We start from the raw sequence: 72,089 nt of genomic DNA on the forward strand, positions 1-72,089 counted from the left end.
AGAAGTGCAGTGCAACCCACAAAACCGATGACAACTATAAAATCAAAAGGTTTTTTTCATTGTGGGATATGCTTGGGGTGCAGTTCTGTACAAGGGCCTCCCTCTAAAATCACAGAAGTCTCCATTAATCAAAAAGATTTTAAGATTAGGGATTTTGTAACGTGCAATAGTAGCAGTGTAGTTTATGCCATCAATTGCAAATGTGGTTTATGGTACATTGGACGCACCTCCAGGCCACTTAAAGTGCGCCTGGGTGAACACCTTAGAAATATTAGAAAAGGTGTTACAACTCATGCACTGTCCGAGCAACGGTATAGCCAATTTCTGTGGTCTAAGACAGATCAAAGAAAATTGGAGACAAAAAGGGTTAGCCAAACCACTTGCTAAAGCAGAAATGCAAATGATCTATGACTTAGGCACTTTAATTCCCCATGGGCTGAATTCGGACTTTGAAATAAAATGTTTTTTTTTTTATAGTTTTTATAGTTTTACTGATATATCTATTTTTTATGTGGTTTTATATTTATATATTGCTATTCTCAAATATATTTATATGTATATCATTTTTAGAAGGAACCCATGGTTGTACTACAGTACGAGTCTGCAAAATTAAGGAACGTCCACGTAAAGAACATCACCATAGCAACCCAGAAAGCGTGATGAACCTAGTGGATGAAAGCCGGAAGTGACGTATCGGCTCCCGAACATACACCTGAAAGGGAGCACGATCGCGGTTACACCCGGAAGGACTACAATGGCAGCCGGACGTCCTGCTGCGTCAGGACACGGCGATTGCCATAGTAACCCTGTCAGCCAATGGCGGCTAACAGGAAGCCTGTATGCAGGCAATGGATTATGGGACTTGTAGGAATTCACTAATTAGAATCCAGCCTGGCATACGGGACAGGGTATATAAGGAGTTCACATGCCGTGGACTGGTACACCTTGAAAAAGTCCTTATGAAAAGGAAGAAACGCGTTGGTGAACTGGGCAATTGAATTCCTCACTGGTTGGCGGACGGAGAAAGCCGGGAGACGCTGTGGTAGAACTTGGACATTGTCACATGCGCATTTGGGACTGTGCAATAGTCAGTTCCCACGACAGCTGGTAATTCTTCATCTATACCTACATTGAGGATTGTTTATGCACTAAGAGCACTTTCAATAGTGCTGCATAAGAAGCATACATTTTTATTAATTGTTTTTATTGTATATGAATTTTATATGTGCATTAAAATAGAAGTGTGGATTTGAACGTACTTCACTATTGCACATTTTGTTTTCTTGCATGAATTCTATTCATTCGGAGGACTCTCTGCAAAAGGAAGAAGTGGAGCGCCTGATAATTGTGGTTTCTATTTTTTGTTGGTGTTGGTGAAGGGTTTGAGGGACCTATTAAAACTACGGGTACTCTTTACCTAGAACGGCGCCCATCGCGGGCATCGCATGTACATCACATGCCATTATAATGGCATGCGATGCGACCGATGCGATGCCCGCGATTTCACATAAAAATGCATGTTAAAATGTAAATCGCGTCGGTCACATCGTATGCGACCAAAAATCGCATGCGATGTGACCGACGCGATTACCGCGATTTGACATAGGGAACAATGTTAAATGGCCCAATTGACCCGATTTTACATAGGGAACAATGTTAAATGGCCCACAGAGCCCAAATAGCCACCCTCAAGTGTGAAATGGCCCCCCCAATTGTTAACGCCACCCCACGATCAACCCGAAGCGTGGGGAGCGGTACGCGTCCTCCGACCTTTTCATACCCACACTATCCACGTCGGCGTGGAGTTGAGAATATAAAGTTTGGCGAGCGGACGCGGATACCTGTGGCGCCTGCGAGGGGATGCGGACACCTGTGGAGCCCGTGAGGGGACGCAGATACCTCGCGGGGCTCGCCGCGCTTCGGGCTCGGTGGCTCGCTGCGCTCGCCACACTTTCTATTCTCAACTCCACGCCGAAGTGGATAGTGGGGGTATGAAAAAGGTGGGAGGACGCGTACCGCCGCCCCTCGCGGGCTCGCTGCGCTCGCCACGATTCGGGTTGACGTTGATCATGGGGTGGCGTTAACAATTGGGGGGGCCATTTCACACTTGAGGGTGGCTATTTGGGCCCTGTGGGCCATTTAACATTGACCCTATGTATAATCGGGTCAATTGGGCCATTTAACATTGTTCCCTATGTAAAATCGCATGCGATTTTTTGGTCGCTTGCGATGCGACCGACGCGATTTTTTACCTTGCGATGCCCAAGATCCAAATCTTGGGCGCCGTTCTAGGTAAAGAGTACCAAACTACGTGTATTGGCAGCTCCAATTGGGCCGCTTGGTCTTTCTATCTAGTCTTGTTGTATATTGCACCCTACACCACTGCTAGGTCAACACAGGAAATAGGTCAACATGGTCATTAGGTCAACACACGCATTGTGTTGACATGGAAAAGGTCGACATGAGTTCTTCATGTTTGTTTGTTTTTCTTAAAAAAAAAATGTTTTGTTTTTTTTAGTTTTTTTTGAGGATCCTGGCCATGTCCTGTATAGTGTGGCAACCAATGTGACATAAGCCTACTGCAATATCTACAAGACTTATACTTCATCAGTCACAGGGCCAGATGCACCAAGCTTCAAAAGTGATAAAATAGAGAGTGATAAACAACCAACCAATCAGCTCCTGCCTGACATGTTTCAAACACAGTCTGTGACATGGCAGGTAAGAGCTGATTGGCTGGTGGTTTATCACTCTCCATTGTATCACATTTGAAGCTTAGTGCATCTGGCACACACACATCTATTTTCCAAATTATGGAAAAAGCAAAGTCAGAATTCGGTAATAATGGGGAACAATGACTGTGCCTCTTCTCCTCAGATAACTTCATACACCCACAGGCATTTTTATTAAGGCAAAAACTTGGTCACCTCATAGGCTTTTTTTTTTTACTAACATTTATAAACTGAGGGAACAGTAGAACAAATACCGAACAAGAAGTCTACAGGAGCTGTGGAGGGACAAAATTAGCAACAAAGCATAACAATAGTAAGGGGCATGCAAATATACTGTCCTGTTGTACTGTTGTAAAGAATGACACTCATCTTGATTATTGCTATGTTATCTAGATATTTGTGACCTGTACTCTGTCCTTATTGTCTTATCTGTGTTCAAAGGCTGACAGATTGTGGTAGTAAGAAAAGGGGAGTTGTACGGAAGGTGATATAACATTTATTTATTTACAGTTTCTTATTTATTTACAACATTAAAATAATTAGCATATGGCTAGGAAAAAGTGCAATGAAGTATCTCTGATTTTATATGGAAATAGCAATAATAAATTATAAATATAATAAATACGCTTGGCTTCTGGAGTTTGGCCCCCTCCTTTGTACAGCTGCTATATATAGCGCCTATCAGTTCAAATCTTTACTAATCCTCCAGATTGTGGTATTGAGCCTCAAAAAGATCAGCACAGTATATCTCATGTAATCCAAACCTTTCTCACATTTTGTATATCAGAAGCCTGTAATGGGGCCTACACAGGGGGAAGATGTGAGGATGAGCATTCTGAGCAGTGCTAGATTGCTTAAGGTGCCCACACACTAGAAAGATCTGCGATCGTAAGATGTGCGCATAAATTAGCCTTGAAATCTTTTTTCTGTCCTAATCAAAAGATTTCAGGCAAGCGCACATCTTTACCAAAGATTTTTCTTAAGATCCCCTGTGCGTTCCTATGGATCTTTTGTTAAATCTTCTGATCTTTTGTGCAGCACGTAAGATCAGAAGATTCAGATAAAGATCCACGGGAGCGCGCATAGGACAAAAATCGGCCGATTTTCGACCGATTATCGGTAAACATCGGACGATATATCGGACGATTTATCGGAAATCGGCCAATCGGCCCAGAAATCGTTCTAGTGTGTAGGCACCTTTAGAACGCTCAGCATCGCTCAGCACAGGCATAGGCAAATGCTAAAGGTGCCCACACACTAGAACGATTTTTGGGCCGATTGGCCGATTTGCTCGCTCCCGTGGATCTTTTGCTAAATCTTCTGATCTTACGTGCTGCACAAAAGATCAGAAGATTTAACAAAAGATCCATAGGAACGCACACGGGATCTTAAGAAAAATCTTGTGTGGGCACCTTAATAGTAGTACTCAGATCTTCAAACACATAGAAGGTTATTCTGGTTGACTCGCAAGGCTGCAAATTTCGCAGCCTTGCTAGTCCACCAAACGCCGCCTGCACGACCACCCGCCCTCCAAAATGATTTCTACAGTGCTCGCAGACATAAGACACCTCTGTTGGTGTCTTAGGTCTGCGGACTCCCTGTGTGGAAAGTGGGTGGGCAGCTGACATCCGTTGACGTCAGCTGCCGCCCGCCCCACCAACCGTGTCATTGCCAACTTTCCATGGGAACGCCCAGTGTTTTAATGGGAATGCCCATGAAACGCTGGTGTTCCTATGGCAGTGACCTCTCACTGCCACTCCGCCCCCTGGCCAGCGAATAATAATTTTGCCGTGGTCGCTCGTACAATGCGGCTGCACATGCACATAACGGTGTAGTCGCACAATATTGCTTGCCTGCATGCAGGGGAGCGAATGGACCAGAACAGGATCCTAACACATTCTATACATCTACAGGTAGTCTGGAAAACATGAACCTTTGGGTTATAGTCTAAATGGCAGTCAGTGTTTCTGTAGGCAGTCAATAGGTCCACAACAAATGGTTGACAACAAATGGTTGACATTGGCAAAATGTCACCCGAAGCAAAAGTTTGACATAGAAATTGTCGACGCACGATAAAGTTTTTCTGTACAATTCGTCATGTGAACCAAGAATGAGTGTACCTCGCTTGGGGACAGTTGCAGTCAGCACTCTTTACCAGAGCCCACGTTTATTGTAAAGTATGAAAAATTCACCACCAAGAAAAATATAAAAAATTTCAAAATAACCTAATGTTGACCTTTTTTGTGTCGTCCATTTTATTGTCGAATGTTGGCTGGTGTTGTCCTTGTGCATGCCGACCATTTGGTGTCAACCTATTGACACCAAATTTGTTTATCTGGACACACTGTCGACCTGTCGGTCGCACACCAAACTGTTGGTAGCTCTCGAGGACCAGTTTGTCCCCCTCTGATATACAGCATCGTCACCATAATCTCCTTCTTGATGTCCTTATCCCACCAGCCCTAATACATAATTACTAAAGATTAATTCATTCAGTTTAAGACCTGTAAGAACCTGTCTCATGAATGAAACAGCAGCGTGAGCTGAGAACTCTTCCTGGGAGCCGCCGACACACACACTGCGAACATGGGCTGCGGAACATCTGCTGACATAGGTAAAATAATAGACAGTTACACATTTGCATGAACAAATATATTTTACTGACATGATGACTCTTGAGGCTCCCAATTACTCTTATCTACTGTGTACTTACATTTGCTACAAGAGCACTTGATATTTGGTTTAACCCTTTGAGTGCCAAGTGAATTTGTCAAAATAGGTGTAAAAATTGACAAGCATCGTAAATTCATCATATTGACCTGTATTGCTTACCATAGATTTTTTTATTTGAATTTATATAATGAAATGTGAGCGACGCTGGTATGTTTAGTGTATATTATGCACATCTCTCCCAGAGATGTTAGTACTTAAATGGTTAAAAGGTTTCCACAGACAAGCAATACTAGCCATATTGAATTAGTAAATATAGTATTGATCCTGAGAAATGATTGTGATAATTCCAATTGTTTGTTTATTTTAGTCATCATTTTGTTGTTTCATTATATATGGATAAAAGTAATGGAAACTACATTTTGTATTATTTTCTCCTTTAGCGCCACGAGAATGCAGAGACTGGTAAGAAGGTTACACACTACATTACATTTCCAGCATACCAATATTAGTAAAAGAGAAGTTAGAGATTACGTTAATTTACAGAAGTAGTATTTGACCATAAACATTAATATTCCAAAACAAGATGCACATTGTGTTATATACTAGGGGCGATATTTACTAATAGTCAAATTACTATTATTATTATTATTATTATTTTTATATTTTTTGTCATTATTATTTTATCCATTTACTTGTTTTTTTATTATTTTTTTTAATAATTTATTTTAATTGTATTTTATTTATTTTGGTGGATGTTGATAGATTTAAAAACTGACCTTAATTGATGCTGGACTTCCGGGGCTAAAATACACATTTACCAACATTTATAAAATAATTTAAAAATTAATCTGTCGGTAAATCTGTGTTTTACCCCTTGAACAGTGGTTCCCAAACTGTGTGCCCTGGCTCCCTGGGATGCCTGGGATGCCCCGGAGTACTTGCATAGGTGCCCTGGGTGGGTGGTCCAGAACAAATGGGATGCGGTTAATTTCCCGGCGGTCGGGATCCCGGCGGTCGGAATCCCGACACTGGAATCCCGACCGCCGAAATCCCGAAACTTTCTCCCTCCGTGGGTGTCCACGACACCCATAGAGGGAGAATAAAATAGCGTGCCGAGCGTAGCGAGGCACCGGGCCCGCTGCGTGGCGAGCGCAGCGAGCCCGCAAGGGGGGGCGATCCATGTCCCCCCCTTGTCGGGATTTCGGCGGTCGGGATTCCAGTGTCGGGATTCCGACCGCCGGGATCCCGACCGCCGGGAAATCATATCGGATCCGAACAAATATTTATGGTCAATGTAGAAGACAAAATCAGTGCTGGTGGCTGCCAATCATAAAATATTTGGACAAACAGAAGCAAATCTTGTCCCTCATCACATAATTAAATCTGGGGATGACACATAAACACAATTTATGTGATTGAATTTATTTATTTATTTATTTTTTTTAATTTCTCAATAGGAAGCTTTTGGCCTAGGGGTGCCATGGAAAAAAATCTGATAGTCTAGGGCGCAGTGATTCAAAATAATTTGGGAACCATTTACCTAGAAGCCTAATGGGGACTACACACATGGCTTGTGTGTAGGGGCCATAGCAATAGCGATGTTCGGGCCACGTGCGTTGCTATCGCCTCGGCGATTAATATCCAGCATGCTGGATAAATCTAGTGAGATCACCGGTCAGGGCCATTGTTCTCAGTGGAGAACACTGACCCTGACAGATCGCTCAGCACACATTGCTGTGTGCTGAGTGATCTTGCTGAGCATTCTGAGCGATCTAGCATCACTCAGAACGCTCAGCACACTCAGCAAATCTCCCCATGTGTAGGCCCTTTACAGTAAGAGGCTTTGGATGTACAAAATATGTGGAAGGTTTGCATTACATGAGAAACACTGTGCTGATCTTTGTGAGGCTCAATACGACAATCTGGAGGAAGCCGAGCATATGTACAGGTTGATTATCCCTTATCTGAAATGCTCAGGACCAAATGGGATTATTCCGGATTTTGCAATATTATATATATATATATATATATATATACTCACCAGGTCCCTTGGCGGTCCCTGACGTCCACGGTATCCCCTGGCGTCCACGGCAACCATCAGATTTGTCTTCAGTGGCATCCCTGGTCCCAAAAATGCATGGCACCAGCGATGCCGCGGCAATGCATCCTTGCGACCGGGGATGCCGCTGAAGATGAATCCCATGGCCGCCGTGGACACCATTGGATGAAGTGAGTATAAAAAAAGGTGCAGATTGGGGGTACAATAAATAAACGGTTTTCGGAATATTTCGTTTTTGAGATATCCGGATACGGGATACCCAACCGGTATAATATTTGTAATGTCATTATCCCAAAGATGAGTCACATAATAATGTTTTTATTTTCTAGTTCCCATCATCCATCAATCCTCTCCAAATCACTGTGTGACATTTTATTATGTTTTATGTTATTAGACACGTTATTTTATATTACTGACTATTTTCTTTCATTGACAGTAATGACAGCGAAGGCAGGTAAGATCATTATTGTGTGTCATTAACTGTGAAATTCTCTGCCACACAAGCTGTAACCCTTTAATTGATGTGATATAATTTAAAGTGGATCTCCCAAAAAGTAACCCCTTTGGAAGATGACGTATTTACGATATGAGAAATTCATACACATGATGACAGTATATATTTGCACCAAGCTGTAGGGTTTCCTCTGAAAACCTCTCAATACTTATGGAAAAGGTAAATTCAATCTATCACTTATTGCTACTTATACCCTTGGCTCCCAAAACTACCAGGGGTATAAATACCAATAAGTGATAGCATTCATGGTTTCTCAAACAGGGGCAGATATATTAAGCCTGGGGAAGTGATGTGTTATCACTCTCACTTTATCACTTCTCCAGGCTTAATAAATCTGCCCCTCAGACCGTAAGCACCCTAACAGCAGTGCTGGATTCCCCATTAGGCATGTGTGGTATGGCCTATGGGCGGCACCTGCTGGGGGAAGTAGTTTGTTTGCCCAGGGACATCCACAACATCTTTGTCTGGTGGCCAGCGGCCTTTAAGCTCTTTTACATTGGCTCCACCCATCCAGAGCTCCCACGGCATCTTCTCTTCATCTGGTTGGTGGCAGCCTTTTAGCTTTTTTAGGAGGTTGCTGCCCATCCAGGGCTTCTATGGCATATTCTATCTTCAGGAGCTCCTCGGTATTCCTCCTCCCCCATCAAATTGCCTCACCGGCTCTTTTATAGGCTAATATTAGGCGATGCAAGGGGCAGGGCGATGACGCGGTGAGCCATAATTGGCTCTCCTGGCCATCTTGGATTTTAAAAAATGGTGCAGCAGAGCTATTTTTTTAAAATCCAAGATGGCCATGGTGAGCCAAGCACAGCGAGCCTTGTCATTGCCGGCCCTTTGTACCAGCTAATATGAGCCTGTGCGTGGGAGTCCAACAGTAGAGGAGGAGCATTGAAGAACTCCTGAAGATAGAATATGCCGTGGAAGTCTTGGCTGGATGGCGACCATACAAAATAGCTTAAAGACTGCTGGCCACCAGTTCAAGGGGTGCCGGACAGGGTCCCGACAGTCGGGATCCCGACAGTCATTTACCCGACGTCGGGATCCCGACTGTTAAAACACCAACAGATGGGTTCCAGACGGCCACCGGCTATTCTCCCTCGTGGGGGTCCACGACCCCCATAGAGGGAGAATAGAATAGGTGGCGAGTGTAGCGAGCTACCGTGCCCGCAAGGAGGTTTGTTGCACTTACCATGCTGTCTGGGTCCGGCCAATCGGGATCCCGACGTCGGGCTAATGACTGTCGGGATCCCAACTGTTGGAACCCTATACCACACCCCAGTTGATGATGTCGTGGAAGTCCCTTGGGAGGCAGTAGCCATGCAAAATATTTTAAATTCTGCCACCCACCGGGCAAAGAGCAAGAAGATGCTTCACTCTCTTTCTCTCTTCCTCTCTCGCTCTCTCTCTCTTGTCTGGGGGGGACCTTACCCTTAAATCTGCCCCTGCCTAACAGTTCAGTTTTTAAGGCTATCCTTGCTTTTGCACATATAGTATATTCAAAATGAATGAGATGCTAATTAAGTCACATGTGCTTAAGAATGGATATATTGAAAAAATGGACTGGGTGTTTAAATACTGAGTTTAGGAGCCGCTATTCTAAACTGGTAACACTGAAATAAACATACTGCAAATGTCCAAACATTGCCTACGTAAAGGTAGTAATTTAGTTTGATTCAATATTTATGATAACTCGGCAGTTCTCTATGAACTAGTACTGTCCAGTTTTCTAAGAACTTGTACCATCTCCAAGGAATAAAGTCCTTTGAGGCTTAAGAAAAAAACACAATGAAAAATGCAATAATGTGCTATTACTCACATGAAATAATAAATTTTTTTCCCAGTTTAGTGTAATCCATGTTTTTTTATGCGCCACACCAACAGTTCATGTTTTTATGATTTCTGTGCAAACAGGTGGGATATTTTCAGACTGGTGCTGCTCCGTGCCTATGATTATTACTGATGAAATTGTCCATTTAGAGCAGAGGGTGACAGTGCCAATAGTTATTATGGTGGCCAGGCTATTTAGCATACTTTCCTTCTGGACTCTTGGGAGAATGGTCCTCGATCCCATTTATCTTTCTTTCGACGTAGGGTTGGCCATCAACCATCAATGGATAGTAAAACATCATGGTTTTGCCATCAATGTAGAGGTTCAATGTCGATTGGGTGGGATTGTATACTACGAGTCTAACATGGCTTATCCTCACTACCACATCACGTGTTTCAATGCCACACCTTACTCCTCTGACTGGGTCCTTGTCACGTGAACCAACTAGCAGCGCTCAGCAATAGTTTCTCATTAACAGATTCCTACCAATGACAGAGATCTTCCGATGGACAAAAGTAATTTAAAGTAACTACTGTGATTGCGGTGTGGTAGATGGAGGCTGATTTAGGGATGACCATCAAAGGGTCAACCAACGATGTTACCATAGCTGTGTTCCCTCAATGGTATGAATGCAATTTAATTTCCCCCATAAGATGAAGTCCAAATCATTCAACTATGAATTATTGCAGAAATACAACACATACTTTTTTATACATAGTACTAATTAATAAAGAATATGTCTACATTTTTTAAATTTTTTTTATAATTATATGCAAATATAGAAATACATTTGTGGTTGAAGCACCCTGTTAGCAGAGATCATCTCAAGCAGAGGCAGAACTCTGGGAGGCAATGGAGTCATCTGCTGCCGGGCTCCTGCTCCCAAGGGGGCACGTCTCCTCCCCCTGGAAGTTTAAATTAGTCATTGAAAAGCCAACGATATTGCTTCTGTGGCTGAGTTCTGAAATATTTGTTATTATGTTATCCCTATCTATCTATATATTGCCTCCAGGCAACTGGAATGAACTTACGCCACTGATCTCAAGGTCCACCTTCCCACCTGCAACAGGATCCTCATTTTGCTTTGCCATTTCCAGTGCCTATAGGGGAATCACTGGCTAATTTGAACCCCCTTCTGTCATCACAGAATTTACGCATGCACTGCTGGGGATGCTGGGAAGGATCTGGTTGGATCCCTCGCAGCAGGGGCAGAGCAATAGAACCGATAGAAGCAGCACCAATCTAAAAAGAGCATTGCCTGCCACATCCAAGCCCTTTAATGTATCACATTCCGTATTAGGTGCCAGCCCACAGAAAACTGAATTTTTGGAGGTTTGGCCACTTACTGCAGCTTGGCCTAAATGTTGGAGCATACAACAGGTCACATATATATCACAAAATAGACATTACGCATGGGCAGACTAGGACCTAGTGTATACTTCCACAGAGCTGGACACTCTTCACCGCAGGACTGGAAACATATCATCCCAAACCTGGACATTGTTTACTTTAGCAGGCCTTACATAAAGACTTGAAGACCGTATTTCTATATATTACTAATACACATTTCAGACAAAGAAATGAGACAGTAATTTGTCGGGGGAAGCTCGGATAACCCATGTCCTTTCTCTTTGTGAAATGGTGCACCTGGCTAAACTGCCAGGGCTTGGGCCCTGAATACCTGCTAGCTAGGACAGTTACACAGAACACAGACTGATTAGCATCCTTATTAATAGGTAAGTCATTGTCACTACCCATTAGTTAATAAAGTTATAGAGGCGTGAGGGACATTTGTTGCCATAGTATGCAGGTTTGTCTATAGCTGTTAGGAAAGCAAATGTGTCATTTTCCTTTATAATTATTGGTACTTGTTTCCTAGAACGGCCACAATCGTGAGTGATCGTGGCTCTTAATTAAGGGACACGATCCTCACGATGTGGCCGATTTTTAACAATTTTTTCCCTTTGATTGACAGAAATCGAGTCAATCGGTCGGTCGCGACCAATTAAAATCGGCCGCGATGCGACCGACCGATTGACCCGATTTTTCCATAGACTTCAATGTTAAAAAATCTTTTAACATTGAAATCGGGAGGATCTTGTCGGTCTTGTGCCATTATAATGGCACAAGATGAGATGGACTTGATTAAGTCCATCTCACATATGGAAAAATGATAAAAAAGGTGAAATGGGCCAATATGACCCATTTCACATTTTTTATGTGCCCGCCATGACCCCACGATAGACGTCAACCCGAAGCGTGGCGAGCGCAGCGAGCCCGCGAGGGGCGGCGGTGCGCGTCCTCCGACCTTTTCATTCCCCTACTATCCACTAGGGCGTGGAGTGAGAATAGAATAGTGTGGCGAGCGCAGCGAGCCACCGAGCCCGAAGCGTGGCGAGCGCAGCGAGCCCCGCGAGGGGACGCGTATACCTGTGAAGTTATACGCGTCCCCTCGCGGGGCTCGCTGCGCTCGCCACGCTTCGGGCTCGGTGGCTCGCTGCGCTCGCCACACTATTCTATTCTCACTCCACGCCCTAGTGGATAGTAGGGGAATGAAAAGGTCGGAGGACGCGCACCGCCGCCCCTCGCGGGCTCGCTGCGCTCGCCACGCTTCGGGTTGACGTCTATCGTGGGGTCTAGCCCACTTAGTAACATTTGGGGGGGCAATTGAAAATAATCAGGTGAAAAAAAAAAAAAATCGGGTGAAAAATCGGTCGGTCGGATCGGTCGCATCGCATGCGACCAAATCGCATGCGATGCGATCGATCCGATTTTTTATCTTACGACCACAACGATCTAAATCGTTGTGGCCGTGCTAGGAAACAAGTACCTAATTATTTTTTAATTCCTTTGCAAAGTTGGAATGATTAATTGAACAAACACCAGGACAAATGCATACTTTACAGGGGTTAACAGGCAATGACAAAGCAGAATGACATTGAAATGCTCATAGTACCACCTTGTGGCCATTACACTGAAGAGTCATGCTAATGTCCTAATTATTGTTACTTTTCCCATGTGGCACAGACCCCCAACCCAGATCACTCATGTAGCCCATGAGCCGGCAACTGATGATATGCAGGATGGAGTAAAAAGGTGGGTTCTATGCAAATAATTTTTCCCTACCTACAGTCAAACCTCCCAACTTCAATTGGTGGTCCGTGCAGCCCCAAATGTTGGGTCTGCGGCCTTCAAAATGTGTCACTCATGTGAGGCCACGCCCCATTTTGCCGCCGCTGCGTACGCACAGCATCTATTCCCTGACAAGCGGGTGGAAGAGAGGACCCCATGCACCTATAGTAGTTACGCCCTTGCTCCTTGGGATTCATCAGTTGACCTAAACTTCCAGAATCTACTACTGTAGTTGCTCTATAATCGCCATAGTGTAGCAGGTTATTTGCCTGTTGTAGATACATAGGGGTAAATTTACTAAGATGGGAGTTCTATTTCACATGGGATGTTGCTATGGGCAACCAATCAGAATACACTTATTTATTTAGCACCTTCTAGAAGATAATAGATAGTATCTTATTAGTTGCCCATAGCAACATCTCATCTGACATAGAAATCCAATCTTTTCCCCATGTTTATTTATTCAGAATAGTAACACTTGGATTTATCCAGGAGAGGAGGGAGCCCGGACAGAGGAGGCTGCACATGTTCCTATTTCCTCTCTGAAAATGCCCCCACATAGCTGGGAAGTATTCACCTACATCACCCTGCATGGGGCAATAAAATGTTGGGTTTTATCACACCTCCCAACTGCACCGCTTTCCGCAGGAACGTACCATTATTTTGAGGAATGTTCCGACCTCCCCCTGGGGCCAGCAGTGTCCCGTGGTGTGGGTGTGTGTGTGTGTGTGTGTGTGTGTGTGTGGGGGGGGGGGGGACAGTTTGGAGTCCCTGCTGCCACCCACTGGGCAGAAGCGCCAAAACGGGGGCATGGCCTAGCGTGAGTGATGCAATTTGAAGGCCACACCCACTTGTCATGAGGTCACGCCCTCAAATTGTGTCCGCGTGCCTGAGGTGCGCATGAAGGTCCCACCAGCGCTGCTTTGAAAATTGGGAGGTACGGTTTTATCCCCTATGAACATTGTTGACCTAATAAAACCGTGCCTAAAAATTACAGTTCTGAACATACTGTATTTACTGTTTGTATATTGTGGGGTTATTTAGACCTGATCGATGGGCTGCAAACTGCGCATGTGTATAGTTCGTAGCGAGCATACGTGAGGCCATCCTACAATTCAAAAATAAAACCCAGTGTCTTTTTTTGAGCGCTGGCCGTACGCAAGTTGATTGACAGTAATCCAGACTGCCAGGGAAAACGCAGGAGCTACTTGCAGGGCTGTGATATGTTTGCAAGCTCTTTGCAGCCTGCATGGGGCTGGATTTCACTTTGACAGGGTGGCAGCTATCTGATTGCAGGGCTCTGCAAATTTGCAGAGAATTGATCAGACCTGAATAACCCCAATTTTTGGATATTACTGTTTAGCCAGTATGTTACTGTGGGACACTGCACCCCTATGAATGTATGTACACACACTGCACACCCTGAAATACAGTATGACTCAGGATTAGTCAGGTAAATGACGTTGCTTACAGTATGTATTCATTAACGACTTCTCTGATCTTTATTGCACATGCTAACCGAAGGACAAGTGGTAAGAACTGGTACAATCTATTATGTTTGTGATCGCACATTTAATTATATATGAGTTATTAAATGCAAGTTTATGACTGTTTTTTTTTATATCACCCGGCATTATGAACCGGTAAAAAAGCTGGGTTTTTACCGTTTCTTTGCCGGGTTGCTGTGCAGTGTGAACAGGTTAATCAGGTCCAGTGACACGGTTCCCGTTCACACTGATGGAGGAGGCAGTGCTTGGAGCACTGCCGGTCCGCCCTGCTCCCGCATGACATCAGTGAACCAGCAAGAGAGAGCAAATTGCAGGGTTGCTTCAGGACTGAACCATTTTAAAGTCCTGTTGTGACCCTGCATTTTGTGTTCGGAAAGCGATGTTAAAGAATGTAAACTGTATGGGCCTGATTCAGAGTGAGCACTGCACCAGTTGCTGCAGTGTATCTTGTGGTTGATGGTTCCGCACAGGTCCAAATACTGCCTTGTGAACTTATTCAAACTTGCGTGATTCTGTTCCATTCATCAGCTTGGGAAAACACATACATGCACTGTAAACTAGACGTATATACATACTGTAATCACCTACTCTCCTGGAATGGCTATTGAATCTTGGGTGTTGCTGGAGGGAGGAGCGGCGCAGCAGGATGACATCACATGCTAGACGGGCAGACGCCGACATCGTGCCGGCCCCGGGTGGGAGCCACACAGACAAGTGAATACAAACAGTGCTTGCTAGCGATGTCCTCTGTCATACTGCATTTACAGATGATGAAGAATGTTGCAGACCATAGGCGTTAACAGGCATCGTCAGCGACATAGAGCGCACACATACACACACACACACACACTAGACAATGTGAATATTTTGGGAAGGGGGGCAAGTCTTCCGCATTTTCCCCACAGCCCCTGCTCCCCCCTTCCCCACGGTCGAAAACGACAAATTTTACCGGTCCGCGGGGAGGGAGTGGGGCTAAAATGACGCGATTTGCGTCATTTCACGTCATTTTAGCCCATCCCCCCACCCAAGGACACGAAAATTGATGCGGCTGTCTGTCATTCTGACGTCAGCCTCGCCCCGCCCCCAAAACGAAGCCTCTTCCCGCCCCCCTTTCACTCCTCTTCGTGCTTTTCCCGGAGAGGAGTTTGCAAAAGTCGGCAGGTATGGCTCAGACCCCAAATAATTGTTCAGCTGTTACCTGTGCATGTTACCAAAAACAAAAGTGTTCCTCAGTGGATTTTGTTTGTTATATCTTGCAGATAAAAGCAACGCTTAGAAGATTTGCAAATGGACAAAACCAATGTTTCAAAGTCGCAAACAATATGAGAACTCTAACATATATGCCCCCCAACTTCTGAGTATTTATTTTGCTAAAGTCACATACAGTATGCATGTATCAAATATATCACCATTAATAAACTATCATTTTTCTTAAATGCATTGCTGTATTAATTTGAGCTATCATCAGTAGGTGGCAGTCTCCTGCTAGTTATCACATACACTGTAGTTATTGTACGTGTATTTTACTGTAGATGCCATAAATGATGTTTGCCACAATTTTCCTGATTTTTGGCCTGAAAATTGAAAAATAATGATAATAACAATAAATAATAATAATAAAAATAAATAATAATAACAAAAAATCACCCAGCATTTTCCATTATAAGAGAGTGATGAGTATAATGGACTATTCCTAAGGATATACCGTCAACATGGTAAAGGTCGACATGCATTGGGTTGACCACTGAAGGTTGACACCTGAAACAGGTTGACATGCTTAAGGTCGACATGGATGGAAGGATGAGACACACGCCTTAGGTCGAGAATGGCTAGATCGACAGTCAAAAGGTCAACATGGATGTTTCACTTTCTTTTAGAGCTGACATTTGTCGACAGGCGGTATTTCATGCCCTACCATCCATTAGGGCGTGGAGAGAGAATAAAATAGTCTGCTGAGCATAGAGAGTGGCGGGGAGGCGCTGAGAAAGTGTGGGCGCCAGGGGTCTGTGGGGCTATGGTTACGCTGCTGCAGCGTCTGTGGCCGGGACTCACTGTTACTGGTCTGTGCCAGCTATGTGGTCCCGGCTCTCCTCGTTGCTTCTGCTGCAATGAAAATTGAACCTCCCAAAATGGCTGCCCCCTTACATAAAACAGTTTTTCAGGATGCTAGAGGAGGCGGCAGCCTCCTCTAGCATCCTTAACAACGGTCTGCTATAAGGGGCAGCCATTTTGGGAGGGTCAGTTTTCATTAGGAGAAGAGGAGCGCCAGACCGCGGTACAGATCCAGACCAAGAATGCGGCAGCGGTGGGGGCGGCAAGCGGCATGCGGAGGGGTAAGGGGGGGGGAGGGCGCCACTGTCGAAATCAGGGGGGGAGCATTTTTATTAGTTACGCCACTGGCCCTAAGCCATGTCGACCTTCAGGGGTCGACCCAATGCATGTCAACATTAAGTTGATTAACCCAATGACCCATACCTATTCCTAAGCCCCTGCGTAATATTGCACCAAACCAGTAATAATATTACATTACATTCCCACAGCATGTAGTGTTACATATTTGGAATGGGTGTGGTATAGGGGTCCGACAGTCGGGATCCCGACAGTCATTAGCCCAACGTCGGGATCCCGACTGGCTGGACTCAGACAGCATGGTGAGTGAAACAAAGCCTCTTGTAGGCTCGCCACTCTGCGCTCGCCACGCTGCGGGCACGGTGAATCGCTACGCGAGCCACCTATTCTATTCTCCCTCTATGGGGGTTGTGGACCCCCACAAGGAAGAATAGCCGGTGGCCGTCAGTGTAAATGACTGTCGGGATCCCGACTGTCGGGACCCCGTCCGGCACCCATTTGGAACACCCTTTGGGCACCGTGGAAGGTGCCACCGTGGCTGTGTGCAGATGAGTCCGTTTGGGCACCCTTTGGGCACTGTGGCTGTGTGCAGATGAGTCAGTTTTTCCCTGAAATTCAGAATCAGACAAATCAGTTTTTCAGGCTCTGTTAATGTGGAGGAGTTCAGCTTTGTTGAATTATCCAGCTGAATGTACAACTGAACGTATTATAGTTCTGATTTAGAAATATCATTTAAACCACAAATAAAAATAAATAAATAAATGCTAATGGACCAAGAAAATAAATATATATTTTCACAATTTAGTTTCTCACAATCATCTTTCAAAATAAAAATGTATATAAAAATTCACCAAATAGGCATCACATTCACAATTCCCGGACAACACAATAAGGACATGTAGGGTGACATTCTATGGGATGTGCTAAATGCGCGTTTTTTTTATCGCACCACTTCGCCCTTTTTAAAATCGCAAGATTGGCACGTTTTTCGCATATTTAATGAGATGCGAAAAACGGGCCAAATAGTGCGAATAGGTGCGAGGTGGTGCGATGTCTTTAGTCCTGAAAATGTGCGATTTTCATGTCTGAAAATCGCACGTTTGCAGGAAAGCGCAAATAAAAAAAAAAAAAAAAAAACGAGTGCGGGGTCCCCCGCCAGAGCATAACCAGCCCCGGGCTCATTGAGCCGGTGCTGGTGACATAAAATCATGGTCCCCGACAAATAGGGGTCCCCTTGATTTAATGAAACCAGCACCAGGCTCAAGGTCCGGCGCTGGTTCCCAAAATACGGGGGACAAAATGACTAGGGGTCCCCCGTATTTTAAGAACCAGCACCGGACCCAACCAGCCAGCAGGGTAATGCCACAGCCGGGGGACACTTTTTATATAAGGTCCTGTGGCCAAAGCATTAACCCCCTGGCTGGTCAGCATGGGCAGGGGTCCTGGGGAAGTGGGGACCCCCCCAATGAAGGGGTCCCCCCCCTCCAGGACTTACCAGCCCATGCTGAAAGTCCGGGGCTGTCCCCGATGCCCCTGGGCGGTGGGCATCGGGCTGATGGATAGTGTAAAAAAAAGAAGATAAACTATTGTTTTCTACTGGCGAACTATGAGTCCCAGCAAGCCTACCCCGCATGCTGGGACTTGGAGAACCACAAGTCCCAGCATGCGGGGCATTAAAGGGCCCGCTGGCACTTGTAGTTCTACAGTACAAAAAATAGTTAAATAAAACACACTGACACCCTGAAAAATAAAAGTTTAATACACACATACCACACAAACACTGATACTTACCTACCTTGAGCCCGTAGGTCGGTCCCTGGATCCTGGGTCCGGGCTCCGGGGCTCCAGGGCTGAACAGTCCGGTTCCGGGGCCTTGGTCCTGGTTCCGGGGCTGGTCCTGGGGTTCCGGGGCTCCAGGGCTGAAGAGTCCGGTACCGGGGCCTTGGTCCTGGTTCCGGGGCTGGTCCGGGGTCCAGGATCCGATGAAGTCCACAGGGGTACCTGAGGAAGGAAATCCTACTCACCTGGTCCCCGGCGACGACATCGGCATCCTCTCCGGCAGACGCGCTGCTCCCGGCTGCTGTGGTACCCGCTCTCGGACTGGAGAGGCGCAGAGATTTTCATCTTCCGCGCCTTTCCTCCGGATGATTCTATTGGCCGCCTAGCGGCCAATCAGGAGCCGACTTTCTTGGCTCCTGATTGGCCGCTAGGCGGCCAATGGAATCATTCTGAGAAGAGGCGCGGAAGATGAAACATCTCTGTGCCTCTTCAGTCCGAGAGCGGGTACCACAGCAGCCGGGAGCAGCGCGTCTGCCGGAGAGGATGCCGATGACGTCGCCGGGGACCAGGTGAGTAGGATTTCCTTCTTAAGGTACCCCTGTGGACTTCATTGGATCCTGGACCCCGGACCAGCCCCGGAACCAGGACCAAGGCCCCGGAACCGGACTCTTCAGCCCCGGAGCCAGGACCCAGGATCCAGGGACCGACCTACGGGCTCAAGGTAGGTAAGTATCAGTGTGTGTGTTATGTGTGTATTAAACTTTTATTGTTCAGGGTGTCAGTGTGTTTTATTTAACTATTTTTTGTACTGTAGAACTACAAGTGCCATTTAATGCCTTGTGGTTCTCCAAGTCCCAGCATGCGGGGTAGGCTTGCTGGGACTCATAGTTCGCCAGTAGAAAACAATAGTTTATCTTCTTTTTTTTACACTATCCATCAGCCCGATGCCCACCGCCCAGGGGCATCGGGGACAGCCCCGGACTTTCAGCATGGGCTGGTAAGTCCTGGAGGGGGGGGGACCCCTTCATTGGGGGGGGGGGTCCCCACTTCCCAAGGACCCCTGCCCATGCTGACCAGCCAGGGGGTTAATGCTTTGGCCGCGGGACCTTATATAATAAGTGTCCCCCGGCTGTGGCATTACCCTGCTGGCTGGTTGGGTCCGGTGCTGGTTCTTAAAATACAGGGGACCCCTAGTCATTTTGTCCCCCGTATTTTGGGAACCAGCGCCGGACCTTGAGCCTGGTGCTGGTTTCATTAAATCAAGGGGACCCCTATTTGTCAGGGACCCTGATTTTATGTCACCAGCACCGGCTCAATGAGCCCGGGGCTGGTTATGCTCTGGCGGGGGGACCCCCGCTCGTTTTTTTTTTTTATTTTAACTGTTTATTTTTTTTTTTTACACCAGAACCCTGCACAGAACATTGCGATCTGTGCAGGGTTCTGGCTAATTCGCCCATAAGAACCTGGTCTGATTTTTGGGCGAATTATAGGCACACTTTATACAAATCGCATACCATTAAATATGCGATTTGTATACTTTTCCATGTGAAAACATCTGGATGCGATGTGCTGCGAAAAGCAGCCATCGCATTTCCAGTGTGTCCAACTTGTTGGCAAAAATCGCCCTTTTTTCACATTTTCGGAGCTCATTAAATATGCGAAAATGGAAAATTTGCAAAAGTCTATTTATCTCACCCCATAGAATGTCACCCGTAATGTTTATTTAAGTTATTTAATAATCTTACAATGTACAAATATTGATCTTTAGAACAATTGTTCAATTAAATCTGTATATATGTATCTTTGTGTATACATATATATATATATATATATATATATATGTCCAGCAATGAGCACCCCTGATGTAAAACAAGGGGTTAATGGCTACCACCAAAGTCCAACAGATGTGAGATGCAGCAAACTTTACAGACAAATCCTCCAGGTTCCAAAGAGGTGAAAAATCTAGGTACAAATACATGGGAAAATGCGCTTCATGGTGCATTAAAAACAATATTTATTGAAGTAAAATGTAGAGACACAATTTGGTAAGTGATCGTGCCAAAGTAAAAACTGTGTCGACTGGTTACCACCCGGCGTGAAACATATCAGGCAAAATCTGCTGGGCAAACCTGTTCCCGCCATACCCGGATACCTCAGGACGCCCTCTGATGAATTCTTAAGCTGTGTACACACGGGGGCGATTTCAGCACATATCGCTGGCAATATGGTTGCTGAGCGACCATATTGGCAGGGAATTCATGTGCTGTGGGAGATAAATTTTCGGGAGCGCGCTCCAGCTGTCAGCCCTTCATGGTCACTGGTCGCAGGGGCATGCTCCTCCGATTATGGCCAGGGCCGTCTTAACAGCAGTGTGGGCCCAGGGCAAAGCGATGCACTGGGGCCCTGTCTCCCCTCCTAGGGGTGGGGAATGCTATCAGCAGCAGCTTTGATGTCCCACGGGTGGCAGGGGCAGGGCCGGTGCCACCACTAGGCAGGATTAGGCATTTGCCTAGGGCACCGGCCACTGGAGGGCGGTGGAGAGCAGCCAGGAAGCAGCAGCAGCAGCAGCCAGGATGCAGCAGCAGCGACATCCGAGGAGGAGAGCAGGAAGAAAGGAGCTGGGAGCAGGTGAGTGACGCCTGCCCCCCCCCTGGAGCCCACCCGGAGCCGACCACTACTCCCCCGTGGCTGCGGCCGCACCCCCCACCCCACCCCCCCCCCCCCCCACCCCCGCCTGGGGCTCTCTGGTGCAGGGGATGCTCTATCTTCCACTCAACATGTAGGACCTGGAGAGGGAACTTCTGCTAATTACTCCTTTACTGCACAGGTGGTGGGAGGGAGAACAGTAACGTGTGGAAGGGGGCACTGAGCTGAATGAAGGGTCCCTTGTAAATGACTTCCAGGGAGGTAGGGGGTGTTTTATATGCAGTGGAGGGTTGGATAATGGAGTGGGCTTAATATTCGTCATTTTCCGGTGGAAGGGCAGCTTGTTTGACTGCAGATATCTCCATTATCTGGAAATAGATTTCTTAGCATTCAATAGTATAAAAACCTAGAGTCCCAACTTTCAGGAGGTGCTGGGAACTTGGGGATCAGAGATCAGGACTGAGCCAGAGCAATTCATTGACAAAAATATAAAACTGTACACCAGACGTTTGGAGCTGACAGCATTGAAGGCAGTCATATCCGCAGATTGTTGCTGTTTTTTGACAATACGCGCCCATTTTTTTGCCGATCCACGGGCTTTCCCGACAGTCGGAACATTGAATTCTGACTGTCGGGTTACTGTCGGACTGCTACAACATATCTTGTATTTTACTGTCGGACCAGACAAAATTGACCCAGGATTCCGAATGTCGTGTCGTTCCTACAGTCGGAATCCCAGATTGAATGCCCCTTAGGTGTAAATTTACTAAGAAGGGAGTTCTATTGAAGATGGGATGTTACTATGGGCAACCAAACAGATTCTATCTATTGTCTTAATAAAAAAAAAGTAGAATCTGATTGGTTGCTATTAGAGATGTGCGGGCAGCGTTTGGAGCCTCCCACCTGACTCAGATCTGGGGGCGCGGGCAAATCGCCCGGCTTCGGATTCTCACGAGATCCGGAACTCTATATAAGTCCCGGCTCCGGCACCATTCTTCCATGCTGTCTGCAAGGAGGGTAAAGCTATGGGGGACAAAGTAACTCTAATGGGGGACAAACTAATAGAGGTACTAACAGAGGCACTAATGGGGGCTGTTTAAGGGGGACAGGGGACGCTGTAACTAAAGGGGACACTATACTAAGGGGGCATTACTAAGGGTACTGTTATGTGGCACTACTAAGGAGGGCTGCTATATGGGACTGCTGTGGGGGACATCTAAGGGGCTCGCTGAAAGAAAAAAAACAATTTTTACTGTAGGGCTGCCCGGTATCAGTCCAGCTGACCTGCCCAGTGTCCCATATCAGTCCATCAGTCCAACTGTGCTGCCCTGTGTCCCCTATGAGTCCAGGGGAGCTGCCCCCATTTGTACCTGCAAGGGGTGTTAAGTGTGCTATATCAGTCCAGGGGTGCCCGCATGTGTGCCATATAATTCCATGGGTGCCCCCATGTGTCCCATATCATTTCAGGGGTGCCCGCATGTGTGCCATATAATTCCATGGGTGCCCCCATGTGTCCCATATCAGTTCAGGGGTGCCAGCATGTGTGCCATATCATTCCAGGGGTGCCTCCATGTTTCCCGTATCAGACCAGGGGTGCCCGCATGTGTCCCATATCAGTCCAGGGGTGCCCGTATGTGTCCCATATCAGTCCAGGGGTGCCCCCATGTGTCCCATATCAGACCAGGGGGGCCCTGGATATCAGTCCAGTGTTTGTGCCGCCCTCTTTTGTGGCTTATCATAGTCATCCAGCTACCTTGGTGCAACCTTTTGGCCTAAAAACAATATTGTGATGTGTGAGGTGTTCAGAATAGACTGGGAATGAGTGGAAATTAATGTTATTGAGGTTAATAATAGCGTAGGAGCAAAAAAAAAACAACAAAAAAATAATTATGCGATTTTAGCGGTTTTTATGCTTTAAAAAAAAAAAATCTGAACCTAAAACCCAAAACCTTGAGGGGGTGTTTTGGCAAAACCTATTCGAACCCAAAACCTGAAGATAATCAGAACCCAAAACGCAAAATGTGCCAGTGCACATCCCTCAATGCTATGGACAGCATCTAATCTTTAGTTGAACTCCCATTTTAGTACATTTTCCCTTAGATATGTGTTTTGAAACCAGAGCATCTGTATAGGAATCTTCCAACTGATCACATTGATATAGCTAGGGTTACCACCTAATCCCTTTAATTCCAGACACATATTAATTACACAGGTTCTGTGGCTGGCTGACTTCAAGACTCCATTTCACCTGGTTTTAAATTACCACAGAACCTGTGTAATTAATATGTGTCCGGAATTAAAGGGATGAGTTGGTAACCCTAGATATAGCTATTCTCCATGGGCCTGACAGGAGATGGACCAGCCATGGTTACCTCACCCGCAGTGGGAGGTAACTTAATGCAGTGTTTGCTGTGATGAGGGTGTTAGGAGGCAGGAACAGAGGAGGGTCAGCTTCTAGGGAGCTTCCATATGTGTTATATAATTCCAGGGGTGCGCTATGTGTATTATATCTGTCATGGGGTGTGAAGGGTTAATCAGCCATCTTGTCTTAATGTACTTCTTGAGTTTCATTTCTCCTGTACATTCTTAAGTGTGTCCCTGAGTTTCGTTTCTCCTACACACTCTGTAAGTTTCTTTTCCTGCATGTCACGTGTTGCTACTTCCCCATCCTTTCTCAGTTTACTCTGGATGGTGTATTTTTCAGATAACTGTATGTTTTGTGATTTGTCCAAAATTGCTGTATTCTACACTATGGCCCTATATGGTAACTTGTACTCACCCCTCCCTAGACACTGTACCCACCTACCTATATGCCAGCCTATTAGCTTGTCGAGCCTACATTCTATGTATTGTTATAAATATGCTGTAAGCCCCCATTAAAAGCAGAGTTGTACCCTGCATTACGTGGTCTCCGATTACTGATCATTTCTATACAGGGTCCCTCTCTCACGGAATTCTAAGGAGTGATTACATTGAGGTCTATCAGGTAAGGGGGAGATAAGAATATATTCCCCAAGAGCTGGGGGCTGCGAGTCCGGGATTCTGGGTCTGTCCCTAGACTGACAGAGAACTAATCTTTTTGTCATTTTGGGATTGCAGACAGTCAGAATTTGAACCCGTGTATATCTGTTCCGGGAACAGAAGAACACTTTTACGAAGTCTGGGACTTCTGAAGTCAGGGACTTCACTTCAATGTGCGCACACAGATCTGGGATCTGAACATTGACATTTGTGTCTGGGACACATAGACAGGACCTGGGGTCCGATTTAGTGACCTCAATTTGATCACTCGTCTCCTTATGGCCATTCTTTTCTGTCTTCATTTATTGTATGTTTAAAACTGTCTGTTCTATTGAATATCCTTTGTGTGGTTGGTAAGTGAACACACAATTGATATCTGTATAACTATTGTAAGTGCGGTTGGTAAGTTCACGCACCATAACATCAGGAAAATATTGTTTACTGTATGCCAACAGACTAGCGGCCTTGATGCTTCCTTACCTCTAAGGATAACGCTACGTGAGGCTTCATATACAGTATTCACATAACAACAAGACTCTGTCCACCGTCACGTAGACGGTCTGTTGTTTCACTAACATTTTGTACTTTTATATTAATGGGATGTACTTAGAGGAAATATAGTTCATATAATATTCAGATAAAGACCAACCCTCACAGTCTGCTGCCACAGGTCCCGACCTGCCTGACTGAGACGGCGCCCCTGGTCTGAGTATTAAGAACTTTCCACGCTCCCATTCACAGTCAGAAATATTGATACACAATCATACCCCGACATGGGTGGAAATAATAGTAAGAATAAAACAGTCTATCCACCCCCATTACCTAGTGAAACATGTAAGGAATATGTTGCCCGTAATTCATCCACGGATTACTTCTTAGTTAACCCATGGGTAGACAATTTAGCAGGGTGGACAGAAGCAGTAAGTCCCAACCCCTTTCCCCGTGATGGATCAAACTACCCTTTCTTTATGGATATGGTCAAAGGTCTTTGTCTAGAGGACAAAGAAGCCTGGCCATATTACACAGCAGATCCCAAGTGGGATATGAAATACATGCGTGCAGGAGGAGAACAATGGCTCATCATCGCTCCCTCCTGGTACGACACAAACTTATCTAAGAAACAGAGAAAGATAAAATCTGTCACAACAAAATTACACAAAATAGAAGAATTAAGGAGTAATAAGACCCTTAAAAATCTGTCACCTCCTCCCTATAGTCCAGTATATCCCTCACTCACAGATGTTGAATTAATGGCTGTCGGACATCATGTCTTAAAACCCACAGCCCCACCATCTGGCCGAGATGAGGAGGATCTCCTCAAATCAGAAACCAGTGAGGATGAGGAAAAAGAAGAGAAAGAACGAATAACACCTTTAAAAATCCAACTCACCAGTAAAAAGAGATTAACCGCAGATCAATCTTTAATAACTGATGATCTTGGCGCCAAAACTGTCAGATCTGGTGCTACTTATGATGCCCCTACCGCGTCACATACACCATTTATGACTATTGGAGACCAACTTCTCATAAAATCTATTGAGATAGAAGACCTAAATAGGATAATCAAACACTGCCCTAAGCCCACGGTCACAGCAACAGGATGCATTGCATATCTAAAAAAGGCATGTAAAGGCCGAAATTACACACAGGATGATATCAGACTAATTGTCGATAATGTCATAGATCACCATCATGCCTGGAATTGGGAAAAGGTCACAACTATTAGTGAAAGAGTTACCGATTCTAGAGCTAATAGATATCCTTTGAACCACCCAGATGGAATAAAAGCAATGTGGGCTCAATTAGAAGCATATATGGTCGAAGTATTTAAGACTCGATCATCCTTACCCATTGCTGTAGCGTGTAGACAAAAGGCCACTGAAACAGTCACTGAATTTTGGAAGAGATTTAAGAAATGTTGGACCGAGGAAGCTGGCCTCTCCCTCGACATGCACCACTTACTCATTTCCACCTTTATCAGTAATCTGCACTTTTCCATCTCCACCGCAGTAAAACAGAGCGTCTCTTCCTGGACCTCTGATACTGTTGAAAACTTTGAAACACACCTATATGAAAAAGAGGCCGCAGGCTGTTTCGACATTAAAAAACCCATGGCCCCAACCCACAGTTACCAGCAAAACAACAGGGGCCCACCAAATAGACAGAACAGGGCGCCCCAATACGGTCAAAGGAAACCCTTCAGACCACCACAGGGCCCACCCCAAATACACCACAGGGCCCCTCCTTACAATAGGGATAATAACACTGGCGCAATACACAAACAGACAACCTGTTACAATTGTGGCCAAGATACACACTGGGCTAGGGAATGCCCATTCCCACCCCAAAGACCACAACAACCATACCGACCTCCACAAGGCCCACACAGGTCTCAACAACCACCTTTCACACAAGGGCCACCCAGACCATCCCGTGGCCCCACACCGGTCCAAGACCATGTACGTTTTAGGGTTGACTGGTCCGACCCCACCCTGTGACGGGGCCCGGAGGAGGGTATCCTATCTTTTGTCCAATTTACCACCCACTGGGAAGATGCACCCCTTGTCACATTATATGTGAATGGGAAGAAACTACCTTTTCTGGTAGACAGCGGTGCCACAACCAGTGTCCTGTGTTCCTTACACTATGATGGTGAATTACAAAAGACTACTCCTTCAATGGGAATCAACGGGATACCCACTGACACTTACCTGACTGACGAACTGACCATACAATCTGAAAACGGACGTTATCTAGGTGAACATCAATTCAGGGTCATCGCAGAATGCCCTGTCAACTTATTGGGAAGGGACCTTTTCAATAAATTCCGCATCTCCATCACACCTTCACCCAAGGGAAGTGGACTTCACGTCACTTCACCACACTTCTTAATGTCCCAAGACTCACTAAACACTTCAATTGACAAAATCAACGCAGGAATCTGGGCCAACGGTCCCTATGACACAGGCTTCATACCCTGTACGCCATACAAAGCCAAACTCAAACCAGATTCAAGCCACGTGTACAGTAAACAGTACCCATTATCACCAGAGAAGATTGAAGGTCTTAGACCAATGATACAGGAGTTCTTAGAACAAGGCATACTGAGATATGTGATCTCACCATACTGCACACCCATCAACCCGGTCGCTAAGGCTGATGGAAGCATTAGATTCGTACAGGACTTGAGGAAAGTAAATGACCTCATAGTACCAATTGCACCAATAGTGCCAGACATTAACACACTCATTTCATCAATCCCTGCAGACGCAGCATTTTTCTCAGTTGTCGATCTGAAGAATGCGTTTTTCAGTATCCCGATTGACGCAGAGACCCAATTACTCTTTGCTTTTTCTTTTGAAGGTAAACAACTCACCTGGTGTCATTTACCACAAGGCTATATTGACTCCCCTGTAGTCTATAGCATAGTCCTCCAAGCCACATTGGCTCCATGGCACCCCCCCCATAGTTCTGTCCTGCTACAGTATGCAGACGATCTGCTACTCTGTAGTCCAACTGAGGAGGCCAGCCGGGAGGATGGTATATCACTGTTAAACTGGTTATGTGAATGTGGACACAAGGTGTCCAAAACAAAAATGCAATGGTGTCAAAAGCATGTCAATTACTTGGGTTTTGTGCTCTCTGAGGGAGAAAGGAAAATCAGCCCACAACGCATACAGTCTGTACTGGGCCTGGTCACCCCAGCTACCCAGAAGGATATGCTGTCTTTCTTGGGTATGGTAAATTACTGCAGACAGTGGATTTCTGATTGTTCCTATTACGATAATATCTTGAGACAATGCACACTCAAAGACAAACCCAAAGTCATACAATGGTCAAATGAAATGTTTTCTGCATATGAAAAGCTCAAAGCAATGTTAGTTAAAAGCCCCGCGCTTGGTCTCCCCAACTATGTTTTGCCATTTCACCTGTTTGCAAGGGACACCTGTAAAACTATGGCGGGTGTGCTCACTCAAGTTCATGGAGGCAAAATGCGACCTGTCGCATTCTTTTCAAAGGTAATGCCGGTCACTGTACAAGGAATGCCTGCTTGTCTTCGAACACTGGCTGCCTGTGCAATGGTTGTTGAAATGGCTGCCGCACTCACTTTAGGACACAGTACCGTTCTTCATACTACACATAACGTACTGTCCATCCTCAAAGGCTTACATACACAACACATGTCAGCCCAAAGACTCAGTGGTTACGAGGTACTCCTACTAGGTAACCCATCACTCATTATCAAGTACGCAACAAATTCAGAGGGACCGGTGCCCATACTCAATGCCCTTTTAGGCTTAAAAGGACCTGACGACGAGGCACCTCCTCCACATGACTGTTCTCTGACAATTGACTCAGAAACTTCACCCAGAAGTGACATGTCGACTGTGCCCATACCTGACGCCGACATAATTTTTGTTGACGGATCTTGCAGTCGACCAAATGACAACACGTACCAGGCAGGCTACGCAGTAGTTAAACTTCCTCAAACTGTCCTTGAAGCAAAAGCAGTTCCTCTACAATCAGCACAAGCTGCTGAACTAATTGCTCTCACAAGAGCATGCCACCTATACACTGCAAAGCCTGTCACTATTTACACAGACTCCAAATATGCCTATGGCGTTGTCCACGACCATGGTATGATTTGGCAGCGTCGAGGCTTCACAGGCGCTGATGGAAAAGGCATATCACATGCCCAATTAATCACTGATCTCCTACATGCAATCACACTGCCTTCACACATTGCCATCCTCCACTGCAAAGCACACACCGGAGGAAAGGACGATATTTCGCGGGGCAATGCCCTTGCTGACACTGCTGCAAAACAGGCTGCTACCACATCCACATACAATCTCACACTGGCCGTAATCTCGCCACCGTCATTAGATGACACATACTTACTTACGGAATTACAGGCGGCTGCCTCTAACTCTGATTTATCAGATTGGACATATCCAATTCTGCAGAAGAATCCACGGACTGGATTAATCTGCAAAGAGGGGAAACCGTGTATCCCCCAAACAAGTGCCTCACTGTTCATAGCACACTACCACGGAGTAGGTCACCACAGTAAAGTCACGACAACACTGCTCCTCACCAATGATTTTTACATCACAAATGCAAAAGAACTTGTAAACCAATATGTTAGCAGATGTATTGTGTGTCTTAGAAATAATCCAAACAACCCCAACAAAGCAAGACACCAGCATCTTGAATACCCAACCACCCCATTTACTCACCTGCAAATAGATTTTACCCATATACCAGGTACAGGAAAACAAGAATACGCTTTGGTCATAGTTGATATGTTCTCGCGATGGCCAGAAGCATTCCCAACAAAGTCCGAAGACGCAAAAACAGTTGCCCGCATTCTCACGCAGGAGATCATTCCGCGATGGGGATGCCCACTACAAATCAATAGTGATAAAGGATCAGCCTTTACTGCAAAAGTCACTGAAGCTCTAGTTAAAGCCTTGCAAATCCAATGGAAATTCCACATTCCCTATCATCCCCAGAGCTCAGGTATTGTGGAACGAATGAATAGGACTTTAAAGGATAAATTGAGAAAAGCAACAGGCGGCACCTTCAGCAAATGGAAGACAGTCCTTCCTATCATACTGGCTGAAATTAGAATGACGCCACAAAAGACTCTAGGTTACTCCCCCTTCGAAGTGCTAATGGGCAGACCCTTCCCCACGCCCTGGGCGAAGAAACCATTAGTCATAGCGGAAGGGGACTTAGAAGTAATAAGAGAAGAATACATAAGATCCCTAATACAGAAACTAGATGAGATTGAACAAAATGTTATTTTTAAAAATCCTTCTCATCCACAGATACCCACTCACCCATTCAGGGTTGGAGACAAGGTCGTTGTGAAGATCCTGCCAAGGAACAAGAACCCCGGAGACTTCGCATACGGACCAGAGACAGAAGTGGTCGCTGTCACAAGAACGGCTGTTCTTACAGACGAGGGACCAACGTGGATCCACGCATCCAGAGTAAAGAAAATCCCAACTTCAGCTGCTATCGACACAGAGGTCGACACCGATCCAGAGATTGACACAGTCCGGACCAGCGAGGTGCTAACGAGGGTAGACAACCCTGACCTCCACCCTGGAGAAGAACTGCCGGTTGGAGACACCGAGGACGAGGATTTACAAACTCCTGAAGCCGAGGGGGACTTTGAAAGAAATGATTCCCCCCACTTTAGCCCTAGTGACTTTGCTAGGTCTTGCAGTATATATACCCCTTAAAGCTGAAGTAGATATAACTCGAGATGACGAACTGTTAACCCTATGGTATAATTCATCTAATACCCATGTTGCCACATTTGTGCTTGACTATTTTCAATTCCCAAAAATAGCTAAAGAGAGAAAAAAAATCGATATAGAAATGCGATTCGATCAAGTACCACCATCCAACTTAAGGCCCGAAGTTATTTATATCTGTGTAACAAGTGATTACTGGGGACACAACTGCGATTATTGGGGGGCGGCAGCTTGGAATTCAGGGAACAAGTGGAATTACCGCCCCACCGAGGCCCTGAACAGGAAAGACAAACATAACAGGGCCCTCATAGACAGAATGACTATCTCCAAGCATACCACTATCTGCACTACCTCTAACGCAGACCGACCCCACGGGCACTGGAAACCTAAGATCCTCAAGCCCTGCCAGTTTACGATAAATATAGAAAACCCCAGCCCCCAAGACAGCGGCCTGTACGTATTTGGACTTCACTTCCCCCGAGGCCTAGTCCCTAGCCCCCGGCAAACCTTCTACCTAAAGGATATGTATAATGGTAAAAACTATGCCCCCAGTGCACAGAGGGGAAGGGATGACACAGGTAAGCCTCTTATGCCACACATAGTTAAGTTCAAAGACATGTTAGCTATCAACAACCCCACTTATGAAGATACTATAGCTATGGAAACTGGATTCTCAGATGTTAATTTTTGGTTAGAATGGATGAAATATAATGCCCATAAAAGTAATAATACTGATTGTTATGTATGTGCTAAATCTAGACCTCATCTAGGTACTGTACCCCTGAATATACCAGAATCAGAGGATAAATGCTTTTTTACCTTGTACACTGATAGTAAGACATTAGATAATGAATGTGAGTCATGGAAAAGGAACTACCCCATTTTGTCTAAACACACCAACCCAGGTAACGCTATCACCATCTACCCAGGTAATTACACTTGTTATTACTCAAATATCACCAATGGAGCTGATTTGAAAGTATTTCCTGAAGGATTCTGTGCCACTCGCAGATTCTTTGCCCTACCCATTATGAAAAAGTCCCTTGGTGATATTTATTTTATCTGTGGTGATATGAAAATTAGAACTAGACTCGAAAACGCATGGAAAGGAGAATGTGCCCTGGCTAAAGTCATTATGCCTATCCACATTCTACCCTCCAGCATTGAAATACCCACACCTGCACCCACAACAAAACCATTAAACATTATTAGAAGTAAAAGAGAAACACCTAAGGAAAGTTTTGATCCCCATGTATACATAGATACTATTGGTGTCCCAAGAGGGGTCCCAGATGAGTTCAAAGCACGAAACGAAGTTGCTGCCGGCTTTGAATCACTGATACCCATTGTGACAATCAATAAAAATGTAGCATGGATAAATTATATGTATTATAATCAGCAGAGATTTGTTAATGATACCCGAGATGCTTTGAAAGGTATAGCTGAACAATTAGAGGCCACCTCCCAGATGACATTCCAAAATCGAATGGCCTTAGATATGATTCTTGCTGAAAAAGGAGGAACTTGTGTGTATATTAATAAAGTAGCAGGATGCTGTACGTACATACCTGACAACACAGGTCCCAACGGTAAAATCACTTTAGCTATTAAAAAGTTAGAAGATCTATCCATCGAACTCAAGAAGAACTCAGGTGTCACCGACCCCTGGAGTGCTTGGTTTGGATGGATGAACAATTGGAAACATGCCTTAGCTCAGCTAGGCATTTTCCTACTTGTAGTACTGATATTATTTATGATTATTGCTTATTGTGTTTTCCCCCTGTGCAAGAAGATTGGGGCAAAATACCTAGACAATGCTACACCTGTTATGTATACTGATTTGTCTGCCAAGACCCCTTCCCCAGAAGATTACGCTGCTTATGTCCACAGCAACGCCAGAAGAGGGAAGCCGTTTATAAGAATCAGATAGTCTGAGAGACTATGATTCTAAGAGGGGATTGAAGGGTTAATCAGCCATCTTGTCTTAATGTACTTCTTGAGTTTCATTTCTCCTGTACATTCTTAAGTGTGTCCCTGAGTTTCGTTTCTCCTACACACTCTGTAAGTTTCTTTTCCTGCATGTCACGTGTTGCTACTTCCCCATCCTTTCTCAGTTTACTCTGGATGGTGTATTTTTCAGATAACTGTATGTTTTGTGATTTGTCCAAAATTGCTGTATTCTACACTATGGCCCTATATGGTAACTTGTACTCACCCCTCCCTAGACACTGTACCCACCTACCTATATGCCAGCCTATTAGCTTGTCGAGCCTACATTCTATGTATTGTTATAAATATGCTGTAAGCCCCCATTAAAAGCAGAGTTGTACCCTGCATTACGTGGTCTCCGATTACTGATCATTTCTATACAGGGTCCCTCTCTCACGGAATTCTAAGGAGTGATTACATTGAGGTCTATCAGGTAAGGGGGAGATAAGAATATATTCCCCAAGAGGGTGCTGCCATATGTGCTTTTTTATTTCACAGGTGCTGCCATGTGTACTGTATAATTCCATGGGTGCCCCATGTGTGCCCTATCAGTCCAGGGGTGCTGACATGTGTACTTTATTATTCCAGGGTTTATTGTAACCTATGATTTAAACGTAAAATAAACATTCTTTATGTTAAAAGAAATATAAAGTGATAATGTATATCATATTTTTACTGATACATATATGTAAAATGATATTTCTTTAATGTAGAGAAATGTATGTACACTGCTTTATTTTAATTGCATTGGTGACAGTGGGATTTAGGTTGAAATTGGGACATATATAGTTCAGACATTGGTGACAGTTGCAGAGAGAGGCGGAGTGATACAGAGGAAGGAAAGTGATTTGTCCTGTCAGAAAATGAGGGGAGAGTGAGACTGAGGGACAGATGTCCTGAGATGCATGTGGTCAGAGATGGAGCCAATCCTGCTGTCACAGAGCCAGGGAGGGGGTGTCTATGAATGACAGCAGTGTTGTGAGGGAGGCTCCATGGGCCTGTGAGGAGATGGACCAGCCATGGTTACCTCACCCCCAGTGGGTGGTAGCTTAATGCAGTGATGGCTGTGATGAGGGTGTTAGGAGACAGGAACAGATGAGGGTCAGCTTCCATGGGTGCTGCTATGTTTCGTGTATACTTCCAGGGGTGCACTATGTGTGTTAAATCTGTCCAGGGGTGCTGCCATACAGTATGTGCTTTATAATTTCACAGGTGCTGCCATGTGTACTGTATAATTCCAGGGGTGCCCCATGTGTGCCCTATCAGTCCAGGGGTGCTGACATGTGTGCTTTATAATTCCAGGGGTTAATGTAACCTATTATTAAAACTTAAAACAGACATTGTTTATGTTAAAAAATATATGAAGTGATAATGTATATATATATTTACTGATTTGTAAATGGAAAATTATATTTTTTTTAATGTAGAGAAATGTATGTACAATGCTTTATTTTAATTGTATTGGTGACAGTGGAATTTAGGTGGAAATAAGAACATATATAGTGCAGACATTGGTGACAGTTGCAGGGAGAGGCGGAGTGATACAGAGGAAGGAAAGTGATTTGTCCTGTCAGAAAAGGAGGGGAGAGTGAGACTGATACCCCTTTCACACCAGAAATGCAGAGACAAACCCGGGAATTAAATTCCAGGGACAAGCAGGGACATTCCCGGGTTGGGACCCATTCACACATGCTTTTGAAGCAGGGACAACCCGGGTCGGCACCTTTCACACTGAACCCGGGATGACCCTGCATTTCTATGAGAATAGCATTGAAAATTGCCTTTTTTAGATTATTGATTATTAATAGAGACAGGATTATATGCAACAAAAAAAGCTCGAAATATGCATGCAAATATGCAAGAAAAAAAATAAAAAATATGCATGAAAATCTTCAAAATATGCAAAATAAAAAATACAAAATATATAGTAATTTATGTGGTTTTTTTTTTATTTAAATCAGCATACAATTAGTAAGCAGTATATGACCAGCAGTAAAATATATATTTATAATGCCCCCAGCAGTAAAATGGATATAATACCCCCAGCAGTAAAATAGATATAATGCCCCCAGCAGATAAATTGATATAATGCCCCTAGCAGTAAAATGGATATAATGCCCCCAGCAGTAAAATGGATATAATGCCCCCAGCAGATAAATTGATATAATGCCCCCAGCAGTAAAATGGATATAATGCCCCCAGCAGTAAAATGGATATAATGCCCCCAGCAGATAAATTGATATAATGCCCCCAGCAGTAAAATGGATATAATGCCCCCAGCAGTAAAATGGATATAATGCCCCCAGCAGATAAATTGATATAATGCCCCCAGCAGTAAAATGGATATAATGCCCAAATCAGATAAATTGATATAATGCCCCCAGCAGTAAAATGGATATAATGCCCAAATCAGATAAATGGATATAATGCCCCCAGCAGATAAATGGATATAATGCCCCCAGCAGATAAACGGATATAATACCCCCAGCAGTAAAATGGATATAATGCCCCCAGCAGATAAATTGATATAATGCCCCAGCAGTAAAATGGATATAATGCCCCCAGCAGATAAATTGATATAATGCCCCCAGCAGTAAAATGGATATAATGCCCAAATCAGATAAATTGATATAATGCCCCCAGCAGAAAAATTGATATAATGCCCAAATCAGATAAATGGATATAATGCCCCCAGCAGATAAATGGATATAATGCCCCCAGCAGATAAACGGATATAATACCCCCAGCAGATAAATTGATATAATGCCCCCCAGCAGATAAATTGATATAATGCCCCAGCAGATAAATTGATATAATGCCCCAGCAGATAAATTGATATAATGCCCCCAGCAGATAAATTGATATAATGCCCCCAGCAGATACATTGATATAATGCCCCCAGCAGATAAATTGATATAATGCCCCCAGCAGATAAACGGATATAATGCCCCCAGCAGATAAATTGATATAATGCCCCCAGCAGATAAATTGATATAATGCCCCCAGCAGATAAATTGATATAATGCCCCCAGCAGATAAATTTATATAATGCCCCCAGCAGATAAATTGATATAATGCCCCCAGCAGATAAATTGATATAATGCCCCCAGCAGATAAATTGATATAATGCCCCCAGCAGATAAACAGATATAATGCCCCCAGCAGATAAACGGATATAATGCCCCCAGCAGATAAATCAGGGTTGCCGACCCTCCCGGAATTTGCGGGAGTCTCCCGAAAATCGGGTCCTTCCTCCCGGCCCCCGGAAGGGTGGGCAACCCTCCCGGAATCAGGGGGACCCCCACTGAGCCCCCCGATCGCGGCATTTATATGCCGCAATCCGCGGGTCTCAGGGGAGGGGGCGGAGCTAAAACGGCACAATCGTGACGTTTTAACCCCGCCCCCTCAATGGATAGCTGTTATTTCGGCTATTTGTTGTAATGGGGCGGGGCTTAATGACGTCACAGTTAAGCCCCGCCCCAAAACGAGTAACGCAAGATTCCTCTCCGGGCTTCTCCCGGAGAGGATTTTTTCAAAGTCGGCAACCCTGAGATAAATTGATATAATGCCCCCAGCAGATACATTGATATAATGCCCCCAGCAGATAAATGGATACAATGCCCCAGCAGATAAATTGATATAATGCCCCCAGCAGATAAATTGATATAATGCCCCCAGCAGATAAATTGATACAATGCCCCCAGCAGATATATTGATATAATGCCCCCAGCAGATAAATGTATATAATGCCCCCAGCAGATAAATTGATACAATGCCCCCAGCAGATAAATGGATATAATGATCCCAACCAGTGGCGTAACAGAAAATATTGCCCCCCCCCCACTGCGGGACAATATCGTCGCCCCCCCCCCCCCCCCCCCCGGGGGAGCTGGCAGGGGGGTCCGTGCGGCGCAGGGTACCTGTGGTCAGGGACTCGGGAGAGCCTGGAGGTCCCTGCGGCGCTGATTATGAGTTGCCGGGGTCCCTGCAGCGAAGTGGAAATACTGCGGTTTTTTTTTTTTTAAAGTGGCAATCATTTACACTGCAAAACCAGTTTGATTTTGCAGTGTAAATGATTGCCGCTTTAAAAAAAATCTGGAGATTTCTTCCCAAATCTCTCACTTTCTGAATATCTCATCCTATTAAACCTCACCCACAGTATCCCCCATATAGGAAACATGTGGAGGAGCCTGGCAGTTGAAGCCTGAATAGCCATCAGGATGCGTTGCATGGAGGTTTCCATAGTAATGTATAAAACACACTTATGTGGCTGGGATTACAAAGGTGCAGGAGGAGAAAGATAACTACCGTAACAGAGCTTCAATCTAAAATGGCGACGGCTAGCACGTCGCCAAATATGTAATAATACTGGCAACCGTAATATAAGTTGCCCAATACCAAGTCCAGATAGTTTAACCTTACAATGAAGAGAGAATAGTGGAAATCAGCCACTTTGTAAGCTGGGGCACCAGTACAGTCAGAAGCGTGCAATATGGCAATCTCACCCTTGTCACCGGAGCGAAGCCAGGTGCACCGCACACTTCCACACAGCAGGGGAATGTCAAGATGAACGTGCCAGGACAAACGGCAAATGTTTAGTCTGTGACCGGAGATCTGCCTTCCAAAGAGCGCAGACGGCCGTCAGGCGAGGCCGCCAAGGAGAAGCCGAGGCACACACCCCAGTGGGGTGAGAAGACAGCCACAGCCGCACACCACACAGAGAGGCCACCACCGCGTGCAGGGACTCCACACGACAGATTCCGGCCACGGTGAACTTTTTGTCAGGTGTATACAGCGGCAGCTGATCGGGAGTCTGGTATTTAGCTCAAATGGGGCCACAGACTGTAGGCTATGTGTACAACTGCAACAGAATTGGGCTTTCCTCCAAAAACAGGATAATAGGCAGGATGGATGCGGGCGATTTGGTCCGATTTCGGCCGATTGCGACCAATCGGGCCGTTAAATCGGATCAAATCGTCTCTACCTGACTTGCAGTCGGGTCCATTGAGCGGTCCCGTGCGCATCGGACCCGACTAGGTGGTCGGACCGGCTGGCCGTCCGACCACCCGTTCTGGGGCGGGAAGCATGGACGCATGCGTACCTGCCGCCGGGAAGGTCCCGGCGGCTTGCAGGGGTATCAGGTGTCCGAATACTGCTGCGAGACGTCGCAGCAGCGTATGGGCACCTTAAGATATTTAGTGAAGCACCACGAAGCACAATTTTCCCTAAGGAATATTTGCACTGCGGTTAATGCATTGATACTTACAGTAGGTAAGATTTACATTGAAGAGTCACTCTTGACTTAGTAGAGTTGAATTAGGGTCTGATTTTCCTCAGATAGATGTATGTAACATTTGTTTTTTTTTTTGGTTTTGGGTCTCATCACCTTTTAATTTTACTGTGCTACCTGATCCTTGCTATATATCCATGCGCTTCACCATCTAGCAAAGCGCTTGACACTGGACCGCTTGCTTCCGTGTGTTGCGCTCCAGAGACGGGAAGCAAGGTGGGCAGTGTAACGTCATTAAGACCGAGCCCAGTGTGAGCCGAAGCAGTATGGTTAGGTCTAAATTGTGTTGGGCTAAAGCAGTGGTAGCCAACCCTAGCCCTCGAGAGCTACCAACAGTTCACATTTTCCAGACAACCTAGCTGCTGCACAGCGGCACTCATTAATCACTGACACATTTTAAAAGATACACAGATGGAGCTAATTAGCTCACGTGATTCTGTGAGGAGACCTGCAAAACATGCACTGTTGGTAGCTCTAGAGGACTAGGGTTGGCTACCCCAGGGCTAAAGCATACCTCCCAACATGACCCTCTGCAGGAGGGACACAATGCTCTGTTCCTGGACTTCCCTCTTAATGTATGATTGACAACACCTGTGTTGAACAGGATAATTGCTGAGAAATGTGTTTCGAAACAGGTGATGTCAATCATACATTAGGAGAGAAGTCCTGGAACAGAGCGATGTGTCCCACTTGGAGAGGGTCATGTTGGGAGGTATGCTAATGGACCTCGGGGAGGAAAGGGGGAGGAGCGGGGAGTGGGGATGGAGAGAGGCGGAGCAAGGTCAGAAGAAGGGTCCCAAACGGACCCTCGCGGGCTTGCTTCGCTCGACACGCTTCGCTCGCCACGCTGGTTACTAAAGGCAACCAGTGGTGGCGTGGATAGTGAAGGAGCAAGCCCCCCGTCCTTGCTCCTCTCCCTAGGCTTGGAAGGTCCAAGCACAATTTAGCATCTACCGAAGCGAAGCGGTATAGGGGAACTTCACTGGTGTATCTGCTTAACTTGGGTAAACTGTATTATTTTGCAATTTATTCCTTGACAAAAAAATCTTATTACAGATTTGAAATGTTGGAAAACTTCATAACCACAGTTCATAACCTTCATTGTTGGGAAACCTGGGTATGTGGCAGTGAGTGAACTTGCCGTTTTTGTTTAATTTAATTTTAAACAAAATGTCCCCCTTCGGAATTGGAGACAAAGTCTCTTAAAAAATGGCCACCGATTGCCATTGAAATCAATGGGAACTAGAGGGAAAATAAGTTATATTTTGATATAAGTAGGTTGACAGCAGCACTGCATCAGTGCTTATCATACGCTGTCTTTTGCCGTTGATGACGTGCAGACTGAAAACGAGGCAGTCACCGCCTACGTACCAGCCAGTCAGGCATAAGGTAACATTTATTCAGTGGCGAGGTGCGTCACATGGCTTGGCAGCCATCGAGACAAGATGTGCCTGCCATGAGCTCCAGCCTCGGACACCCTAGAGTGCTTGCTAGCCACCCGAGCCCTCTTCATTTACACCCCCAGCTTGATCCCCCGGAGGCTGGGCACCTATTGTGCTACAGGAGACAGGATCGCGGAGCCGGGAGAGATTTCCTATCTCTCTGCAGGTTGCGGCCTGTCTATCCTGCGGCAAGATGACGACTACATTCCCAGTCGGCGCCAGTAACAGGCAGCGCAGCCTCACTTGCCAGCAGTAGACTCCGCAGCAGCCCGGCTGGTGCGACTGAGATGCCATCCACCTGAGATGCCATCCACACACGCATGCATCAGTCAGCAGCTGCTGGGAGATCACAAGTGTACATTTATTATATGGCCGCCTCCGCTGACTGCCTTAACCCCTGCAAGAGGGGAGAGGAAGCAGGGTGGGTGTTCGTGTCCTGCTGAACCAGTCCAATACTGCTGCCGTTAAAGTCCAGTGACTGTTACTGCTTCATACGTTCCAGTCCAGTGATAATGATATATAAATCCAGTCCAGTGATAATGCTATATAAATCCAGTCCAGTGGTACTATTGATAAAATCCAGTTGTACCTCTGTAAAAACTTCTGTAAAAGTACATCTACTGTGGTAAAAGTCCAGTGATACTGCTATATAAGTGCAGTCCAGTGTTACTGCCGTCAAAGTCCAGTGATACGGATAAATTTACAGTCCCCTGATAGTGCTATTTAAGTTCAGTCCAGTGGTACTGCTGTTAAATTCCAGTGGTACTTATGTAAATGTCCAGTGATACTGCTACAGTCCCAGTCCTGATAGTGCTATTTAAGTTCAGTCCAGTGGTACTGCGGTTAAAGTCCTGTGATATGTGCAGTACAGTGGTACTGCTGCAGTTCCAGTCCAGTGATAATGCTTTTTAAGTCCAGTCAATGGAACTAGCGTTAAATCCAGTGATACTGCCATTAAAATCCAGTGGTACCGCCAAAGTCCAGTGATACTGTTTAATTTCCAGTCAAATGATAGTGCTATATAAGTGCAGTCCAGTGGTACTGCTGCAGTTCCAGTCCGGTGGTACTACTGTGACAGTCTGTGATACTGCCTTTAAAGTCCAGTAATACTGTTGCATTTCCAGTCCAATGATAGTGCTATTTAAGTGCAGTCCAGTGATACTGCTGCAGTTTCAGTCCAGTGATACTGCCGTTAAAGTCAAGTGGTACTGCTTAGGGATGGGACATCGAAAGAAAACATCGGTCAAATGATGTTTTTCAACATTGGTTGCAAAACATCATTCAGACCTAAACATTGGTACTGTGAACACGATGTTAACCGATGTTTCGATATTTTTTTAAATAAACTGGTTACCAAAGCATATAATACACTAATAAGCTTCTGAAATGATAAATAATCCCTCTATTAAGTTTATCTTGTTGGAGGCTTACAGTTTATACACACACAATGGATATATGATTCATGTTTTGTGGTAAATCAAATTTGTTACGGAAGGAAAAAAAACATGAAGCATTAACTATCAAAACTTTACAACTCACAATAAAAAAAAACACGACAATGCTGGCATTTGTAATAGCAAGCTATTGCTAATTCATAAAAAAAAAAATACTTTAATTTAAATACATTTATCACGATTGTTTTAATATGGAAAAGCTTTGGGCCTAATTCAGAGGTGCATGCAGTTGCACTCTCAAATCCACCACTTAAGTATAAAAGATGCAACATTGCCAACATCAAACATCAGAGCAACCCTATTGTTGCTTAGAATAACCATCAGAACAAAGACGCTGGAGCCAGTGCAACTGCAAATTAATGTTTGAAACACGTCTGCATTTGACAAACCAGCTCCCATCACCTCCCTCAAATAGAAACTACTGTACCTGTCACTCAGTATCTGCGTCCGCTGTTACTAATAAATCACTGCACAGAAATAAACTGTGCAAATGTCTGCATCCACAACTGAATCATGCCCTTTGTAAGGTGCTGTGATATGCTTGCTGCATAATAATAAATCAATTGATAGATTGTAAGCTTGCGAGCAGGGCCCACATACCTTTGACTGTCTCCTATTGTAAAGCACAAGTGAATATGCTGTGCTATATAAGAAACTATTAATAAATAAATAAATATGAAGGGAGTTCACCACAATGTCACTACTAGTGACTATCGCATTATACTGTTCATTCCAGCACCCGCTATCTTTGAAAACCCATGCAGTTCCTCTTCCCTGCCTGGAGTGTCGCTGTCTGCTGTAGTGCTTCTAGAACAGTGTGGTCTGTATATCAACACTGACATGCAAACCAGACCTGTGTGACAGTGACTCACAAACAGCACCAGTTGCAGTGAGGCAGGGGTGGGGCTGTCCTGTGTGCTGCTGCTGAATGGCTGGCCAGACTGTCTTTCACTGTCAGCTACCACCCACAGTAGCAGCACACAGCCACACACACATATGAAAGCCCAGCCAGCAGTGATACTGTCATGTTTGTTAATGTTTTTTTATCAGTCTCTTAAGTTTTTAATGAATATAAATCAAGGAGAGAGTGAGCTGGCTGCAAAGCATTGAAAGCACCACACATTGACACACAAAACAAAAAACATTGGAAGATTGAGAAAAACATCAGGGGAGAAATCTAGCGATGTAGATGAAACATTGGATCCTCAACATTGCAGGGTTAAACATCGAACATTGGAACCATAAATCCGATGTTACCGATGAAACATCATATGATTACCCATCCCTACTGCAGATAATGTCCTTTGATACTGCTGTAAAAATCCAGTGATACTTCTGCAGTTCCAGTCCATTGATAGTGCTATATAAGTCCAGTCCACTGGTAATTCCATTAAAATCCAGTAATACTGTTGCAGTTCCAGTCCAGTAATAGTGCTATATAAGTGCAGTCCAGAGATAATGCTATTTAAGTCCAGTCCAGTGATACTGCTACAGTTCCAGTGATACTGCTATTTAAGTCCAGTGGTAATGTTGTTAAAATACAGTGATACCTTTATTAAAGTCCAGTGATACTGCCGTTAAAATCCAGTGGGTACTTCCGTAAAAGTCCAGTAATACTGCCGTTAAAATCCAGTGGTACCTCCATTAAACTCCAGTGATAGTTTTATATAAGTACAGTGATACTGCCTCTTAAATCCAGTGGATTCGTAAATGTCCAGTGATACTGCTGCAGTTCCAGTCCAGTGATACCCCCATTTAAATCCAGTTGTACTGCTGTTCAAGTCCAGTGATACTGCCGTTAAAATCCAGTAATAGCGCTATATAAGCGAGGTCCATTGGTACTGCCGTTAAAGTGCTGTTTAAGTCCAGTGATACTTCTGCAGTTCCAGTACAGTGATAGGGCTATATAGTCCAGTGATACTGCCATTAAAATCCAGTGGTACTTCAGTAAAAGTCCAGTGATACTGCTTTAGTTCCAGTCCAGTGATCGTGCTATATAAGTCCAGTCCAGTGATACTGCTTTAGTTCCAGTCCAGTGATAGTGCTATATAAGTGCAGTCCAGTGGTACTGCTGCAGTTCCAGACCAGTGATCGTGCTATATATGTCCAGTCCAGTGGTTCTGTTGCAGTTCCAGTCCAGTAGTAGTGCTGCAGTTCCAGTCCAGTGATACTGTCGTGAAAGTCCAGTGGTACTACTGTGAAAGTCTGTGATACTGCCTTTAAAGTCCAGTAATACTGTTGCGTTTCCAGTCCAATGATAGTGCTAGATATGTAAGTCCAGACCAGTGGTATTGCTGCAGTTCCAGTCCAGTAATAGTGTTATATCAGTCCAGTCTAGTGGTACTGCCATTAAGTCCAGTGGTACTGCTGCAGTTCCAGTCCAGTGATAGTGCTATATAAGTCCAGTGATACTGCCATTAAAGGCCATTGTTAATTCTGTTAAAGTCCAGTGATACTGCTATTAACGTCCAGTGACACTGTTGCAGTTCCAGTGCAGTGATAGTGCTATATAAGTGCAGTACAGTGGTAATGCCGCTATAGTCCAGTGATACTGCTGCAGTTCCAGTCCAGCGATAGTGCTATTTAGGTCCAGTCCAGTGATACTGTTACAGTTCCAGTTCAGTGATAGTGCTATTTAATAATAATAATAATAATAATAATAATAATAATAATAATGATATTTATATAGCACTTACAATTATCTTTACAGCTCAAAATACAAAACAAGCTTAACAGTGGATGTCAGAGAAATGCTTGAGTAAAGAAGTACGTCTTTAGTCTGTTTTTAAAGGATTCAACAGTGGGGGCTTCTCACACTGTGCAAGGAAGAGAGTTCCACAGAGTTGGAGCAGCAAAGTTGAAAGCTCGACCCCCAGATGAATTCAGGGAAATTCTGGGTACGGTTAGTAGTCCTTCAGTGGATCATAATAATCTAGTAGGACAGTAAGGGATCAGCAGCTGCTGCAGGTACCTTGGGCCCTGGTCATGTAGGGCCTTGAAAGTGAGTAAGCCAATCTTGAAAATGATTCGCCATTTTATAGGTAGCCAGTGAAGGGCGTAGAGTATGGGAGTTATGTGGCTGGAAGTCCAGTCCAGTGGTAATGTTGTTAAAATACAGTGATACCTTTATTAAAGTCCAGTGATACTGCCGTTAAAATCCAGTGGTACTTCCGTAAAAGTCCAGTAATAAGTCCAGTCCAGTGGTACTGCCATTAAAGACCATTGATAATTCTGTTAAAGTCCAGTGATACTGCTATTAACGTCCAGTGACACTGTTGCAGTTCCAGTGCAGTGCAGTGATAGTGCTATATAAGTACAGTACAGTGGTAATGCCGCTGCAGTTCCAGTCCAGTGATACTGCTGCAGTTCCAGTCCAGTGATACTGCTGCAGTTCCAGTCCAGTGATACTGCTACAGTTCCAGTCCAGTGATAGTGCTATTTAAGTCCAGTCCAGTGGTAATGTTGTTAAAATACAGTGATACCTTTATGAAAGTCCAGTGATACTGCCGTTAAAATCCAGTGGTACTTCCGTAAAAGTCCAGTAATACTGCCGTTAAAATCCATTGGTACCTCCATTAAAATCCAGTGATACTGCCTCTAAAATCCAGTGGCACTTTTGTAAATGTCCAGTGATACTGCTGCAGTTCCAATCCAGTGGTACTCCCGTTAAAATCCAGTTGTACTGCTGTTCAAGTCCGGTGGTACTGTCTTTAAAGTCCAGTAATACTGTTGCATTTCCAGTCCAATAATAGTGCTATTTAAGTGCCGTCCAGTGATACTGCTGCAGTTCCAGTCCAGTGGTACTGCAGATAACGTCCATTGATACTGCTGTAAAAATCCAGTGATACTTCTGCAGTTCCAGTCCATTGATAGTGCTATATAAGTCCAGTCCACTGGTAATGCCATTAAAGTCCAGTAATACTGCTGCAGTTCCAGTCCAGTGACAGTGCTATCTATCTATCTATCTATCTATCTATCTATCTATCTATCTATCTATCTATCTATCTATCTATCTATCTATCTATCTATCTATCTATCCATACATCCAGACCAGTGGTATTGCTGCAGTTCCAGTCCAATAATAGTGTTATATCAGTCCAGTCCAGTGGTACTGCTGCAGTTCCAGTCCAGTGATAGTGCTATATAAGTCCAGTCCAGTGATACTTGCAGTAAAGGCCATTGTTAATTCTGTTAAAGTCCAGTGATACTGCTATTAGTCCAGTGGTGCCCCCTTTTAAATCCAGTTGTACTGCTGTTCAAGTCTAGTGATACTGCCGTTAAAATCCAGTAATGGCGCTATATAAGCAAAGTCCAGTGGTACTGCCGTTAAAGTGCTGTTTAAGTCCAGTGATACTTCTGCAGTTCCAGTACAGTGATAGGGCTATATAGTCCAGTCCGGTGATACTGCCATTAAAATCCAGTGGTACGTCTGTAAAAGTCTAGTGATACTGCGTTAGTTCCAGTCCAGTGATAGTGCTATATAAGTCCAGTCCAGTGATACTGCTTTAGTTCCAGTCCAGTGATAGTGCTATAAAAGTCCAGTCCAGTGGTACTGCTCCGGTTCCAGTCCAGTGATAGTGCTATATAAGTCCAGTCCAGTGGTACTGCTGCAGTTTCAGTTCAGTGACAGTGCTATAGAAGTCCAGTCCAGTGGTACTGCTGTGAAAGTCTAGTCCAGTGGTACTGCTGCAGTTCCACTCCCGTAATAGTGCGGGATACGGTCGTATTATCAACCACACTTAGGTTGACAGAGTTCTAGGTCGACATGGATGAAGGTCGACAGGTGCCTAGGTCGACATGGGACAAGGTCAACATGGTTTTATGTTGACAAATGCGTTGGATCGATGGGTTAGGTCATGAGGTCGACATGGGATTTTTCACAGGTTTTTGAGCCCACATGTTGTGACAGCCGGTATTTCATGACCTACCATCCACTAGGGCATTGTGGAAGAATAAAATAGTGTGCCCGAAGCATAGCGAGTGGCTGCGGTTGACTTCCAACTGTGTCCATGTCGACTGTGTCGACATTCGTGTAAAAAAAGTGAAAAATCCCATTTCGACCTTGCGATCTGTCGATCTAACCCATGTTGACCTAAACCCATGTCGACCTTGTCCCATTTCCACCTAGACACTTGTCGACCTAATGACTGTCGACCTAAGTGTGGTCGATAATACGATCCACACCCAATAGGGCTATGTAAGTACAGTTATACTGCAGGTAAAGTGAAATTATATTGCAGGAAGGGGCAGCACCGCTGCTATTATACGTCAGCACCGCTGCTATTATACGGCAGCACAGAGCAGCACCGCTGAACCTATACAGCAGCACAGGACACCACCACTGCAATTATACGGCAGCACAGGGCAGCACTGCTGCAATCATATGACAGCACAAGGCAGCACCATTGGACTTATACGGCAGCACAGGACACCACCTATACAGCAACACATGGCAGCAATGCTGGACTTATATACGGCAGCACCAATGGACCTATATACATCAATTTGTAACACCTGTCCCACGCCACCCGCAGACATACAAACACTGCTCCTTCCAATACCTTCTCCAATGCCGGAGTAAAGATGGTGCGGATCAGTGGGGAAAATGAATACCAGCTTCAAAAGCACCCTCAAACCCTGTCTACTCTGAGGCACCAATTTTGGAAGGGACATCTCTCCCACGGTGCTGCTTCTCAGGCCGGCTGCTCCTTTTTGTAAAGCAAACAGCGGGGTGGAGGCCTGGTAGAGATGTCCCCACAGTAACCCACAAGCCACTGCAGGGTCTGTGGGTACTGTTGATATGCGGCTGAATCTGGGGCAAGTTGAGGCACTAGACCAGTTTCTTTCAGAAGTCATATTCTCACAAGCCTTGTCATAGATTTATTCTTTATACTTTCTAATAGAACTTTACTTAATGAAACATAAGGGGTTATTCAAACCAGATCGCGTGGCTGTGAATTTGTCGGCCGGGCGATAATCGATAGACTGCGCATGCCTAAGGCTAGTACGCATGTACAAATGCCTTCCTGCAATGAAAAATGTTAAACTAAACCAGTACAGTTCTGTAGTTTATGTAACTGCATAGAGCGACCACTAGATGGAAACCTTACTTCACGGTTTCATTTCCAAGACTATTTTCCCATTCATCTGCCCTTGCAAAATCAAGGTCTGGCTAATAAAATCAGAATCAAAACTTAGAGAAAGCATGTTCTTGAAATAACTGATTAATCTCAGTCTGGGAAAAAATATCCCCCCAGAATAGGAAATACAATGCTGTTATCAGAACTGAAGTGGGGAAATAACAGTAACAGCTACAACATAGACCTACATTTTGAACTAAAATTATTACCTACAAAGTCCGGAACAACTAACCACAGTCTTAAGCTGGCTACACATTAGAAGAATTGCTCCATGAGCAATATTGTCAAACAATTTCCCTTGATCTTCCTGGTGTCTTGGACAAATGATATTGTGTAATGCAACCATTGAGGGTTTCTGATGAGTGAAACCTGTTATAGGACTTATTGTGTGAATATTAGAAAAGGTAGATAATTGTCCTATTATAAAGCTGTAGATAATTGTCCTATTATATAGCTATCTGCAAGAATATATTCCTATTCGATCGTGCGCTCCTGAAACAGTGTAGCTTCAATATTGTGTGTTCCGATGAACCAATGCATACTAGGGAAATTATTACCAGTTTCTTATATAGCGCACACATATTCCGCAGCGCTTTACAGAGAATATTTGAACATTCTCATCAGTCCCTGCCCCAGTGGAGCTTACAATCTATATTCCCTATCACATGTACACACATACACACACACACAGACATTCTATTGTTAATTTTGTTAGGAGCCAATTGACCTACCAGTATATTTTTGGATTGTGTGAGGAAACCGGAGTACCACAATCAATGGCATGTATTCAATGCTCCTATGTCGCTGTAAAAAACGGTGAGAGTGCATGTTTTTTGGAGAGTGGTGAACTTTTCTCTCCTATTTTGTGCTTCCCTCTATTCAGCTCTGTTGCTTCTCCAAAAATATTTTGCGAAGCTAACTCAGTTCACCCTTCACTTCTCACCATTTCTGTTCAATGGGGATTTTAGTGTCTCTCTCCAAAAGTGTATTCAATGCACAAATTGCGAGTCCTGCTGGTTTCTTTTTTTACAGCAGTTCACCATTTTTCCCTCTGCATCTTTTTTAGGTGAACTGTAGGACTATCTTTGTTAAAGTTGTTATTTTTTTTGTTTTTTATGGCTTATAAATGAAAAAAAATGTACTCTAATGTATTTATTGCAAGTGCCATAATGCTGTACTTCTATATTAATTTATTTGGAATTAATAAGTTATTTTAATGGTAACCAATAAGAAATCATTTTGGAATGCTCCTAGTAATTTCCCATGCTTCCTCACCTAACCCCCAAACAGGCTTTTAAACACACTAACAATTATAAAATAAATTAAATAAAAACACAGGGCAAAGAAACAATGCTAAAAGCACAACACAAGGATAAAGGCCAAACAGAACAAAATACACCCTGCACAAACCCAATTAAAATAGTCACACAGCCATTTGTTGTAAAATAAATACTGAACAAAACATTTACCTTTCTAAACCTTTGTAAAAAAATACAAGTCCACAAATGTGAGGAACACGCTGCTGAGAATATCCCAGTCTGACCAGCTCACAGAGCAGGAGATAACAGAAGTCTCCAGTTACAGCTCTCCCATTTGAACTCGCATAATTATGCTAAGTTCGCAAAAGGGGTCAGTGAGCTGGCCACACGTTGAATACTGAGGAAGCCAGAAATGAGGAGATAAGAAAAAGTGGTGAGCACTTCAGCGAGATCACAGGGACACAGAACAGTGAGCGGTGAGCCAGACTCTCAAAAAACATTGAATACTCCCAATTGAAACCAGGAAACCAAAAGGAGCTTGAGTCTCCCTGCGCACCTTCCTTGTAGCTAAGGTTAACTCCTGGGTGTTCCCCAAAACACCATAAACAATAGACTAGTAAATTTGAAATAGAGAAAACCTTTAGCGCACTGGGTGACACATAAAATATTTATTCAAGATAAAAATATAGATAAAATAACATCAGACATATGAAAAAGAGTTCCTCCTTACCCAGGGAAGGTGGTGGAGCCAGGGAAGATGTTAACAGTGTTTCCAAAAAAAAGGGCTCACCCTGTAGGCCCACAGGTTTGATGCTGGGTTAGGTCCTTTGTAGGTGGTTGCAATCCTGGGCCGGCCCAACGCGTTTCGAGTCTGAATGGACTCTTTATCAAGACCTTGATCGATTTATGTTGGTATTAATGAGTCGTAAATAATGACCGATTTATTTGTACAGTGAGAAACTACCCAGTGTTAAAAGATATAAAGTATCTGTATAATATTGTAATCCAAATCTGTCCTAGGAACACTTTTGTTGGCCAACAACAGTGTATCCAATAGACAACCACAAGGAGAATCCCGTAAAATTAAAAAATTGACAAATGTTTATTATGTTGTCATCTAGCCACTGATTTTGAGCTATTGCTTTTTTTGTCTGCTTAATTTGATTCCATTATGCACCATGTGGTGTCTGATTTGATATAAGTATTTTTAGAAATCACTTTTACAGATTCCCATACTTCTTTCAACATGTCTGCTTTTGTAACCATCCATTGGAGAATAAGGAATTTTTGTTTTACCATGTTTTTTTTTTAAACACATTTTATTTGAAAGTATTTCAAAACAATGTATGTTACAACAAATCCAATAAAGGCAAGAAACATTGAATAACACATCTGGCTGACTTGGTGTTTTCTTTCTTTTTTTTTTTTTTTTTCCTTCTTTTCAGTTTTAATCTATACATTGTACTATCACATAGACTTCAAAATACTTCAAAGTTGGGTTGTGTGGTGTTGGGAATTAGCAGCAAAGCAGGTAAATTCTATATAATTCTCCCGAGCCACTTAGTACTGAAATTGTTTTACCATGTTTTTGTTTTTGAAGCTGGTCTATGTTTTCCCAGCTCTACCCTTTTGATTTCTCTTCTATTAGTTGTAAACCTTGGTCTTTTGGTAGGTGTTGGTGCATTTCATCAATTTACTCACTATTTTTAGCTTCCTGAAATGACAGGTATTTTTGCATCTTGGATCAATTTCTAATGAATCTTTTTCTTGGAAATTTGTCGAGGGGATAATCAGAATGTTTTGTTTTTAGATTTGATTTAAGAATTTTATTGGGTTTTACATAACAAGAAGATGTTCTACAAATATAGGTCAATAGTCAATTTCACTCAAAATTGTCACATAAACAAAAAGAAGTCCACCATATATAACAGTAGGAAGAGAACCGTTAATCATGAACGGTAATAAAGGTTATATGCATAGACATAAGTGATTAACACTAGAGAATTCCATTACACAATTAGATAACTAGCCCGTCGGATAATCAGGATTTGTATTAACCTTCAATTAGACACATGGCTACTGAAAATGTGACAAAAGTAGATGAAGAAGCTTGTTAAGGAAAAACCTGAGAAAAGGAGTCCTGAACTCACATCTTGAGGGTATCATGAGTAGGGGTAGACCCACATGGATTTGAGGGCAGTCGTTCGTTATGTCAGGGGGTAGCATGCTAGCGCTGTATCTCCAGAAGCAGTGCTATAATCAGAATGTTTTAATATATGCATCAATGTATCCATGCAACCTGTAAAGAGGTCTTCACATGTGCCATTATGTATCTTACAATCCTCCAAAAAACAGTCTAGAATTAAACACTACTGATGGTCTGCATAGGAAGGCTTCAATTTTTCCCATCCCCAACCCTCAACAAATTTAAATATGCAGCTCATGTGTTTACATGGCAAGAAACATTTTCTCCAATCAAAATAAGTGCATACAGAATAATCTCTACCCAAATTAACAGTGTGAAACTGTTCTTTATAATGCAGTGTTCTCACTGCCAGTGAGAAATACACGGCTTTTCCCCGGCATTTCCGGGGACTGCAGGGACGGACCCCTGTTCTCACTGCAAGGCCTGGGAATTTGTTTTCTAACACAGGTTTTTCTGCAGTGTGCACAGGTCAACCCGTGTCTGTATACCCGGATCTCAGACACGGGTAAAAAGAAGGGTTTTACCCGTGTATGAGATCCGGGTATGGGACCCGTTCACACTGCAAAAAATCCTGTGTTAAAAGGCAAATTCCCGGGTCGACATGCTAGACCCGGGAATTTGCCTGCAGTGAGAACAGGGTATTAGTCTCACTATTCACCTTGAAAATCCCTTGCTATTTATGTATGCATGTCACATCTTGTTCTTCAAGGTTGCTGGCTAATCTCTTTAACGTGTGTTTAACAAAATAAGCTGGTCGATTGTGCATGAATTTAGAATTTTTTTCATCATATTTTCGCTAGTATTCACTGTATATTTAACTGCATATACCTATATTTAAAAAATTTTTTACATTTTTTTGTCAACATTTTAAAACATAAAATTTTAGTATCAATATTACATTTTTTTTATACATATATATTGATAGTGCCCTTTTTTACATGAACAAAAAAATTGTCATAATTCTAATACATTGAATAATTAGTAACGAAAATGTAAATGATCATTATCATTTTTTTTTATAAATATTTTTATTAAGCGTAATACAGGAATAACAAAATTTTTACAATACTTAGTGCCATAGTATATGTATACATTGCCTCTAATATGAGAGCTAAGAGAGAATAAAACACTATTTTAAATGCATTTTATACAGGCTATCTTGCATTTTATACAGGCTGATGGTCTAGTTTCTAATAGTTTACTTTTTGCTATAACATATATCCACAAATACTTCAATATACCAGCGGTTCTCAAACTGTGGGTCCGGTTTCCAAAGTGGGTCCCCACCTTCTCAGAATGGGGTCGCGACCCCATGTTGCTGACCATCAGGCTGATGACTTTTCTAATCTTAGTCAGTGATTCAAGGAGTCTGAAAAATCTGTTCAATTGTCTTATTTTAGGCTCCTCCCATCATTTTATGGCTCCGGCCAATGCTGCCATGTATGTACTGTCTGCTGACTACACATGTGATGACCTTCTGCAGTAACTTGCTGGGGTCCTGTAATTATTTTTATTGTCTGATGGGGCCCCAGGCTTTCAGGAACCTATTTAAAAAGGTCGGTTGCCATTATTTACATTTTCTATCTCATGTTGTTGAAATAAAGCTTTTCCTCAAAGCCTCCTTTAAGGGGTTACCCAAGGTTTTTATATAGGGTAGCCATGTATCTACAAATTTTGCCTCTGTTCTCTCCTTATTTATCATAGCTCCTGACCAATACATTTCGATCAAATAATTTACGCTGGGTAGCTTTAGATTTAGGGTTTTATCTGAACAAAACATGAAAAGAGAAGAAGGGAGTGTCCTTAATTTTGGTGCACCTCAAAAAATATTAAAACATAACCTTTATTCAATATTTCTCTGAAAGGCTGCGAAAATATTTAAAAAACACATATATCGGACATACAAAGGTGGGTTTAACACTTTGGCCAGTATTCACTGAGGAAAATTCTCCGTGCATTGAGAGAGAATTTTTCTCTCGCCATGCACTCGCCGCGGATTTCTGCATATTCTCCATGTTTGCAGACTCTCCGTCAGTGGATTTTATCCACTATTCAACGTGGTTGATACTCGCCGCCCCTCGCGGCGAGTATCAGCAAATCGGCGGATGAGGTGACTGGGAGGAGGGCGGGAGATATGGCTTCCCGCTCTCCAACGCAGTTATAAGCGTTTTTCCCGGCGCGTATACTCGCCGTTGGAGAACTGCAGTGGTGGAGAGCAGACTGCAGATTTCTTGGCTTTTTTGCGCTTTTTTGCTGGTGGACCCTTGTACCCTGAACTCAGGAGCCTTGGACCCCGGAGAGAGGACAGAGGACCAGGAGAGAGGATTTTGGTCTTCTTTATTTTTTTTTTTAGGTGAGAAATCTGTGTCATGTATGTCACCTGCTATGGGGCTTTCTAGGGGGGTTAGGAGTAGTGGATCGATCGATTATTTTATATATACATCCAGTCCTGTGACAGCATCACTTTGGGGAACACACCACATCTGGTACTCGGGCTCTCAGCATCATTCTCCAGAGGTAACTGATGTTCCAAGCAGGTGATTAGCTAGAAGGAAAAAAATAAGGTGTTAATAAACTAAAAACAGGGTCCCAATTCCATCCCACCTTTCCCAAGTGTTGTGTCACTCACCAGATAAGTGCATCCTGTCCTCTGCATCCAGTCCTGTGACAGCATCACTTTGGGGAACGCACCACATCTGGTACTCGGGCTCTCAGCATCATTCTCCAGAGGTAACTGATGTTCCAAGCAGGTGATTAGCTAGAAGGAAAAAATAAGGTGTTAATAAACTTTAAACAGGGTCCCAATTCCATCCCACCTTTCCCAAGTGTTGTGCCACTCACCAGATAAGTGCATCCTGTCCTGTTAATCCAGTCCTGTGACAGCATCACTTTGGGGAACACACCACATCTGGTACTCGGGCTCTCAGCATCATTCTCCAGAGGTAACTGATGTTCCAAGCAGGTGATTAGCTAGAAGAAAAAAAATAAGGTGTTAATAAACTTTAAACAGGGTCCCAATTCCATCCCACCTTTCCCAAGTGTTGTGTCACTCACCAGATAAGTGCATCCTGTCCTCTGCATCCAGTCCTGTGACAGCATCACTTTGGGGAACACACCACATCTGGACCAAGGGGTATCCGCTTCATTCTACAGAGGTCACACAAGTAGCCAGCAGGTGTTCAGCTAGAAGTATAAATACAGAAGCAATCAATAACTGTTTAAATGGCACAATTCACTTCCACCTCCCCAAAGCAGACCGTTACTCACCAGGTAACTAAACTTAAGTAGCATTGTTTCATATATATGAAACTCCAAAAATCATCAAACGAACCAAAAATTAACCGTTAACAAATACAACGATAAAATCCACCACGACATGTTAACTCTGCAAAACATACAACAATCAAAATATGAGTTTGGAAATTGACATATATAAAAATATGAATTTTTTTAGAGGGAAAAATAATACTCACAAGTAGAAAAATATGCTCGGATGAGTCGAGCTCTCGCTGTGTCTCGTTCATTCATACCGGTGTGCAAATCTGTAGAAAGGTCCCCATGCCGGAAAACCTCGGCATCTACAGTCACCGGCAAACGGTTTGCGACACAAATGTTGTGCAACACACAACATGCATTAATAATGCCGAAAACCTTTGCTGGTGAGTATAAAAGGGTTCCACCGGTCTTGTCTAAACATCTGAACCGGCTTTTAAGGACACCAAAGGTACGTTCAATTATTGCCCTTGATGACGTGTGAGCCCTTTGGTATCTTTCTGCAGCTTCGCCCACCGGATCAGACAATGGGGTCAGGAGCCAGTCCTTGTTCGGATAACCGCCATCACCTATGTAAAATAAATAAATAAATTGCAATTCTAAAGTATTGGCTTGCAGTGAAAAAACAATGGGAAAAGCGACTTACCTAACAGCCAGCCGTCCGGCATGCTTGCTCGAAATCGGCATATAAGGCAGACTGGCTTAAAATGAACGAGTCGTGGGCCGACCCAGGAAAACCCACAAGTAAATCGGTTATTTTCATTTGGTGGTCGCAGACCACCTGAACGTTCAACGAGTGAAAGTGTTTTCGATTGCGAAAACATTCCTCAGTTTCACGCGGTGGTCTGAACGCCACATGGGTGCAGTCAATCGCGCCCAGTACATTTGGGAACTTCCATTTTGAATAAAAACTAAATCGGATCTCATTCCAACCGCTCTCATGATCAGGGAATTTTATAAACTGGGTCGTTAATTTGCGGAATGCCTTGATGACCTGGCCTATACAGCGCGAAAGGGTCGGCTGTGAGTAACCGCATGTTTGGCTCAAAGTGGGCTGGAAGGTGCATGTGGATTGCCGCAGGCGAAAGGCGATAATCACCTCCGCCTCCGTGAGATCACCCAGTTCACGCCTAATACGAAACTGGCGTGGACGTGGGACTGAAACCCGCACTGACTCACCTAATGGAGCAATCGACGGAACACTAGTGGCATCATCCAAATCTGAATCCTCCTCCACGCAGGCATTCATCATAAAAGTGACAATAGTGTCCCTAAAAAGCTCCATTGCTGTAGGCAGTGTTAAGTAATTGCTTTAGAAATGCAAAAAAACGCTAATTGCCCTGTAAAAACGTTTCCAAACAGCAGACTGCAAAAGCTGTGTTATCTCCTCAAGGCCAAACGAAGGAGTGAGGTGGGGAGGAGATTCATGTGTGTAAAAACGTGTGGTGATATGGGTAAAAACAATGCATTCTTGGACCTCTAAAAAAAATGCATAAAAAAATTAATATATATTGAATAAACGCTAGTACAACAAAATCAACATGACAGAAACTCAAAATATATTAAATTCCACAAGCAGATTTAAAAATATAAGTGTGCAAAGTCTTATTTCTTGCTTTCAGAAAAATTTTCTCCATCAAAAGCTGGCGAGAGCTGCACGGAGACGCATGGAGAATTTTACACAGAAATTTATTCTCCGTCATCTCATTGAATACTCTCGTGGCGAGTGACGGAGAGAGACGGAGAATAACAATGCAAAATCCCACTGACAAGCCGCGGCGAGTGGCCGCGAGTGGCGGAGAGCAAAAGATGGAGAGCTAACGATTTTTCAATGTACTCCAACGGCGAAAAAGTCACGTTGAATAGGCTAGCTCGCCTTTGGAGAAAAAAAACCTCTCTCCACGGCGTAAAAAACACAAACTCGCCAGAAATAACAGCGAATTTTTCACATTGAATACTGGCCTTTAAAACAAGGGTGTCAGGCAACTGTTGCTTTATGTTACATATAAGGAGTGTAATGATTGATTGCACAGTGTGTGGCTCCCTCAAACTGCTCAGTGGATTGTGATCTAGAATAGATCTAACCAATCTCACTAGCAGAGCTTATGATGAGGTGCCAAGACAGAGAAACTGGGTTGATATAACCTCTAGTGTCTCTTTAACGTCCTATAGACCTCACTCAATGGAATAACAGAGAGCCTCAGAGGGAGGATGCAATGGTATTTCACTTGTTCTAGTAACAGATGTAAATTTATCCCAGTGCAGTATGATCTGGCTGTCCCAAATAGCGGGATAGCAGGGTGTCTTTCCGTATATAAATATCGGAGAGACCTCAGCCCCGTATAGACACCTTAAAAAGTGTCTCAGTGCCAGATGTAAGCTCTATATATCAGATAGAGACTCTGAGATTCGTTGGTGAGTTCGAGCCCTTAAAAGGGCTTCAAAGACATCGCACTGTGAGCAAACATAATCAAAATGCAGTGTAAGAAAAATAACAAAATAGCAACAGACTGCCTGCGCACCGCTAGCCAGCACACGCTTCGCAGTACAGCTTCCTCAGGGCCAACCTGACTGTGCCCCTGTGAGGGTTTAAATACCTAGTACAATGAGGGATGGTCCAATCCCAGCGTTGGGATCGCGACACACCTCCGGGACTCAGCCCGGGAGTTCATGCGTCCAATCAGGAAATGTGTTCAGACGTCTCCTTCTGTATGGGAGCCCAAATGGCTCATTTCACTAGTAGCATCACGATCGCTATGGTAACCCTTGACGGAGGCTTGAGTCGGTCCTGTAGCTGCGTGTTGTTACCATAGCGGCCTTCATGTAAGCACTATAGACGGGCGTAACTATCGCACTCTTGTGCTAGTGAGTCGCATATTGGATTAACGGATCTCATAGCCCTTGGTGCGTGACAAGATCTATATAGGATCTTGTCAGTTCTGTGATAATTCCTATCTAGCGAAGTATTTTATCCGTTTGTACGGAAGCCTGGATGGCTCATCTCGCTCGCAGCGTCTTGGTTGCTGTTGTAACCGTCCACCGGACGGAGACCTGTGTGGGACCTTTAGTAGCGTACTGTGCACATCTCACGGACGCGAATTAGAATACCCACCTTGCAAGACTGTGCATTGCCATGGCATTTATGTGTATCGTAGTCGCATAATGGTGAACCTCAAATGGGTACCTGAATGGATATTGATCGGACATGGGTCACTTCTGTGTGAATCCTTTTAAGAGAGTGCTCTGGAATATGAGCTTACATTCTCTAAAGCTGTATCAGTCCAGGTCCTAGTTTGTAATGACTTTTTTGGGGCATATAGTATCCCGGAGGGTGTCCAATAAATTCTATGTCACTCGATCTATTGTATTGTTGTATGAAAAATACTCAAAAATTAATTTGCATGCCGAGGTTGAGATGGTATTTGGTTATATGTCATGGTTCGTACCGTTTGTACTATGGGTAGGGCTAACTTTAATAAGTTGTATAAAATATTATTAAGTTTTTAAATATAGAATATAGATAATATAGAACTGTACCTCCTCCCAAAACTGTGTTACTATTAAACAGTCCAACAGACAGTACATTATATCTGCATCTGGACCATTACACTTCTTACAATTTGCATTTGTGGCTCCTTTCATTATAAATCTTAATTTAGGCGCGTAATATGATGTGTGTAAAATCTTTTGGTTCATCTCCGTACACGTGGTTGCTACTAATTGTTTATTCATAGATACATAAGAATGTAATATTCTTTCCATTGAGAGGTTGGGAAAATCCACTCTCCATATAAACAATCCCCCATCTTCTGAATCTATATTAACTGTTTTCCTAAAGTGAGAATTTATCTGTGAAGTTGAACATATCGTGCCCGTCCTTACCCATTTATCTAAATTATCATATCTCTCCTCCCTCGTTAATCCCTGTATTATTTTAATTATACAGCCATATGCTAGGGCATATTTTCGTAAACATGGTAAGTTCTTTGTGGTGTTGCAACTTAAATAGCGCCAGTCTGGTTTTTTTCTTCCCGCCCATATAAATTTACTGTAAAAACTGTATTGTATGTTTTAAGATCACCTTTAGATGTTAGGAAGCAGTATCATTTGAACTCAATATAAAAATCTGTTAAACACAATCATCTTGTATAAATGGCATCGTCCTATATACGATAGGGGTAAATTTTTCCATTTTAGAGAAATCTTTCAGCACTCGGTCAAATAATAAACATAGAAACATAGACATTTATGGCAGATAAGAACCACATGGCCCATCTAGTCTGCCCCGCCTCAAACCATATTTGATCCTTATTTTCTGGTAAGGATATCAATATGCCTATCCCAAGCCTGTTTAAATTGTTCTACTGTATTTGCCTCTGGGGTATAGTTAATCTCATAGAGGTATTTAAGGTATAAAGAAATGTTTGCTCCCAAATATTTTATAGAATTCCTTGCCCAGTTTAAGGGGAAGGCCTTACCCCATGCATTTTTAGGTCTGTATGAAAACACTAATCTGGGGGTCTTTATCCGCTTCAGGGAATAAAATTAAGTGAGCTTCATTAACCCCTTCCCGACGCAGCATGTTTTTGCCTTCCTGACAGAGGCCTTTTTTTCAAATCTGACATGTATCACTTAAGTGGGGATAACTTTTTTTTGCTTTTACTTATCCCAGTGATTTTGAGATTGTTTTCCCGTGACACATTGTACTTTAAATTAGTGGTAAATTTGGGTCGATACAATTTTTTTTTTTTTTGTGAAAAATACCAAAATGTTGTAAAAAAATGGAACATTTTGCTATTTGCAAAATGTTACATTTTCTGCTTGTGAGACAAATAATCATACCACTCAAAATAGTTAATAACTAACAAAGACCATATCTATACTTTATTAAAAAAATCATTATTTTAACCTCCTTTATTTTTTTTGGACACTAGGGGGCAGCAGCGTCTAATTTTTACCCATCGCACATTTCAACGCTGATTTTGGCTGTTCATGTTTGAACAGCCAATCACAGCGATCGCCCATAACGGGGGGCATAGCTGCCCCCCCTGGGCAATGAGGGAGGATGTCTGCTGTCAGGGACAGCAGACATCATCCCTCTGTCACCGCGTCTCTGGACTCGGTGACCGTTTAAAGTCATGACGTATATATACGTCATGTGTCGGGAAGCACATCCCGGCCATGACGTATATATACGTCAAATGTCGGGAAGGGGTTAAACAGACTTGGAGCGGTATTGCCATCCAAAATGGAGTTATAGGTACTTATGTATTATCTGGGCTCCCATGTTAAATGCACCCCATTTTTTCATACCCCTACTATCCAACTACGCATGGAGTTGACTTTATATAGTGTGGCGAGGCCCGCGAGGGGACGCGGTCTCATAAGAAAAACGGGAGCCCAGATATTACATAAGTACCGAGTTGTATAATGTATGTAGATAGGGCACAATCAATGTAGACGTTGTAATATGTTGCAGACTACCTGTCTGGGCCTGGAAACTTCCCCAATGGGAGTGCAGCTATGATATTAGTAATTTCTCCTTCCATTGTGGGTGCCGTCAACCGCTCCTTCTCCAGGTTGGTTAACTTAGGGGAATTAGACCTTTTGTGCGTCTTCTGGAGGTGCCATAGATAAAGATTTGAAATAATCAAGGAAAGATTCCTCAGTTATTTCTGGTGATGTGGTATATTCCCCTGATCTTGTCCTAACTGAAATAATATGTTTACATTCTGTAGGGGGTCCTAGACATGGTCGCAAGTAGTTTTCCCAGAAATTTTTATTTTTCTGAAAATTCACATCTATTTGGGCCAGTTCTGTACATATAAGATCATATAATGATTTTGCATCTCTATATGCTACTCTATTATTTTCTGAGGAATCTCTCAATAACTCCAAACAGGAAGTAGTACATTCCTGTGTCACTGATCTCTACAGAATGGATGTTTAGATGCTCTCCGTAGTCTGTTCTTACTCTGTGATTGTCAGAAGGCCAAGTAGGTACTGTGATCGATAAAGTCTATCGGTGCCTTTATCCCCCTCTTTATCCCAAGCCACAATTTGCCCTGGTTTGGCGCCTGGGCACTGATGGGTGAGGGTTTGGCCTGCTGGAATTTGCAACATTTTTAAGCTGTTTATTGATCAGTAAGGAAATTGTACAAAAAATACAATATGTAAGATGTCATAGAATGGCATAATTAGCAAAAATGCAGGTAAAAAAGGAACAGTATCCTCTTTTTGGGCCGATATACTGTATATACCATGCTGTGCCTCTCTCTGGAGACTACTGGCAACCTCTGTCATGTGCCAGGTAATGTGCCTTCTTCTTTGCCCCCTTTCTCCTGCTGATGCTAGTGTGTCACATGTGTGAATGATCCTTCTTCCCATCCCCCTTACCTTCTTGTGCCCTCTGCAGGACCCTTTTGGACCTAGTAAGATATCGCTGAAATCTTGCTGGGACAGCGCCTGAGCCACATGGAGCCTTGTTTTTCTTCATGAGCAGATACCTCGGTAATAGGTGGTCACTCCTCACATGGCATAAGCCCACTCTCATTTGTTCTCCTTGCACATCACAGCGATCACATACGGACCAGTCTGAAAATGATGTGAAGGCTGTAAAGCCGTTTATTACCAGGTCTTCTTGTGGATGATCGTTCTTTTCTGAAAATTCCATATCTGCTGTTAGGGCATCTTGGATGTAAATGTCATAGCCATAGAAAAACTGCTTATCCCATGTGCCACATATGTAATGCCCGGAGTCTTTTGTTTGTTCCTGAAATAGTACAAGGTCATATACTTGGATGCTGAACCTCTTCAGGACATCGGTGTTACTCGGCATGTTGTTGCTGTCCACTTGGGTTCCATCGTTGTCTTTTGTGAACACCCATCTGAGATCACCCAAATTCTTCTGATAGTACCACACTACAGACTTGATCTCTTATGGCTTGCAGTGGCATTCTAGCATGATGGTCATGTCCGTCAGGTATGCTGCTGTGTCAAACACTAGGAATGCTGAGCAGTTAACGGTCCTGAATACATCACATGTGACAAATGAGCCAGCACAGAAGTCACCACTGGTATTCTCTTCTCTGCCCCCTCCCTCCTGTTGACGCTAGTGTGTCACATGTGTTAATGATCCTTCTTCCCATCCCCCCTTACCTTCTTGTGCCCTCTGCAGGACCCTCCTGGACCTTTGAGACACCTTTCAAAATGTCTACATCCTGTTAATGGCAGCACTGGATGCCAATACAAGTGAAGGGTGAAGATGCCCACCTGTTGTCCTTCTCTCTGGAGACTACTGGCAACCTCTGTCATGTGCCAGGTAATGTGCCTACTTCTTTGCCCCCTCCCTCCTATTACTCTTTAGAAGTGGATACCTGTAGGTAGAAAGGATAATTATTCCCTACCTGATCACCCTACTTTGTGGACTTCTATCAAGCACCGTAATGAGTCTGGTAATGTGAGTATTTGTAACAGAAAACCCTATTTATTATAATAGGCCAAAGTGTGTTCTATGTTGGCTCAAACACTTTACTACCCCATTCTCCACCAGTCATAATTTATTTATTATTTATTTAAAATTTCTTATATAGTGCATACATATAATGCAGCGCTTTACAGAGAATATTTGAACATTCACATCAGTCCCTGCCCCAATGGAGCTTACAAGCTATATTCCCTACCACATGTACACGCACACACAGACATTCTAGGGTTAATTTGTTGGGAGCCAATTAGCCTACCAGTATATTTTTGGATTGTTGGAGGAAACCGGAGTACCCGGAGGAAACCCACGCAAATACGGGGAGAATATACAAACTCCGCACAGTAAGGGCCATGGTGGGAATCAAACCCATGACCTCAGTGCTGTGAGGCAGTAATGCTAACCATTACACCATCTGTACTGCCCCAAAAATAATGGGTGGATGGTGAGATGTTAAAGATGTAGAAATGGTCAAGGCACAAACACACAAAACACACCAAAGATTTAATTGAAATTAAAAAAAAAAAGTACAGTTAAAGATACTGACATTTTTGCAATTTAACACCAGACATAAAAGTAAATAAAACATTGAAAAAGCAATGTTAACTCAAAATTGAATGATTTTTTAATGTAAAGGTTATTAAATTTTTCAACATTTGAAATGGTAGGTCAACTCGACTCAAAGGCAGGTATTCAATGCTGTTTGCGAGTGGTGACAGCGAGCAGAGCTTCCTGCTCGCTGTCACCACTCACCCTGACAGCATTCAACACACCCTCCGCATACGCCAATTCCCCCTCGCTCCGTTTTTTGAGCGAGGGAGAATGGGCGGATGCGGCTCCAGGAGCAGCGAGACTTGCGGCTAAAAACTGCGAGTTTTCTGCAGTAGCCGCGGGTCTCGCTGTTTTGGGGAATTCTCGCCGTCCTGTGACGGCGAGGATTTCCCCAGAACGTTGAATAGAGCGAGCGGCCGGCGCGGGGGTTAAACAGCGAGGATCGCTGGTTTTCTGCAATCCTCGCTGTTTAACCCCCTCGACGGCCGCTTGCTGCAGCATTGAATACACCCCAAATAGTCCTTCAAATTTGTAAACATATTTTTTAAGTCGTAAAAACGTATTAACCGAATAGTTAATTAACCCTAGCAAATGGAAAAAAAAAACAATTAAGTTGTGTCCTGTATTCACTGTCTGGTTATTTCTTTGAAGGAAAAAGAGCAAGTGGTGTGTGGTGTGCAATTAATGGCGACTGGCACAGGGTTTTGTCAGGAACCCAAGAATATTAATAGCGAAAAAAGAAATGGGTGTGTGCCAGCGCCTTCTGTCTCAATAATTCATTACACAGTTCTCTAAAATAATTTTTTTAATAATAAAAATAAATATAAAATACAATTACACATATATGAAAAATAAAATAATAATAAAAAATTTATCTCGTATTATGTGAATCAATAGGGCTATAACTCTCGCTTAGAGGTATATGTAGCAACAGTCCCGTAATAAGGGTAATAAATTGTGGCTGACGAATATATTACCATCCAATGGCTCTGGTTGTTTTGTAGCCAGGAGTGCTGTGACGATTGTGGTTCTAGTTGCCTTATGATTTCAAAGGCTCAAGGGTCCCAGATAGGCAGTCCTCCTCTCTCTCTCCTTGGATAATTAGGGATGTTGTTAAACCCAAAGATGGAATGTCCAAGTGGTTTTCAAGGGGATGTCTCGGGATGATAATGGAACCAGGTCACCTTTTGATTAGTGGATGTAGTCAGCGACCGGTCGGAGACGTTGGACTTTCTTACCCTGCCAGCATGGTCCCCCCATCCTGGTCCGATGTAAGGTACAGCTCTCTATAAGTTTCTATTGGTGCTCCACAAACGGTTAATATGATGCACAGCCTACTTCCGGGTCACATGATCGGAATACCGATATGTGACATATAAATAATGCTCTATAACATATACCTCTAAGAGAGAGTTATACCCTATTGATTCACATAATACGAGATAAATCTTTTATTATTTTATTTTTCATATATGTGTAATTGTATGTATTTTATATTTTTATTATTAAAAAATTATTTTAGAGAACCGTGTAATGAATTATTGAGACAGCAGGCGCTGGCACACTCCCATTTCTTTTTTGGTTATTTCTTTGGGCTGCACATTTGAAGTTTGTAATGAGAACATTCCCATAAAAGCAAGGGCAGCACTTGGAGCAATGGCCAAACACTTTACGATGGGCAAAACTAAGGGCCTTATTCTGGTTCACTCTCAGAGGCAAATTCCTTCTCAAATGGACAAAACCATGTGCACTACAGGGGGGGCAGAAGTATCATGTGCAGAGAATTAGATTTGGGTGAGTTATTTTGTTTCTGTGCAGCGAAATTACTGACTGATTTATTTCTACACTGCAATATAGATCTCACTTTGAAGAAAAACCCCACCCAAATCTAACACTGCATATGTTATATACAGTATGCGCTCCCCCCCCCTGCAGTGCACATGGTTTGGTCCATTTGAGAATGAACTAGAATAAGGCCCTAAGTCCTTTAAACCAAAACAAAACCAGATGTACATTTATTTTCTTGCACGTGGAAGAGAACAAATCAACGTTGAACATATCTTCATTAAACTATAACTTGTTGAAGAGGTCACACTCACAGCAGAAGAAACAAGAATGATTATCTCTGCCATTGTATAGAAGGTGCAGCCTTCATATTCTTACATGCATCATTGGTAAAATGTGTGGTTCGGATTTCATATCCGAATCTTATTCGCTATCTGCTGTCACGTTATAGATAGCCAATAAAATATCGCTTTGACATCCGAGTAAATCCTAACCACACATCTCTAATCCTTGTTTATTTTTTTCCCAAAAGTGGATGTGTTATCCGTTAGTCTGTAAAATGAATAGAAAAGGACAATTTTAAGATATGTTTTTTAAATTAATTCCAACTTCAAAATAAACTTTTGGAACATAACAAAAAGCGAATAAATCTTATTTCCCACACTTTTATATTACTCTAAACTTCACTTGGCTTGATGTTAATGGTTGGTAAAGAAATAAGAGCATGGTTAAGCATGGTCCAGCCAGAACTCGGGATGCACTGTACCCCGGCTTATATAAAGGAAAAAAAAAAAACATTGGTTCTACTTTGCTATCGATGTATGGACACCATCTGGTTCTCCAACATCAATGGTTAAACATCAGCCATAATCTATAAATTATCTTCAAATCTCTATGTTCGATGGCCATCCCTACCCAGACAGTGCAAGTGTCCCATATCTATGTTCGATAGCCATCCCTACCCAGACAGTGTAAGTACCCCACCCAAAAGTGCATCACAAGCCATGTGGCACCCCACAGATCCCAGACACAATCCCAGAAAGACATTGCACAGCATAAAAAGTATGGATTCTTACCGGTTAATACGCTTTCCTCTACTTCACCATGGCAGCTGACCTATGGGTTTCCTCCTCATTAGGCAGATCTGGAAAGGAAAAAAAGACTCAACACTGCCCCTATATAAGGCCCGCCCCTACAAGGCTCAATGTCTCAATTATAAAGCAATTTTTTTTTTAACAACATAACATAACATACTTATATTACTTCATATATCCCAAGGGAGGGAATAATGCTGCCATGGTGGAGTAGAGGAAAGCGTATTAACCGGTAAGAATCCGTACTTTCCTCTACCTCCCCATGGCAGCTGACCTATGGGTAATACCATAGCAGTATATATTAAATTTGGGAGGGAACAATTTTTTTTTTTTTAAAGAAAGAGAAAGAAGAATTTTTTTTTTTAATAAAGGATACAGGTTAGTATTCACCTAAATATCTTCCAAACTTAGTTTGACTGTTCTTCTTGCATCAAAGAGAAAACTAACATACATATTTCACCCTTTTTTTTTTTAATCACTGCACTCAGTATTTTCCTGCCCAGTTTTGCATCACTGGAGGATTTAATGTCCAAGCTATAATGCTTTGAGAAAGTGTGTGCTGAAGCCCAGCAAGCTGCTTTGCACAACTCTTCTAGGGACGCTGCCCCTTTTCTCGCCCAGGATGAGCCCACTGCCCTGGTCGAATGTGCTTTAATGCCTTGTGGAACCTCTCTATTATTCATCCTGTATGCTTCTACTATACACGTTTTTATCCATCTAGCGATGGTTGCTTTTGAGGCTCCTAGGCCCTTGTTTTTGCCTTCTGTGACCACAAAAAGTCTTTTTGTTTTCCTCCAATCACCTACTCTTTGTAGATAGATTTTTAATGCTCTCCTAACATCAAGTTTATGGAATTTCTGCTCTTTCTTATTTGCTGGTTCTGCACAGAATGATGGTAACACAATTTCCTGGTTTATGTGAAAAGCTGATACCACCTTGGGCAGGAAGTGTGGGTTTGTCCTCAGCACCACTTTGTTTTCATAGAAATTTAAAAATGGTTCCTCTGCCCACAGGGCTTGCAACTCCGACACTCTCCTTGTAGAAGTGATAGCCACCAGGAAAGAAACTTTGGCTGTTAGCCACTTGATCGGTACCTCCTCCAGTGGTTTGAATGGACTTTCTGTTAGAGCGTTTAATACAAGATTCAGGTCCCAAGGTGTAGTCGGACTTCAGAATGTTGGTCTTATCCTTTTCGCAGCCTGTATGAACCTATGCACATATTTGTCATCTGCAATCTTTTTATCCAGTATCGCCCCTAGGGCAGATACCTGCACTTTGAGGGAACTGACTGATAGTTTCTTGTCTAGTCCGGCCTGCAAGAATGGCCTGCAAGTATTCCAGTACCGTTGGTATGGCCTTAGGTTCCTTACTTCTCGCCCTACAGAACTGTACATAGGCTCTCCATATCCTATAATAAGTACCTGAAGTCGAGTTCTTTCTAGCTTTAAGTAGTGTTTTTTTTTTTTTAACATATATTGCTTACATTCATACCAGATACCTTACACGCCAAACATTACATAAAGGTACTGTTGTCACTTATATTTTACATTGCCCATTTGGCTAGAAACGGTCCCAATATTATGGATACCACCATGCCCCGCCTCTTCAGACCATATTTGAGGTGCCTTATATTATCTCCTTTATTTTCCTCTTGACCTAAAAGTGACTATAGTGCTTCGTGTATCTAAGAGGGTCAAACTCTAATGATATTTTTGACTCCGCTAAAGATTAGACCATTCAATTGATCTAAGTACTGTGTTGAGTGTTTATTATGTATTTAGTGGTAGTGATGCGTGTAGTGATATGTGAAGTGTATAAAGTTGTGAGTATGGTGAATATAGTGTGTATATATATGTTCCGTGTACTAGTGTCTGTATATGAACCTTAATAAAGTACCCTCGCTATGATCTCCCCCACCACTGAATTTTTCTTACCCTATTTATGCGGCTGCATGATAGACTCCAATCTTTCTTGAGGCCGTTTCTGCCTTACAAATGTACCACAAATAATAATGACCAAAAGGAGAAAAAAAAGAAAACAAAAAAAAAGAGAAAAGAGAAACATACATTACTTGCCCGACTATTACCACCTTTTAGCCCATTTTTATAGATCTCCCCCGTTGCCTCTAACCTCCGACTCTACAAATACCAAGTCTATTCTTGTTAAGATTCAAGATTCTTTTTGTCCTAACCAATAAAACCTATTCTATTATGGGACCATATACATTCACTTAATCACTTATACTCAACAACACAGGTATATATGCCCGGGAACCCCAAGGAGCAGTACACAGCAGCCCCATTTATCTCTTTCTATTCATCCAGCCAACGACCCCATTCTTCATAGAATTTGCTCATTGTCCCCCGGCACATATGAATATACTTTTCATGTTTTACAGTATAGTCCATTAATGCTCTCCACTCCTCATATATCGGACCAACCTCCGCCAACCAAGTCCTGGCAATTATAACTTTGGCCAAGCACAGGCATTATTAATGAAGGCCTTGTCCTCAATGGGGATATGCCCATTGCTTTGCACATTTAGCAGACAAACTCTATTTGTCAGATACCCCTTATTCACCCCCACTCCTACTAGTGTTTGTATCACCTTCTCCCAAAAACTTTGTACATTTGGGCACTCCCACACTAGGTGATAGAATGAGCCTGGGAAGGATTTACATTTTGGACAGATTTCCGATGTTCTGCCACCGAATTTCATTAATCTAATCGTTGTCATATAGGCCCGATGCAATATAAACAGCTGGACCTGCTGTACTCTCACTGCATTTGTTGCTTTGGACACTTGACGACATCGCCTTGATCCAGTCATCCGTTTCCATCAGGCCAATATCACCCTCCCATTTCACTCGGAGATCATCCAAATCATCTCCTTCCCCCTGCAGTAACCGGTTATAAATTGTGGATATTCGCTTATTTTTCTTATCTGATCTGAGTATTTTCTTGAATGGGGATATCCCAAACCTTGGTGACTTATTAACAAAGTGGGCCCCCAGAGCATCCCTTAGCTGTAGATATCTAAAAAAAGTGGTTTGTGGCGATTGCATATTCCTCCTGTAGTTGCTTAAAGGATTTAAATACATTGTTGTGATACAGCTGGCTTACAGCATTGATCCCATTGGAACCCCATACTGCGGCTACCTGAAGAGATTTCACTTCTTTTATACCCTGTGAATCATTAAGGGGATACTCTTCATCTATTTCAGTAAACCCCACCATCTTATTCATAGCTCTCCAAATCTTTACTGCTTGGATTACTATAGGAGAATCGCTTTTATGAGTCTGTCCCTTCAATAATTTCTGCAGGGGTGTTATCCCTTTCTCATACTGCCTAACCGCCATTACCACCGCCTCGTTCTTGAATATGGGCCCTACCCAGTCCTCTAATAGTGTACATTGGCTAGCCATATAGTACCATTTAAGATTGGGCAGGGCTAAGCCCCCTTTATCTCTTTTTCTGGTTAGAGTTTGCATTCTAATTTTCGAACGGGCATTATTCCATATAAACGGAACTAATATACTGTTAATTTTCCTAAAAAAGGAGTCCGGAACATATTCTGGCGACTGCTGTAGAGTATAGAGAAATTTCGGGAGCACCACCATTTTTATCAAATTTACCCTACCCGAAGTTGTCAGGGGGAGTTTACTCCAAACTTTTATTTTTTCGAAAGGTAACCCACCAGAGGATCTAAGTTTAATTTCCTATATTCATCGGGGACACGGGATATCCATACCCCCAGGTATTTGAAAGATTCCACCCACCTGAGAGGAGTATCGATTGTGGGAGAATGTGAATCGCTTGTTCTAATTGAAAAAATACTGGACTTATTCCAGTTCACACTAAAACCTGAATAGCCACCGAATTCTGTGATGACACTCATAACCGGCGATGCTGCCCTGGCACCATCGGCTAAGAATATTAAAAGATCGTCGGCGTAGAGTGCCACCACATCCTCCGTATCCCCAATCTTAAATCCCTCTATTTCGGGGTGTTGTCTCATAATGCACGCCAGCGGTTCTATTGCCAATGCAAATAGGACCGGCGAGAGCGGGCATCCTTGCCTTGTGCCTCTATACAAGGAAAAGGGTTCTGAAATGTGTCCGTTTATCGCCATCCTGGCCCTTGGGTCTGTATAAAGTAGTTTTACCCACTTTATAAATCTTGGCCCAATTCCCATTGCCCCCATCACCTCCCAGAGGTAAGGCGACTCGATCGTGTCAAAAGCCTTGACCGTGTCGAGTGACATCACCACCGGGAGGGGATGGTCCGCATGTGGGGCCTGTAGATGTAGATACAACTTACGTAGGTTGACCGACGTCGGCTTCCCCGGCATAAAACCGGTTTGGTCTGTGTGGATCAGCCTGTCCGTGCATCTATATAGTCTAGTTGCCAATACTTTCGCCAGGATTTTTGCCTCCGTGGCTATTAAGGAGATTGGTCTGTAAGACTCTAACGATAGCGAGCTTTTTTCTGCTTTCAATAAAACCACTATTTTTGTGCAAGCATGGATTTGGGGAGATGGTTATTTTCATATCCTGCATTAAAGGTCTCTAATAGCCAGGGAGCCAACAATTCTGAGTACTTTTTATATATTTCGGCCGGAATGCCATCGAGCCCCGGGGATTTACCCCCTGGCAATGCCCCAATGGCCTCCCTCACTTCTGTTATGTTAATAGGGGCCTCAAGTTGCGTCATGTCTTCATGTACTAGTTTTGGCAACGATATATTACTCAAATACTCCCTTATTTCTGACTGGCTGCAATTTATTCTGGATTCATAGATTACCCTAAAATACTCACAGAAGGTATTACTAATTTCATTACTCTTGCATAATACTCTCCCGATTGGGTCTGTTATTTTTACAATTGTATTAGATGGACTGTCAGTTTGTGCGAGTTGGGCCAGGAACCTCCCCAATCTATCTGATGTTGCGTATCTGATCTGAGAACTATGCAGCATCATTCTAGCATTTTCCTCCTTCACACAATTGACCCATCGCTCCTTTGCTTCAAGCCACTTTTTTTCGACTCTGCATTATTACACATTATGTAACCCTTCTCCCGAACATCGCACTCAACTTCTAACTTGCGTATTTTAGCCCGACTTTCTCTCTTTAATTCACTAATACTTTTTTTTAAACTCCCCCTCATGTATGCTTTGAAACAATCCCATACATTATCTGCTGAGGCAGTGCCTCTATTTAGCTCCCAATATTCCTTCCATTCCTCCTGATAATTCATCTTCCCCTCGAGTTTATCCATCCACCTTGCATCAAATCTCCAGAAGGGATTCCTTCTGCCATCGCCATCAATCAATTCCAGGGATATCGGGGAGTGATCCGAAATCCCCCTGGTTTTATATTCCACATTTAACACTTTTGGCATTAATTTTAAGGATATGAGAATCAGATCGATCCTGGAGAAGGACTGGAAGGTGGATGAAAAACACGAGTATTGAGCTGTCTCCGGGTTCCTTTCCCTCCACGGATCCACCCACCCCAGATTTTTAACAAATGTATCGAACCCTTTATTATTCCTGATGCCCGCTGTGGGCGACGCACTCCACCTGTCTCGCTGAGTATCCAAGATGTTGTTGAAATCCCCAGTGCATATTACTGGGAGATCTGGTGCATCAGCTATAAACTCAGCTGCCTTTTTTAGTACTTCAAATGAGAATGGAGGAGGAATGTACATCGCCAACAGTAGCACCTGACTAGAATGCATGGTGCAATCGTGAAAGATATATCGCCCATTAGGGTCAATCCTTTTGCGATTGCATATAAATGGAAGGGATTTTTTAATCAGAATAGATACCCCCCTAGAGGAAGTAGAAAAGGGGGCATGAAACGCCACCCCCACCCATGGTTTTTTGAGGCATAGTAATTTATTCCCTATTAAATGAGTTTCGACTAGACATGTTATGTCTGCATTATACTGTTTAACCTGCTTCAACACAAGGGATCTCTTAATTTTATTATTCATACCCCTAATATTCCAAGAAATAATCACCACCATCTTATCTCACACTACTTAGTTCTTATCCACCATCTTAAGCTGACCACTTTCGAATTGGTTATTATACTGTCTCCACCAAATGACCCCTTCACACTCATTTGATCGCCATCATTTTTAAAAAGTAAATAACAGAATACAACAAGAAGTAATCTTAATGACTTATACCCTAGTGATATTATCATACTATCACCACAGGTTAACCTCCTCGCACACATTTGATCACCACCATTTTAAATAGTGCAAAACAGAGTAAAACAAGAAATTGTCTTGGCGACTTATGCCGTAGTGAATCAACTAGCACCATAACGCCCAGACAGGACGCCATGTGTAATTTTTGCCACCACATAATTAGATTATAGAAACACAGTGAGCTATCTAGTCGGGCAGACCATTTATACATATTACACACAACCCCCCCCCCCCACATCCTCCCCCCACCCTGCATACCATACCCCCTTTGGCATACTTGTACCCTATAACACAACACAGAAAAAAGAGAATACAAAAAAATTAACCCTAAAAGGAAAAAACGCCAACCACATAATAAATAAAAATTTAAAAGAAAAAAAAAAAAAAGACTATCGCACCACATCTGAGGGGCTATATACTCTTTTAAGGCACGCCAAAAGGCGGTGAGCCCCCTGGACTACATTGGACATTACTACATTCGAATAGCTTTGTACATTCTTTTTTTTTTTTTGCGTAAACTGTTTTTATTGAGCAGTAGACAACATCATTGATCATAACATTCAATCAATAGGATGATATCGGCAATATGTCTATGTTACAATAAAGTCAATAGATGAACTACAAAAGGGGGTGAAAGAGAGAAAAGAGAGAAAGGAAGTAAGAGAAAGTTAGGGGTAGAGGTTATGTGGACATATATGACCTATAAGTGGGTGTAAGTTTGAAATTATGCCATAGTCGGTGTGTTTCCAGAGGGGTAATGGACTGACCAGAGGCGAAGGAGATCAGATCCTCCATATCCAGATAGTAGTCGATTTTCTTTAACCATTGTTTCATTGAGGGAGGTGTGGAGGATTTCCATAGGGTAGGAATGATGGCTTTGGCCGCATTATTAAAATGTCTAAGTAGTGAGTTTTTGTAAGTGTATGTATCTATCTGGATAAGGTTTAATAACCAAAATCCTGGGTCTTTGGGCACAATATCTCCCAATATTAGTTCAGAGCACTCAAATACTTTCGTCCAAAAAGCAGAAATGCGGGGGCATTCCCACCAGATGTGTACGAAAGTGCCAGTTGCTGACTTACATCTCCAACAGAGTTTGGTCACTGAGGGAAACATTTTATTAAGAATGTGTGGAGTTCTATACCATCTATATATGAGTTTATAGAGGTTTTCTAATGTGTATAGGCATAGAGAACTACATTGTGTATTACGGAAAATTGTGTCCCAGTTAGTTTGTATCGCTAATGTATGCATGTCTCTCTCCCAAGTGGTTATAAATGAGGGTGTTTTAGTTGCGAAGTTGTCCATAATGATCGCGTATACTTGGGATACCGTATGAGTAGGGGTCTGGGGTGAGACGCACAACTTCTCGAAGGGAGTGAGATCTCTT

At 43.4% G+C, this 72,089-nt stretch overlaps 1 long non-coding RNA gene across 1 annotated transcript; it reads left to right on the forward strand.

Moving 5' to 3' along the window:
- Positions 1-5,239: 5,239 nt before the first annotated feature.
- Positions 5,240-12,903, forward strand: LOC146026998 (uncharacterized). The gene is made up of 4 exons (XR_014454618.1): positions 5,240-5,346; positions 5,846-5,867; positions 7,901-7,918; positions 12,834-12,903. It is a non-coding gene; the product is annotated as an uncharacterized LOC146026998 (long non-coding RNA).
- The last annotated feature ends 59,186 nt before the right edge of the window (positions 12,904-72,089 follow it).

The sequence above is a fragment of the Crinia signifera genome, chromosome 8, assembly GCF_055691185.1.
Source record: "Crinia signifera chromosome 8, ASM5569118v1, whole genome shotgun sequence".
Classification (NCBI taxonomy): Eukaryota; Metazoa; Chordata; class Amphibia; order Anura; family Myobatrachidae; genus Crinia; species Crinia signifera.